Source organism: Mytilus galloprovincialis, chromosome 6 (genome assembly GCF_965363235.1).
Source record: "Mytilus galloprovincialis chromosome 6, xbMytGall1.hap1.1, whole genome shotgun sequence".
Taxonomy (NCBI): Eukaryota; Metazoa; Mollusca; class Bivalvia; order Mytilida; family Mytilidae; genus Mytilus; species Mytilus galloprovincialis.
In genome coordinates, this window is record NC_134843.1 from 70,230,649 (window position 1) to 70,302,737 (window position 72,089).

At 32.5% G+C, this 72,089-nt stretch overlaps 3 protein-coding genes and 1 long non-coding RNA gene across 6 annotated transcripts; 3 read left to right on the plus strand and 1 right to left on the minus strand.

Annotated features, from left to right (window-relative positions):
- The first annotated feature begins 9,892 nt into the window (after positions 1 to 9,892).
- On the plus strand, positions 9,893 to 16,370 carry LOC143080206 (uncharacterized). Its single transcript, XM_076255928.1, has 5 exons — positions 9,893 to 10,065; positions 11,552 to 11,689; positions 12,014 to 12,157; positions 15,248 to 15,364; positions 15,797 to 16,370. Exons 1-4 carry the CDS (start codon positions 10,014 to 10,016, stop codon positions 15,343 to 15,345), a joined length of 432 nt encoding a protein of 143 aa, XP_076112043.1. The 5' UTR covers positions 9,893 to 10,013; the 3' UTR covers positions 15,346 to 15,364; positions 15,797 to 16,370.
- Positions 16,371 to 42,952: 26,582 nt separating this feature from the next.
- On the plus strand, positions 42,953 to 46,113 carry LOC143080208 (uncharacterized). The gene is made up of 5 exons (XM_076255930.1): positions 42,953 to 43,111; positions 43,593 to 43,733; positions 44,241 to 44,381; positions 45,051 to 45,171; positions 45,827 to 46,113. Exons 1-5 carry the CDS (start codon positions 43,060 to 43,062, stop codon positions 46,050 to 46,052), a joined length of 681 nt encoding a protein of 226 aa, XP_076112045.1. The 5' UTR covers positions 42,953 to 43,059; the 3' UTR covers positions 46,053 to 46,113.
- A 4,414-nt stretch (positions 46,114 to 50,527) lies between these two features.
- Positions 50,528 to 55,918, plus strand: LOC143080209 (uncharacterized). 3 transcript variants are annotated; one of them, XM_076255931.1, is made up of 6 exons: positions 50,528 to 50,625; positions 51,227 to 51,309; positions 51,673 to 51,810; positions 52,382 to 52,522; positions 54,408 to 54,525; positions 55,045 to 55,918. In XM_076255931.1, exons 2-6 carry the CDS (start codon positions 51,258 to 51,260, stop codon positions 55,265 to 55,267), a joined length of 672 nt encoding a protein of 223 aa, XP_076112046.1. In that variant the 5' UTR covers positions 50,528 to 50,625; positions 51,227 to 51,257; the 3' UTR covers positions 55,268 to 55,918. The 3 variants fall into 3 exon arrangements, with proteins under 3 accessions (XP_076112046.1, XP_076112048.1, XP_076112047.1); XM_076255933.1 differs by having other exon boundaries at positions 50,618 to 50,701; XM_076255932.1 differs by lacking the exon at positions 50,528 to 50,625 and adding an exon at positions 50,665 to 50,779.
- An 11,603-nt stretch (positions 55,919 to 67,521) lies between these two features.
- Positions 67,522 to 70,142, minus strand: LOC143080207 (uncharacterized). Its single transcript, XR_012979662.1, has 2 exons — positions 69,960 to 70,142; positions 67,522 to 67,965 (listed from the first exon to the last, which is right to left on the minus strand). It is a non-coding gene; the product is annotated as an uncharacterized LOC143080207 (long non-coding RNA).
- Positions 70,143 to 72,089: the final 1,947 nt, after the last annotated feature.

Here is a 72,089-nt window from a genome sequence, read left to right on the forward strand (position 1 = left end):
ATATCTTAACTAAAGGAAAGAGAAAACCGCCAAGGAATACTTGAACTGAACTTGAAGTTGAGCGAGGTTGACAGTGTCTTCCTTTTTACACTGGTGTAGGGATAATACTTAATTGAATACCTAAAACATTGTCTCTGTAATTATAATACACAGGAAATGACCAGAATACTAGTATACAGCCGTCAATAATTCAGAATTACAATTTTCAATTATAAGGGATTGGTCGGAATCAAAAACTTGTCCGCCATTCCATCTTAATATCCGCTCCGAAGGTTAGTGTTGCGAAAACGGTGAACACAACAGGGGTCCAGTTTGACTTTCCGGAACCATTGATAATAAAGTTGACTATCATAACGCCTTGTGTCTGTATAATAGCAGAGTATTAAGACGATAGCCAAGTACTGTTATATTTGTACTAATTGCTCTTACCTACATTGTATAATCAGTATTGACACGTGACATTTTGCAGATTTCGGTCGTCAGAAATCATCGTTAATCTGCTTATAACAACTTGTATCCAAATTATATAATTCTGTCAGTAAAACTCGTAATCCTAATTAAACGAAACGTTAGTTGCAGTGGCGGATCCAGAAATTTTCATAAGTGGGGGCCCACTGACTGACCTAAGAGGGGGCCCGCTCCAGTCACGCTTCAGTGATTCCCTATATAAGCAACCAAATTTTTTCCCAAAAAGGGGGGGCCCGGGCCCCCTGGGCCCCCCCTCTAAATCCGCCTCTGAGTTGATTTGTTAGACGTAGCTTAGTCACTAATGATAGTAAATATCGTAAATAACACTACTAACGTGCCTGACGGTCAGTGCAGCTTGATATATACATACGTGTAGATATTAATATATCAATTATTGCTATTGGGTTAACCTTTCACAAAATAGCATCTTAATGTCACATTTTGGCATACAATATCGGGTTAAAACCGCTGATTATATTGAGTGGCATGGTGTGTGTCATCGATACTTATATAAATAAAACAGCAGAAGACATGCAATGGAAAAAGTTTGTTGAATTGCTCGTGTTCTTAAATAAACGAAAAACCAAGCGAAAGTTTTCCAGTTCTTTAATTCGAAACCTCATTATATGGTTATTGTAAAAGCAAAAGTGTATGATCTTGTAGAAGTAATAAGAAGCAAGCATATATGTTAAAAGACATGAAGAGTAACTGTATACACAACTGCCGAGGTAGTCAAAGTTGGGGAAGCTGTATATAAAATAAATTGAGGGCATAAACAGTAGACATACTGTCACATTATTACAAACTGTAAGGGACTGTAACATTAATTTATACCTGTAAAGTATAATCAAGGATCAAACAGAAGACACAACTTCGCAAGTTGTTTACGATGTACGAAGCTATGACCTTTTCTGAAAATAAAGTAAAGACCACGAAGAGTAAACAAAACGTCAAATCAGGGGCGGATGCAGGAATTTTCGAAAGGGGGGGGGGGGTGCTAACCCAGGGCAAAGGGGGGTGCAAAGGGGTGCAAAACATATGTCCCGATACAAATGCATTGATCGGCAAAAATAAAGGGGGGGGTGCGCACCCCCGGAACCCCCCCCCCCCCCCTGGATCCGCCACTGCAAATGATATAACGTTGTATAGGGGTGTTGTAACCTTAAGTAAGCTATAAAAACAGTAAAAATAGTATCCCAGTAATTAACATGAAATGAACTGTTTAATTAAGTTACGTAACAAAAAGTACTAAAAGATGGAAGCAATGACCTTCAGAGAAGACAAACGTGCACATCTTATTGATGATGGACAAAACTGAGACCTTAATGATTTAATGTTAATGACATAGGTACAACAGCCCTGTGGAGTGTATAATGCTGGTTGTAAGAGCTGTGACCTTAAAATTTACATAAGTAAAGAATAGCGACCAAAACTGTACAATCAAATAACACTGGACCGAGATGAAACCATTATTAGCTTAAACAACCTTCAGTATTATTTACTATAGGGGAGATGTTAATATTACTCTCTATATCAATTTTTCTATGTTAGGTAAGGTTACAACTCGGTCCAGCGTTATTACAGTTTTACTATTATTTACATTGATTTTGAGATTTTGAAAGTCAGTAAATAAACTCATCATAGATACCAGGATTGAAAGTTTATATTTACGACAGACGCGTGTTGCGCCTACAAAAGACTCATCAGTCTTCTGCTGTTTTATTTATATAAGTATCGACGGCAAACACCATGCCACTCAATATAATCAGCGGTTTTAACCCGATATTGGATGCCAAAATGTGACATTAAGATGATATTTTGTGAAAAGTTAACCCAATAGCAATAATTGATATATTAATATCTACACGTATGTATATATCAAGCTGCACTGACCGTCAGGCACGTTAGTAGTGTTATTTACAATATTTACTATCGTTAGTGACTAAGCTACGTCTAACAAATCACTCAAATAAAAAAATGTTAAAAAGGCCAAATTAAGTACAAAGTTGAAGAGCATGGAGGACCGAAAATTCCTAAAAGTTTTGCCAAATACAGCTAAGGTAATCTACTCCTGAAGTAGAAAAGCCTTAGTATTTAAAAAATTCAAACTTTTGTTAACAGTTAATTTATAATTATGAACATATCAATGATAATTCAAGTCAACACAGAAGTGCTGGCTACTGGGCCGGTGATAACCTCGGGAAATTAAAACTCCACCAGCAGTGGCATGGACCCAGTGGTTGTAAATAAACTCATCATAGATACCCGTATTGAAAGTTTATATTTACACCAGACGCGTATTGTATACTCAATTATGAGTAGCTGATGCAATTCCATATTTGAATTTTAGTCAGAAACAATTGAAATAATTAAGTGCATTGCTGACGTCAATGGGTTCTCTTTTAAGAAACGGGAGCGTGTTTACGAATAAATAAGGAAATGGGTTCAAGTATCAAAACAAATCGTTAACACTTATAAAACAAGATGTTGAAATAGATTCATTACGGAATTTGAATTTGATATATATTGGACAATTTAATAATGCGTCCGCTCTTTTGATAAATGCTTTTAAAAATCGGTAAACCTTTCTCTTGAGTATCTAATACAGAATTCAATTACAAAACAAGGAAATTTGTCGTTATGAATTTGTAAAATTAGCTCCCTTGATAGTAGTCATTTTAACAATTGGTTTTAAAATTGGATGCTATAATGTTCTGTCGTGTGTATGAAATGATTTTATTCTAGGAAATATTTAACCAAAATAACAATGATTATTTAAGCTACTTCCGCCCAATTTAATTTCGATAACATCCAACATTAAAATTTTTAAATCTTACAGTAACGGCGTTTTCACAATAAAAAAATAATCAGACCAATTGCAGGTTAATTATATTTCATACAACATTTAATTTCCCGAATAAAAGTAAATACTATAATTGTATCATACTCATAATTTGTTTTGAACATAAAATTTGAAACACAAATATCGGTGCAAAAATCACAACTTTCATATTTTTTATTGAATTCGCAAAATGTAAGAATACAAGTACAATTTTACGAATAAATAGTGCGTTTTTGTACTTGTAACTTAAATAAACAGGGTGTAATTTACTACTGTTGCAATCTATAAACTGTCATTTGATACAATTACTGACTATTCACTGACGTGGAATTGATTTCTTCTACCAAATGGCAGCCAAATAACAACGAAACAAACAAAAACCTGCTGTTTTATTTTATGTATTTACAATCATCTGTATTCCTGTCTTTTGATGTACACAATGTACCGAACTATTTTGATACTTTCAAAGATGTATACAGGCGCAACAAGCAATCTGATGTTTCTTTTTGAAAATAAAAATAAAACATTAATCAGAGATATTCTTTGGTTGTAATATAATTGGCAATCTAGAAAGAAATGGATGTCATCTTCAACAGGATAACCACTGGATCATTTAGTATCATTCACTGCAAGACTCTTTTTAAGTTTACCTTTAGTGAACTTAAACTTGTCTGCAATTTATTACATTTTCCGACCCTTCACTATAATATGTTTTGCCCTAACAGATAAAACATAAAGATTATATCTCGGAGTTAGTGGGTTAACAAATAAAATTATACTAAAATATTATTTATCCCCCCCCCCCCCCCCCCCCCGAAAAAAAAGACGTGGTTTATGAAATAGTTGTATTTTAAAGTGCAGTACCTATAGACGTTATTTCAAAATAGGCATAATTGATTGATGATCGCGATGGCTGAAAACTACAATGATGACAATGACCATTTCAATACCTTTATTTTATTCATTTGAATGTTTTCATCTTAAAGACATGAAATTTTGGTTTAAGTAGCATGTGCATATCTTTTTGAGCGATTTCCATATTACGCGTATGGTTTACATGTTAAATACGTTCTCTTTACCCTCTTGAAAAAATGCATCATGGATGGATGCGTTCTATTATAGTTTGTGTTCAAATTCGTTTTTTCACCAGTAATTATTTTATGTTGTAAGTATATTAAAATTGATATCGAAAAAACGTTTGAAAGCATAACAAAATTTTCTAATACGACGTTCTTCTTTGGTGTCGGCTACAAAGCCATGTTATAATTCCAATAAAACTAGGCTGCGCGTGATTGACGTCATGTGCAATTGAAATTGCAACGTCGTAGAATTTTAGAACTACGCCGGGGATCAAAATGGACATATTCGTTGGTGTCACTCGATAGGAAGTTAAATTAAATCATTCTAAAAGTAAATGTCAATGTATCTGTTCATTCTTTATCATTAAACTATTATAGATTTTCTATAACATTTTTGATTCACCAAATCGAAATTGCTGTTTTTCGAGTGTGTATTATAGGTCCGCTTCGAAGTACGAAAGATGTAAATTTTCCTATTAAAATCGAAATAATTCTATCATGCCATGCTCTATATTCATTTTAAAATGGATATTCATTATATTTGTCAACATTTTAAGAACTCGCTTATGCTCGGTATTAAGATATTGACCTTAATGATGCTAAACTGTGTTAGCATCATGAGCGCTGTCGTGGATATGTTCTCTGATTGGACGAAAATGTAATTGTCAATGTTCAAACATATGATTGTTTAATTAAGTAAACATTCTTTCATGCCATGCTCTATGTTAATTTTTAACATAATACGGCATTTTCATTTGAAGTTTTTACGTGATAATCTGCTTAATAGTTCGGTTTCTGAAAAACCAACTTTTAATATAAAGATTGATATGTTATTCCATTAAAAAAAAATCATGACGTACTTTGTGCTTGCAACTTCATGTAGATAGGCGGAGCTTAGACTATGGTTTAATCTGGTATTTTTCATGTTATACCATGATTAAAACCCCGCCTCTTTGTTACGACTCCATGTGACTGACAAGTAAGTGAATGCATGACACAAGTATTTCTGAATGAACCGGCTGATTTTCGAAAAATTGACTGGATCGATTATCGTGCACGTGCTAAGCAGGGGGCTAGAACGACATTCCCACTGAGATATTGGATAAAAAAATCACCAGGGAACTTTTGAATGATGTTACAAAACAAATACACTCATTAACATTTTTAATCGTACTCATCCTGCGGATTCGTCGTTTAAATATGTTAACTCGTAAATAGCGTGGTATATATAATACTTAACATAGGTAGGCATTATATTTGTCAATATCTTAATACCGAGCGTTTGAATTATTACCTAATTAAACAACCATATGGTTGAACACAATGGCATTTTCGTCCAATCAGAGAACAGATCCATGACAGCGCCCATCGGATGCTACCACAGTTTAGTATCATTAAGGTCAAAGGTAGATATTTCGAATTATTATCGACAGCTTATTTTTTGTACTACTCATGTTCCACATCCTTGGAGCATGTTTGGCCTCCAAACTTTACAACCCATACTCCTTCCCAGGAAAGACTAAAATTGAAAACATTAAACTGAATTTAGATATATTGATTATTAAAAGAGTAGAAGCACGGAGTGAGAAAAGGTAAATTATTTTAAGACCGCAAAATGAAGTGAGACGATCTCTCCAAAAGTAAGATGGTTTTATGCTCTTTTCCATTGTGGCTCTGAGCATCACGAGTGAATCTTTTAAAATTGAGAATGGAAATGGGGAATGTGTCAAAGAGACAACAACCCGACCATAGAACAGACAACAGCAGAAAGGTACCAACAGGTCTTCAATGCAGCGAGAAATTCCCGCACACGGAGGTGTCCTTCAGCTGGCTCCTTAACAAATATATATACTAGTTCAGTGATAATGAACGACATACCAAACTCCAAATTGTACACAAGAAACTAAACTCAAAAATAATACAGGACTTACAAATCCTTAAGCATTGTAAAAACAATTAACATCAGACAAGGCGATACAATTTACCTTGATTGAGTAAAAGAAACTGTGTTTTAGAGAACATAACAGCAATATGAACAATCTAATGTTGATAGCATAGGAATGATCGTTATTTAGATAACCAGATAACTGTGTTTATGCAAATCGAAATAACAACTAATGATATAACGGTTTCCTTGTATATAATGATCTAAACTTGAGGCTAACCAATGAGTCACACTACAACAGAATAACCAAGTAATCATATTATAGATACATTGTATCAGGATTGAAATACTGATAGCGTTGAAAAACAATAAAATGCTCAAATATTCAACGCATAAGCATGCAAAACTTAAATATTTACATATTTTCTTGACTACATTCATAATGACTCGGCATGGTTTTTTTCCTCACTTTTCTTAATTTTAAACACACGAAGGACGTTCTGCGTATGAAACAAAAGGTTTTTTTTCATCAAATGAAAACTTTCCTTATCTGGTAATGTGCGAAATGAAAAGTTCTAAATAAGCTATCAAGAGAAATGAAAGAATAACGGACTGATTTACAGACCTCATATTTCGTGAGACAATTGAAAATATAGCTTTATACTAATACACCGCTCCAATTTTAACTAAGAAAAAAAATAACTTCATCATAATAATATTAGCGACACGTTACGCCATTCGAATAATTTAAGGTGTTTCATTCTTGTCATGATTTAATGTGTTGATAAACAACTTCTATTATTTAAAACTATCATACAAAGAACAGCAACTCCAAAAGTTGTTGATGTAAACTACGAATTCAAATCAAGATCTCTTGGATGAATTTAAGATTATAGGATCTTTGCTGCTCATTTAAGGCGATAGGTCTAAAAGTTTTATGTATTCTGCTTCCCAAATTATTGCAAGGCACGTGATGAGGGCAAAACCAGATACAAATGTCGTAAATACTTAAAACGGGTGCATACATTAATATTTGTTAAACTCAAAAGAGTAAACTGATTGTGAAGTGTAGGCTCCGAAGAATCATCTTTGTAACCGTAAATGGACAATCAAAATTTACATTTAAAACTCTTTAGTAACGGTTACAAAGATGATTCTTCGGAAAAATGAGCAGCAAATATCCTATAATGTAAAATTCATCTTGATTTGAATTGTTAGTTTACATCAACATCTTTTGGAGTTAATGTTCGTTGTATGATAATTTTAAATAATAAAAGACGTTAATCAACACATCAAATCATGACAAAAATGACAAAATGAAACATCTTAAATCATTCGAATGGAGTAACGTGTCGCTTATATATATGGTCGTGTTTGCTTTCATGTAAACTGCTAGTTTTCAGTTCAATTGTATCATTTCACAAGCCCAGAGCCCAGTAGTCAGCACTTCGGTGTTGACATGAATATCAATTGTGTGGTCATTTTTATAAATTTTCTGTTATCAAAACTTTGAATTTTTCGAAAAACTAAGGAAATTCTTATGCTAGAAATAGATAACCTTAGCCGTATTTGCCACAACTTTTTGGAATTTTGGATCCTCAATGCTCTTCAAATTTGTACTTGTTTGGCTTTAAAACTATTTTGATATGAGCGTCACTGATGAGTCTTATGTAGACGAAACGCGCGTCTGGCGTACTAAATCATAATCCTGGTACCTTTATAATTCTTTCAGTAATTTCTTTTACGCCTAAGTTTTCTGTAAGATAATTCCCTAATGCATGATGGGATGTATCGCAATCATTTTCTCAGAACTCATCATCTAATAGAATTTTGGGGAAATGTATACAACACTGGTGATTTTTACAGGAAGGTGACGTGGTTGGAGTTGATCAGGATGATGGGTGTAACACCGTTTTGATTTTTGGTTTAGAACCAAATTCTCATTCCTTTTCCACTCTGTGGGTGATTTTCACAATTATATGAGTTTTTTCGTAGCCTTTTTTGTCTGTAAATTTTCGTCGTCTTGTTGACCTGTGTTTCTCCAAACGGGATTTTTTTCTACTCATCATTTCCATATCTGGAAAAAATAGATAATGTAAATTATGATTGAATATATTGGCCGGATTTTATCTTTGAATTGATTCATCATATATTTAGATGTGGCCGATATTATTTACATCAATGTGACCGTAGGTATATTTCATTCATAGATGTGACCGTTAGCAAATTAATGAATAAAAAATAGTTGTCTTATAGCCATTTCTTGTAAATGTGTTTCCTAATGACATCAGTGTATATTATCGATTATAAGAATTTGATTTGCAGAATCGAATGATTAGAGCAATATAGCATAATGGTATTTAACCACTATACTAGCTTAACATGTGTTTTTTTACGGAAATGAAATAAACTCGAAAGATGTCTATTGAAAAAAAAATAACGGCCTTAATTATTTAAAACAAATATATAAATGCAACAGTAGAATATATATACCGCTGTTCAAAAGTCATAAATCGATTGAGAGAAAACAAATACGGGTTACAAAATAAACCGATTGAGACACATCAACTATAAGAGGAAAACAACGAAATAACAGAACACTGAAGAACAACAAAAACAAACTACAATGCAACATACATAAAAACTAACTATTAGATAATAACTGCGTATTCCTGATTGGTACAAGACTTTTAAGGAATAATATAAGTAAAATGGTGGGTTGAACCTGTTTTTTATGGCTAGTCAAATCTCCGCACTGTATGGCAATGTTAAACATACCGCTAAAAGAGGGACGAAAGATACCAGAGGGAGAGTCAAACTCATAAATCTAAAACAAACTGACAACGCCATGGCTAAAAATGAAAAAGACAAACAAAAAACATCACACATGACACAACATAGTAAACTAAAGAATGAACAACACGAACCCCCCCCCCCCCAAAAAAAAAACACTAGGGGTGATCTCAGGTGCTCTGGAAGGGTAAGCAGACCCTGCTCCACATGTGGCACCCGTCGTGTTGCTTATGTGATAACAAATCCGGTAAATAGTCTAATTCAGTAGGTCATATTTATAAAATGCATCTTTACATGACGGGGAATACAGTACAAATAAATGCAACACCACCCAAGACATAGAAATACATAAATAAATATTATATTAGTGTATTTCGGCATGTAAGCCACAGCATAACAACAAATAACTGAAAAAAATTTAGGACAGTACACAGACACAGCTTAATAGAATAACGAATTGTGTATCTGTCACACAAACGCATCAACGCCACTAAAATCAACGTTACATGTAAATTTCTACAAAATGGATATAAATCAAGATTAGAACAAGCATTTACCTACGACAACAAGTAAATAACGTGCTTCTGACTTGAGACAGCCACATACAGAATGTCTGAAGCTGCAAACCCTCACCTCGACCAGAGGCAGTGGTGAAACGGCACAAGACGAACACAACATCTGCAAAATTCAAATAAACGGAAAATTTAAAGAAATATGAGAAACAGCAATTACAATCCCAGGAAAGTAGAAAAAAAATATTTCAGAGCACGGTATATGTTTTTATATGAAAACCTGATCAAATTCAATCTTTTTTAATAACAAAATGAGACATGTTCCGATAACAGGTGGGTGCACACATATCCGGTATAAAACAGTTGTAACCATATAACTGCGTTGTATTATTTAACACGTAGTTATTTTATGTTAACTTAAGTGTCAGTTTACTATGATGCAGCTTATCTTGGCTTTGTTCTTAGTAGTTGCAGGGAGTTTTGTAGGTAAATAACCGTACATTTTTTATGCGTTGAAATAACCGTTCGTTTTCATGCGTGGGGAGGCTCGAGGGAACAAAAATTTCCGCAAAAAAATCAAACGTTTTTTTTTTTTATTACAAATTTCATTTATTACACTCATAATCTTCCTTTGGTGCAAAAATGCCTTTTTGTGTTTGCATTTAAACTGAAATATCTATTTTAACTCATTGGTTACCTATTTTCTATCATTATTTTTTCAAAAAAGCTGTACTTAAACTAAATAATTGTAAAATTTAAGCAAATTCTGTAATTTAGTTCTTTTTTAATATTTCGATATTACATCTATTTCTCCTATAAGTTTAACAGTAACAAAGTACCTTAAAGGGGCACTAGCTACGAGATATATAAAAAATTAAAAGTATGATATTTTTTGTTCAATCATTAATGAAAGTGAAATAGTGAAATAATGATTTGCTTTCATCAGCTAAAATTGTTCAATTTTGTCAAATTAAGCTTATAAACATTGATAATGACTTATTCACTTGCTAGTGATTAATTTGACCTCATTAACTCCGTATTCATGTGAACTACAATTTAACCCCGTAGAAAGAGATAGAATAACGCATGCATTGTGGGTGTACAGGTATTTAAAGGAAAAGAATGTCAACATTGAAAGTGAAACTAGGTAAACAATTTGATTAACTGATTCGATCCACACAAAATTATTCTTATAAAGGTAAAAACGACGATAAACATAAATCTTAAATCTACAATACAAAATTTAACGTACCTATAAAAATACAATTGCACGAAATGCTTAATCTATTCATATCTATGTTTATGTTTACATCGCTTATATGGCCATAGAAGGTCAACTCTATAGTTAATTAGATGGCGTCTTGGCACGAAACGAAGCTACATCTTATTGAGACCATGTCCTGGTAATTGTTTATTTTATACTTTTGATAGTTTGGAAAAATGTTTTACATTGTTATAAATACAATATGAGAATTTGAGTCAAATCGGTGAACATGAATTTGGCAGCTAGTGCCCTTTAACAAAAATGCATGCTTCTTCCGAAGGCAGATTGTAAGCTTAAATGAACGATGACCCAATTTTATTATTTTATTTTTCTATTAAGATTATAATAAAGTTCATTTATAGACAAAAATAACGGCTTCCTATAAATGACTTTTAAAAAATGGAATTATGCCAGCGAGCCCTTTAAAAACCAGTATTTAAGGCATAATGTAGGTGCTGGGAGTGGTTCGCTTGTCAATGAACATGTAAATCCGTTTCGGGTAAAAGTTCATGACAAAAATTATGTTTGATTATAATTATCTTAAGATCTTTTAAACAGACAGCATTCATACCATAACAATAAAAGTTCTGTTTTATATACAAGGTAATATATTCTCAATACGTAAAATAAAGTGTAATGCATTTTGTATATGATATGCTGGTCACTAATTAATGATTAAGCTTAGTTTCAAATCAATATTTCTTGTAGAATCGTGGCCAAAAGGAAAATATACTTTAGTGAAACCAAAATCCGGCTGTCCATCCGGATGGGTCGAAGGATTGCGATTTCAGGACAATGAAGATTATAGGAACGATAACTGGATTACCAGTGGTCATCATTTTTACGGTAATCATATATTAATCGAAAACATAAATGAACCAGAAAATTGGAAATTACAATCTAAAACATGACTTGAAAATAGAATTTTTTTGACATAAATAATTGTACAGTGCATTTCCATTTGTTTTAGTCCTAACTCTGTCAATTGAATTTTACTTCCATCCCTATTTTTTTTCATATTTTATACGTTATTTAATCTGTTGGACACAAAAATCTAAGCTTAAACGCCTACTTATTGCCAGTGCTAAATAAAGGGATACTCAACTCAATGTAATAAACAATTTTCGACATTCTTTTGTTTAGCAATGTTTTTTCTGATGATCATTTTAGGTTCATTTGATACTGGAAACACTAAAGCGTATTACTGTACAAAGATTCGTGATGAGAAAATTACAGATTGGACAAAATGGAAGCTAGTGTTATGGCCTAAAGGAACTTACTGTATACTAAGGAAAGGAGGATCGTGTCTTTTAGGTTTGTCAGTCAGATTTGTTATGCTAGGTGATGTTTTCAGTCTTTAAACTTCTTTTAAAAATATAGAGGCAAAAGATACCCGAGAGACATTTAAACACAGTGGACGAAATTAAACTGACAACGTCATGACTTAAAAGAAAAACGACCAACAGACACACATTAGTACTCAAAACACAACATATAAAATAAAGACTGAGCAACACAAACCCCACCAAAAACTGGTGGTGATTTAATGTTTTCTAGAAGGATAAGAAGATCCTGCTCCACATGTAGCACCTTTCGTGTTGCTCATGTTCTTACGGACCGTTAATAAGTCTTATTTGGTAGGTTACATTCGAAAAAAAGTTGACAGGCTTGTCCTTACACCATTAACATACCAGTTATAATCTGTGAAACGAATATTATAAAACTGTCATCAACTCGTGATGGCGTCTGTGAAACTAAGGAAGGGATGATTTCAACTTTCACCTTTTGGAATTTTTAGTTTAGCAAGATTCTAACAAGGAATCATGATAGGAAATACAAACCCTTGAATATAATGTTAAACTTGGAGATATATACTCCGTATACAGGCGTTGCTGGAATGTTAGTTTAGTTTAATCATATTTATCTATAGTGGATTGGGAAACAATTTTTGCAACTTATATAATCCCTTTCCGAGTGCTGCCTTGTAGCGCCATTAGCCTGGTGTCTTTAACGTGCAAGAGATATGGCTCTCTCTTAACACGGGTCAGCCATTTGTCGTCCCCTTCCGACGGACTATCATCGTTTCCTCGAGACCATCCTCGCAAATGGTGTTAAGGGAGAGCCGAAAATATAGTTCCTGAAATTTTCATCCCAGACGGGAATCGAACCAGGAACTTTTGTGTTAGTAGTCCGATGCACTAACCACTACACCACGGCTGGAATGTTACTTCGTAGAAATAGAAAGTTGACAATCGGGAAGCTGATATCTCTTCATTTGTCGTTAAGTTATGGTTTTAAAGTATTTAGACTCAGAAATGCTTCTGTTTAGAAGGAAACATTTCATAACCAATTTCTTAGGTATTTATTTTACAAAAGGGTCGTTTTATCAAAAGCTTTTCAATTTTTTCTTAGATTCACGTATGTTCTTTTACTGCCTCTTACACTTTTACGACATATTTCTGAAATGTAACAAAATTACAAAAATGTAATAAGATAGCTGAATCGAGATCTTTGTTTACGATGACTTAACTTTAAACTACGAAGATCATTCTTAACAAAAAAATATTATTTGACACTAATATTTTTTAACTCTATGTTGGTCACAGACACGACCTCCCCTTTCGGAGATGAGTTTAGGTCGTACTATTTGGCCTACGTAATCAGTGCATCCGGGTAAAACTTGTTTCAACATAGGATTTCCAGGGAGTTGTATAATTAAACGCATTTTTAAACTACAACTGACCTATACTCTGTATTTCGTTATATAATAGAGTTTTCTTCAATTTCACGATTGAAAACTGAGGTAACTTTTTCATCTCTCTAGCTATAATTTTCAAATACTTTTGAAAATTGAACTTAATATGTTAATAAGAAGATGTTGTATAAGTGCCAATAAGGCAACTCCCCATCCAAGTCGTTATAGATAATGCATATTTTAAGGGTTTTCTTGTAGTAGAACACACCTCGGGGTGTCAGGATTGATCAAATGAAAGACCGACCGTAGGTGTGTTCTACGACAAGAAAACCCTTAAAATATGCATTATCTGACTTGTATATACCTATATGGAGTTATTTTCATTCAGAACGATAGGTTATTCTTTCGAAGAATCAACCCGGACACTACCATGTTTCAATGAAATATGCTCCAAGGCATAAAATAATGACCCGTATGAGGTCATTATTTTCCTTGATAAAAATACAATATAATTTACTTCAAAATTATATTCGTCTGATAGTTATTTGTTGCCGATTTAGGAATTAATTGTTTTAGGTTTAATCTATGATGGGTGTAAAACAGTCGTCATTGCCCGCATTTTTCTCTTAGAAACAAATAATGTGAAGTTTTTTACATTACAAAGACATTATCATATATGTGAGATGAATTTTAATGTAAAACTTTCATAACACTTTAAAATAAAGCCAGATTAAACATATTCGTGTGCAGGATTGTGAAAATCTGATTGATTCACACTGAATATCTTGGTTGATTGATGTTTGCTTTACGTCCAGTGGCAAATATTTCATGCATGTTCAGGACGATATACACTGAATAGGGAATCATTCTGTGAACTACATGTATTGAAATTCGTTTTTGTGTTACATGTACATGAATCACGATTTCGTACCCCATTCGTGTCAGTTCTTAACTTGTTTACCTTAATTTTATGTAATTTTACCTTTTACTGTATCAAATGATAAACTAATATATTATTCTTATATTCTATTTTTAAAATAACATTCACATAACTCAAAATTGGGTCCGGTGGGGGAGGGTATATAACTATATCCTAATTATCTGTTAAAAAAATGTATTGCTATTTAAAAGAAAACCATCCTGAATATTGCATTCGATTCCATTAAAATTATTGAAAAAAATAATCACTTTTCTCCGATGAAAATGTCATTACAAATAGAAAAAGCACATAGCACCTCCCCCTTTCCATAAACTAAGCTGGTACAATAAATTACTTACAAAGTGTCTTGTATTTTTCATATACCGTTATCGGATGGTAACAATTCATGTGTGTCTTACTTCATGCAGTAACAATAATATTTTTATAGTGTATGGATAATAATTTCTTAGGTTTATATCTAGATTAATTAGTGAGTTTTGTTTCACATTCTGAATGAGCCTTATGTCTTATTAAATCCTGAACGCATTAGAAAGGAATATTCCACTTTAGTGTGGTCGTTAAGATAGGATGCCAAATTTTGCAAATATGTATATTTTTTGTTTAAGGTATATACAGTGTTAACAATCATAAGTCAAAGTAAGCATTCCAACAATGATCCTTCACACCGAACATCAAGTTTTAAAAAAGGACCCCTAAATGGCTAGTGTAAAATACCAATAAAAAGGGGGCTTCAATGACAAAAAGGATAACATTTCTTTTAAACACTTAGGATTTGCAAACGGATATGTTCATTGGGATGATGAAGACTCTGGTAATAGAAATGATCTTGGAGGAACCTTGCCAGATGGAAAGTATGATGAAACATAGAGATACAGTACTGCTGCAGGTAAACTGTCAAACATGTGACAATAGTAAGCTAAGAGTTATAATTAGTCTACGAAGCTGCATGTTAACTTGAAATAAGTCAACGGAGCTATATGTTTCCTTCTTATTAGTCATCAAAGCTTCAAGTAAATTCAGAATAAGTCAACAAAGCTAAAAGTTATCCTATGATTAATCAACAAAGCTACTAGTTAAGTTATATTGAGTCAACGACGCGCCTAATTATCTTCGTATCAGTCGACAAAACACCAGCGTATCTTATAAAGTAATCGAAGCAATAAGTTAACGTATAATTAGCCAACGACGCAGCAAGTTTACTTTTGATAAGTCAACAAAAATAAAAGGATAATTCATAAAAGTAAACGAATATTTAAAAAAAAAATAAACATTCACTGATATTTCTTTTTATAATAGATGTATGTTATTTTATTTCTAGGTCTGATGAACAGCCCGGAGTTGCAATGGAACTTCCCACGTCTAAACCATTCTACCTGGTGGGGAAAACAAATACTTGTCAGCAGGTAAAAGGAATGACTGTCCGCAAGGAATATATAAAGACAGACGACGAAGATAGGAATGAAAACAGAAGGGTCGGAAGCTATCCATACATTGAAGGAACCGGGAATACAAAAATGTTGTATTGCTATTATGCATAAAGCTTACACATATGTATCTGAGGGGGGTCTAGGGTCTGAGTAAAAGGGAAACGTAACTGTCAAATACGAAAAAAGTACATGGTCGTTTTTTTAAATATCTAAAGCTGAAATATGACATATCAAACGTAAGGTGTTTGCCAATCCACAACGTCCCCTAATCCGACATTAATATTTCCCCACAGAACAAATCTGATACAGCTACGCGGATACGTTATCATTTACTATGACTTCCAATTTATTTTAAAAAAATTGAGAAAGTTACTATGAGATGACTTATTGGTATTTTTAGATAGGGGAAGGAATATGTTGGGAATGAATATTTTGGCCTGGTAGTAACTGAAAATAAACAAAATACAGGGAGTAAATACTAATTGTGTACAAGAATGAAATAAAAGAAAGAAATACTAGCAAAAACGAAAAAACTGAAAATAAATTAACTTTGCCTCAGCAGAACGGAATGAAACATTCTATCAAAACAATAATGAAATAAAAGAAAAGACGTTCTAGAAAAAAACGAAAATGAATATTCAATCCGGAAAATTACTCATCCTTCCTTCCTTTCCATCTTACATGATTGCCCTTTATTTGTTTAATATTTCATTTCAATTTGACTAAGACTCATTATTTTATTATGATTTATTTTTAATAAAAGTGCCAATTATTTGAATGAGAAAAATGTTGTTTGCAAATTTGTATGCAATAAACTTAAGCACTTAATTTCTTGTTTTTCTTATATCTGTAATTGTGCAAATTCATCAGAGAAATTGTCAGAACATGGTGCTAGGGCTCTGTTAGTCTTACTTATAGAAGACCTGGTGATTCCTATAAACATAAATCTTTGCTGCCTTAATTTGATAGTTCTGTAGCTAGCATATCAAATCATTTTTAAGAAGTGCGGCGGTTGCATTAAAAGAACCAAATATTGAATACCTGAATTTGATGAAACTGTGGTACAAGTGAGAGGTTTAACGCTATAAAACCAGGTTCAATCCACCATTTTCTACATTTGAAAATGCCTTTACCAGTCAGGAATATGACAGTTGATGTGTTTTATCATTTGATTTTGCCATTTGATTAGGGACTTTCCGTTTTGAATTTTCCTCGGAGTTCAGTATTTTTGTGATTTTACTTTTTGTATAACTTAAAACATATTTCCAAAATGTAATATGGTTAATTTTGGATAAAATAAGTTTGTATGCCGATGGATTTTTCCAATAATGCTTTTTGATATACTTATGTTAAACTCTTGAATATATGACACAAAATCGCAAATGTGATTTCGGTAAACTACCTATGTACATTCAAAGGCAGTATACAATGGTGAAATATTGATGGAATAGTATATGTACAGAACATTTAACACAAACATTGTAAAGAACTGTTACAATGAAATGTGTGTGTCAATTTAATTATACACAAAGTTTAAAGGGGCACTAGCTGTCCAATTTATGTTCACCGATTTGACTCAAGTTCTCATATTTAATGTGAAACATTTATCCAAATTATAAAAAGTCTAAAATAAACATTTTACTGGAAATAGGATCGAGAATGTGTAGTTTCGTTGCGTGTGTATTTTAGTCTAGACGCCATCTAATTACCTCTCGAGTTGACCTCCGAAGACCTCCGATGGTCATATGAGCGATATAATTTAACACAAATTTACATATGTGTTGATTGCGAACTCGTGCAATTAGATTTTTCTAGGTTCGTTTTTTTTTTTTGTTAGGATTGAACCAGTCAATTAAATAATTATCTTTGTTTCACCTTCAACGTGGACATTCTTTTCCTTAAAAAAAAACTCGACATACACAATTCATGCGTTATCCATCGCTAGCGAAGGAGTTAAATTGAAGTTCACATGAATACGGTTTCAATGAGGTCGAATTATTCACTTGCAAGTGAATGATTCACCTTTAATTTTTCTTAGCTTGTTTTGACAAAGTTGAACCATACCGGCGGCTAAAAGTAAATTATTATTTTACTATTTCACTTTCATTTTAAATGATTGAACCAAATGAAATCCTAGTTTAGATTTTGTATATATCTCGTAGCTGGGACCACTTTAAGTTGTAAAATTGCGTATATATTGTGCTAAGATGTGGATTACATTATAAATGTTTTCATAACAGTGTGGACGAGACAATTTCTTGACGTGCTCAGGCCAACTATCAATTGACAGGGTCAGATTAAATGAAGATTCCACTGTAACGCTGAATTATCACATCGTACTTGTTATAGAAATTTAAACTGTGGGATCGCCAAAGGTTTCAAACATATAAATCAAATAATATGAATAACTACACTGAAATGCAGTCAACTTTAGCGTTTGATAGTTCATTGATAACATTCTGGCGTATCACAAACAAGCAACTTGTTACGTCTCATTTCATTGACCGAAAGATTCAAATACAACAACAAATCGTAGTGTGGTCATGAATTGACACAGGTGACTGACTATGACATGTACTATGTTACTACGAACGTAAAAACAAGGATTTGACAATGTATAGTTTACAAATTTTTGGTCAAAAGAATTAAATAAATGTTTTGTAAATTTCAAATAGTTGTGTCGAAATATTATACTGCAGCAAACATAAATATCTTGTACCGCATTATAAAAAATAGAAGGACAAAATAAAATCATGTGCCGCTTTTATTCGAAGAAACCACTTTTAATTTCTTTCAATGTCGTAGTTACTTACAATAAGTATCTTATAATACTGATCCATTACAATAATTACAATAATTTATGATGGGTTGCACATTCCTCTTTTAGTGTTTTCGTGCTATAAAACGAACATACAGAACGCTACACAGTAGCTATTAAAGCGTTTGGTCATTCAGAAAGTTACGTATAATAAACGGCAAATTGTCCCCGAAATACATCTAACAAAACAACAATAATCATATTATTTGTGCACGTGAACTAAGATGTAGCATACAATGTACTATCATGGTCACAACGAAATTCAAATGAATTCAGTGAAGGCATGTTGATTGAAATGTTACATCGGCGAAGATTTTTTCTTTTCTATGTGTGTAACTAAAAAGGTAAATAAATACTTGTAAGAAATATCGTAGTTTATAAGAAACAATATAAATGTACTTCGATTTTAATTGGCTGAAAAATTATCTTTTAATTTCATACCGTAGGAATAGTGATTTGCATACTGAACATTGTTGAACTATCCGCCAAAGTGACGTGTAGACTAGTATGCATGCGTATTTAAAATGAAATACAAAATCATAGTTTACATGCAAGATAAACTGATAAACGAAATATTAAGAAATTATAAATAAGGAAGACTGAATGCATGTACAAGAAGGGACCCTCCTTTTTATCAATACATTTAATGAATACAAACGCTTTTAAAAACTGATTGTTTTCTATGTAACAATAAAAAAATTACAATATATAATTCACGTTCGTTTTTCACCCGAGAATAGAAAAACAGTTAATTTTAAAAATCATTAAGTATATCGCTGGAGTGTATAGAGTGCATTTTCTTCCACTGTGTCATGGCCGGGTTTGCCATCTCCATCTTTCTCTAAACAAAGAATGGTTGGTTAAATGTTCTGAATTTGCTTAGAATTTCGAGATTTTTTCTAAAAATTAAGTATAAAACTGAATCAGAAAAAAATCACACTATTCTTATTGGAATACCTAAAACTTGCGAAAGATATGAAAAGGCAGGATGAGCAACTTGGCAAAAAAGGCCGGATGACGATTTATGGAAAAATAAATCAGGACAAACTAATAAAAAAAGGCAAGACCAAATAGACTTATAATAGAAAGACAGGGCTGAGATTACAACTAAGAAAAAAAGATATTTCATCCCGCTCCCCCTCTTTCCATCAAAATAGAATGGTAGATTTCTTAATCTAGAATCAACTGAATGGAGACAGTTGAATTAAACTTTCGATGTTAAACCTGTTAAGATTTTAAAGTTTAAAATTCTACTATTGCGCATAATTATGAATTCAATGAATTTTACATGCACATATATAAAAGATAGAATTGCTATGGGATAATCAAGAACACAATCATATACGTGAATACGACGATGAAAGGTTATAACAAACTTGACCGGTTACGTGAATACTGATCAGTCCATTCAATGTTCTTTTTTCGCAGGTGTGAGGTCGAAGGTTTGAATCGACCAATGCTAACGATCGTTCCTTTACGAGTTAATCTAATAAAGTTTGTTTGACTGATTACGTCGCACTACCTTTCGCAAAGCTCGGCCGCATTTAAGTGGACTAAACATTGTGTGTTGAATTTTAATGTTGAACACTTAGAACATACTCACCCCTTCTCGTCCAATGAAAAGTCAGTTTTTCCCCCTCTAATTTTCATAGTACATGGTTTTCCATGCACTATGAAATGCTATACATGAATGACTTTTCATTGTCAGTTAATTATGAAAGTGAACTCTTAATAACTGCACTAACAAAGTGTACAATTCCCTGAGGCATTTTCCTTTGGAAAAAAGTCTACTGATTAAAGGTGAAAGAGCAAAAATCAAAACAAAACATTTTTAATTTTTCAAATGTTCATACATTTCCTAATGGTACACAAACATGTATATAGAATTATAAACAAAAATAATTGGGGTAACTTAAGGATATAGGTAAAATAGTATTTATTTAATTTACATATCTGATATTTGAGGGATTTTTTCTTTCTTTCAAGAAAACAATGCCAGACTGCTGATATATACAGCAAAGGATTTTTTTCAGAGAAACACAATACATGTAAATTAATCAATAAAAAGTAAGCATTTAATGTTGAATGGTCTGATTTTAAATATTTATACGGAGAGTATTATATTTATTAAAATTAAATCAAAAAGGGAATTTATTGTGCTGCTTTTTTAAAGAAAAAAATCTCAAGATAAATAAGTATTAAATTTTACCTGAAGCAGAAGAAAAACAATTTATCCATTTGGTCCTGACAACCTTTGTCAGAGCTATTTCATTCCATCCATTGAAATGATGATTACCTATGGTTTACATTTAGTTCATTATAAAAAGTGAACTCTTATTTAGGTTTGAATATTACAATGGGAAAGGATCATTTTGTAAGGTCACTCGAAAGTGTGAATATGTTCTAAATTGGTCAGACAATACTTGGTCATGTTTTATGAAGATTTAAGCCCTCGGCTTCGCCTTGGGCTTAAATCTTCATAAAACATGACCAAGTATAGTCTAACCTATAATTAAATATTCTTTTCTTCTTCTCATGCACATGTATGAATTTTGCTCTTTTATTCTATATAAATCCCCACTGGAAGGCATCTGACAGACTGAGTGAGCGTAAAATCATTGTTATCGATACCCGATGACAAACAAGTTAAAGGTAAATGATTCAGTATTATTACCAACCTAAGTATTGCGGTTGTACACAATGTAACGGGAATACCTCTATAATGTCTGGTTAAACCAAAGTGTAGTTTGTACAGATATTCCTCTAATATAATAGAAATTATCAATTCATTTTCGACCTATATCAATCCCGCTTGTATATTGTAAAATATAGTATAGTGCATTCACATAGTAAAGGAATTATACTAGGGAAGCGTGAACTTCAAAACCTTTCAGTTGGAACCTGAATTCATCCCAGGTATAACTCATCAGAGAGATCCAAATCAGAAAAAATATCTAACAGAAACACAGACCGGACGTGGTAGGCAATTTATACATCCTCACAACAACAAAAAACACGTACAGACCTATGAGTACTCACAGTTACTGACATTTTATTCAAAGTCAATAGTAGTTAATTTGAAAAATGCATTTATCTACAACTTAAATATATCAGTCAACATCCAACATTCAATAAATTTAGTACAAATACGTACTTAACAATTAGAGGAAAACATGACTTTTCGCAATGCCAAATGTAGGTTTCAACAGATTATAGTTCCGTGTATGATTATATGTGTATACCAATTAGTAAGTTTTTGTTATACTGATAAGAAAATCAATATTTATACCAGTAAAAACAATATTCAAATATCAAAGTACAGTTTAGAATTGGTAGCCCTCTAGAATAAGTTTACGTTAATGAGTTTGCTCGGAATTTTTTGTTTGTTTCATATACAGAAATTTAAAAAAGCTGATATCTTTCAGCTTGAATTTAAATTAACAATGTGTCGATAAATTTCACTATAATATTTCACAGGAATTGTTTGATCTTTATTCATCGTTTATATAAAAACAAATGTATATTAGAATTGAATAATGTTTTGGTAACCCTCAACATTTGGTAACTTTTTACAATTCTTGATATATTGACAAAGTAACAATATTCATCAAATATCATTCCTATTAATTGAAAAAAGTACACAAAAAGATTAAAACACAAAATATTATATATGCTTATAGAAAACAGATAAATATATCATTGAAAAATCTGTATATGAAATAAAACAAACAATACTATCTTGTTCATCAAACACTGATTATGTTCTGAAGGCTATTTAATAGCAAAACTGTAAGTTCTAAACTCTGTTCTTAGTAATTATATTTGTTCAACTTCCAGTTCTGAACTGAAAAAGTTGCTTGATATTCAATCCAGTCCAGACCATATTGAAAAAAAGCCTAGTTATGGCCTTCAGATAGGTATATTCAAAAGTAGAGTTCCAATGTCCTCCGCGTTTTATCATAGATACAATGCTTTAAAATGTGTATGTCGGACGCGCGTTTCGTCTACAAAAGACTCAACAGGGACGTTCGAATAAAAAAAGTTAAAAAAGGCCAAATAAAGTTTGAAGTTGAGGAGTATTGAGGACCAGAAATTTGAATGTTTTTTTTTTTTCAAAGTAAAGGTAATCTATTCGTGGTGTAGAAAGTCCTTACTATTTCGAAAATTCAAAGTTTAAAAAACATCTGATTTACAATAAAGATCATATCAATAACAATACATGTCAACACAGAAGTGCTGATTACGGGGCTGGTGATATCTTCGGGTGAAAACCTCTACCAGCCATGGCATCCATCTTGTTGTTGTAAATAAAAACACGATACTGTAAGTACGTTTTTGACTACACAATGCAATCAGTTGTAGTGTAGTTGTTGTTCCAGAGAAGAGTTTTCTCCAAACTCGTGTTGCTTTATACACGATGAACTATTATTATGTTAATCATAAATATTGAGACGATGATTATCGATTTAACAGTATATGAACATATACTACCATGTAAAAGTATGAAAGTAGTGCACATGATCATAAACAGTAACTCCAAAAAATTTAGGTGAAAACTAAGATTGCAATTCTGGATATTTCAGGTAAACAAAGGTGAAGAAGACCGAACAAAACAAACCCGGCCAAAAAACTGAGAATTATCTCGTGTGTTCAAGACGAATGCTGGTCAACTTGGGTAATGCTGACAATTCTAGACTTGAATAAATTAGACACTTCATAATCATGTTAATGTAATGTGTATTTTGCTTTCCAAATACTGCACCAGATGAAGTCACATTCGATACTACAACTGATCAATCATATTAAACACTACTCTCATTGTAGTCAAATAAAAAAAGCACCAAGTGAAATCATATTAAAAGCTACACCAAATGAAGACAAATTAAATATTTGACTTAAAGAAATCATATATAGAACTGCACTTACTGAAAAACTTTACGTGATGAATTTAAATTAAAATTTATATTTTACAAAGTCAGATTAATAACTAAATAAGATCAATATATGTTTTCTAATCAGAACAAGATTTAATGCATAGTTTCTTTTCACAACAATGTTGAAGACATATTTAATTATCAGAATAAGATTTTATTTAATACATTTCCTCTCAGAACAAGACTTAATACGTTTTTCTTTGTATACAAGATTCAATTTAAACGTTCTTATCAGAACCACAATTAATACTTATTTTCCGCTATTTCCAACGTAATATAAAGACTCCTATCGACGATCATACTGAATGAAATCGGCAAGAGTTAAAGAACCATTCAAACTTCACAATTAGGTTTTCTGATATGTTGGGTTTCAAATTAAAAAAAGTTTGATGTATATAGATATAAGAAGATGTGGTATGAGTGCCAATGAGACAACTCTCCATCCAAGTCACAATTTATAAAGTGAACCATAATAGGTCAAGGTACGGATCAACACGGAGCCTTGGTTCACACCGCACAGTTACCTATAAAGGGACCCAAAAATTACTAGTGTAAAACCATTCAAATCGGAAAACCAACCGTCAAATCTATATATATAAAAAACGAGAAATGAAAAACATACATGAACAACACCAACAAACGACAACAACTGAACATCAGATTCCTGACTTAGGACAGGTGCAAACAATTGCAGCGGGTTGAAACGTTTTAATGGTACCAAACCTTCACCCTTATCTGAAACAATAGTGTAACATCACAACACACTACAAAATATCAATTAAAATGGCTTAACTCAATCAAAAGACATATTAACACAAGTGAACATAAACTGAACGAATAAATTGGATCTAGGATACAATGTAAATACAAAATCAATCAAATAAGGGATGAATAATTAAAGTAACAGTATTATACCGCTGTGACATGTTAAACAATTTTAGACAATCAACAATAATCTTAAACAAAAACCCGCAATTTACAATAATATCATACACAGGTAAATGAAAATAATTTTGTTGTTAGGTGTACAGATTAAAGGGAGAAGGGATATATTTTTACAAAAATAATTTTGATGTTCATACTTTCGAAGAAGTGAAAATTTAAAGTTATACCAAACACTTATAAAAGCTGGTATATAGACCAGATATAACCCTGAATAAGTAAACATTAAATAACAAAAAAGCCTTACAAATAGTATCAACAGGTCAAATTAACAAGAAATTACCATTAAAGAGTACTCGCAGTTACTGGCAGCTAGTTAAAAGCCAAAAATAATTACTGTGGATTCATTTATTTTCGTGGGTACCAATTTTCATGGATTAGGGAAAACTTGCAAGTTCGTGGATATTTAATTTCGTGGTTTTGCCGAAGTGTGCATACAAGCCTATAGAAAATTTGTTATTCGTTGAACATTTTATTTCGTGGTTCACCGGTACCAAAGAAAGCCACAAAAATTGGTATCCAACGAATAATAATGAATCCACAGTAATAATAAAAAATTAAGCATCAGAGGCTCAAATCAACTAAATCACATCCCAGGGATTTAATATTTTAACGTCATGGACAGTCAAGGAAGACATGACTTGTGCAATGCCAGAAATAATTGTATCGACAGGCAGTAGGATAGTGCACCTCTTAATAGATAAAAATGAACGTGGGTGTGTCTTTATACATACCGTTTGAAAAGAATACACATTTAGTTATGTTTTAATTTGCTGATGACAAAATCGATATTAGAGCCAATGTAAACTATATTCAAAGATCTAATTACAACATTTAATTGAAAGGAAAATAAAAAAAATATGGATTTTGGTCGACAATTGGTTCAATAAAACTGTTTACAAAAGATGTAATAGGCGTATATGTATATTTAAAAGTGCATAAGGCAAGAAATGGTGGGTATCTATAGTACATGTAAATGCACTAAAATAGTTTCAAGTGTTATGTTGCTTCATACCAAATAGGAAAAACATGCTCTATCTTTTGTCCGGTGTTAGATATATTAGATATATGTAGGACGTTTTGTCATTGTCATTTTCCTATCTATCTCTTCTAAAGGGAAATCTGTTAGCAGAAGATAGGTTGATGACTACTCTTTCAATGTTTCACATCATCCGGTAAAAATCAAATTGAAGGGCGTTTACTACTGAAATTCAAATAACAACATTTTTCATTTACGACTTTGTTCAATAGTTAATGCATAATGCATCAAAGTCATATACAAATTATATAGGTGTATGAGCTTGTTTGTTATACATGCCGTTAATGAAATAAGAACGTTTTGCAGGAAAAATTTCTTTTTTGTTTTTTTTTTTTTTTATATATATATACAACTCGCCTAAACATTAGCCTTACAATGTTAGATCTGTTAATTTGCTTTCGCAAATTGTTTGTTCTTCCCTGGCCGGGATTCGAACTCATGCTACTGAGATATCGTGACACCAAATCGTCTGCACTGTATCCGACGCGCTAGACCACTCGACCACCTTGGCTTCACAATAATTAAAGCTTACGGTGGCCGGGTGTTATCTTTCCTCGTCAGTTTTGATCTAGCGTCGTAATACAGTACATGATATATAAGGCATGATGATGGAACTATTACAGATCAGCTGAAATATCTATTGTAAAGAATCCTACAAATTAATGCAAGATACGGTCACAGAAATAATTATATGTTATAAGATTGGTCTGAACCAGTGACAACTCTAGATCTACAACAGAAGTATCCATCGGATTACCAGCAGTGATGGTGATACATGGCTGTATTCATTCTATATATACAACTCGTCTTAACATCAGCCCAACAATGTTAGATCTGTAAATTTGCTTTCGCAAATTTTTTGTTCTTCCCTCGCCGGGATTCGAACTCATGCTACTGAGATATCGTGACACCAAATCGCCTGCATTGTATCCGACGCGCTAGACCACTCGACCACCTTGACTTCACAATAATAAAGCTTTCGGTACAAACACCCGGCCACCAAAAGCTTTATCACTGCTGGTGATCCGATGGATACTTCTGTTGTAGAGTTGTCACAGGTTCAGACGTACTTATATATATATATACGTCTGAGTCAGTGACAACTCTACAACAGATGTATCCATCGGATCGCCATCAATGATGGGGATACATGGCTGTGTACATAATGTATATACAACTCGTCTAAACATCAACCCAACAATGTTAGATCTGTAAATTTGCTTTCGCCATCAATGATGGTGATACATGGCTGTGTAAATAATGTATATACAACTCGTCTAAACATCAACCCAACAATGTTAGATCTGTAAATTTGCTTTCGCAAATTTTTGGTTCTTCCCTCGCCGGGATTCGAACCCATGCTACTGTGATATCGTGACACCAAATCGCCTGCACTGCAGCCGTCCCGCTAGACCACACGACCACCTGGGCTCTCAATAAAAGAGCTTTCGCTGGCCGTGTGTTACCTTTCCTCGTCAGTTTTAATCTAGCGGCGTACTACAGTACATGATATATAAGGCATGAAGATGTTATTGTTACAGATCAGCTAAATTATCTATAGTAAAGGATCCTACAAATTAATGTAATATACAGTCACAGAAAATAATTATATTTATAAGTACGTCTGAGTCAGTGACAACTCTACAACAGATGTATCCATCGGATCGCGATCAATAATGGTTATACATGGCTGTGTACATAATGTATATACAACTCGTCTAAACATCAACCCAACAATGTTAGATCTGTAAATTTGCTTTCGCAAATTTTTGGTTCTTCCCTCGCCGGGATTCGAACCCATGCTACTGTGATATCGTGACACCAAATCGCCTGCACTGCAACCGTCCCGCTAGACCACACGACCACCTAGGCTCTCAATAAAAGAGCTTTCGCTGGCCGTGTGTTACCTTTCCTCGTCAGTTTTAATCTAGCGGCGTACTACAGTACATGATATATAAGGCATGAAGATGTTATTGTTACAGATCAGCTAAATTATCTATAGTAAAGGATCCTAAAAATTAATGTAATATACAGTCACAGAAAATAATTATATTTATAAGTACGTCTGAGTCAGTGACAACTCTACAACAGATGTATCCATCGGATCGCCATCAATGATGGTGATACATGGCTGTGTAAATAATGTATATACAACTCGTCTAAACATCAACCCAACAATGTTAGATCTGTAAATTTGCTTTCGCAAATTTTTGGTTCTTCCCTCGCCGGGATTCGCACCCATGCTACTGTGATATCGTGACACCAAATCGCCTGCACTGCAGCCGTCCCGCTAGACTACACGACCACCTGGGCTCTACTATAATAGAGCTTTCGCTTGCCGTGTGTTACCTTTCCTCGTCAGTTTTAATCTAGCGGCGTACTACAGTACATGATATATAAGGCATGAAGATGTTATTGTTACAGATCAGCTAAATTATCTATAGTAAAGGATCCTACAAATTAATGTAATATACAGTCACAGAAAATAATTATGTTTATAAGTACGTCTGAGTCAGTGACAACTCTACAACAGATGTATCCATCGGATCGCCATCAATGATGGTGATACATGGCTGTGTACATAATGTATATACAACTCGTCTAAACATCAACCCAACAATGTTAGATCTGTAAATTTGCTTTCGCAAATTTTTGGTTCTTCCCTCGCCGGGATTCGAACCCATGCTACTGTGATATCGTGACACCAAATCGCCTGCACTGCAGCCGTCCCGCTAGACCACACGACCACCTGGGCTCTACTATAATAGAGCTTTCGCTTGCCGTGTGTTACCTTTCCTCGTCAGTTTTAATCTAGCGGCGTACTACAGTACATGATATATAAGGCATGAAGATGTTATTGTTACAGATCAGCTAAATTATCTATAGTAAAGGATCCTACAAATTAATAGGATCATACAGTCACAGAAAATAATTATATTTATAAGTACGTCTGAGTCAGTGACAACTCTACAACAGATGTATCCATCGGATCGCCATCAATGATGGTGATACATGGCTGTGTACATAATATATATATATATAATATATATATATATATATATATATATATCAATGTATGACAAACATTAATATTTATCTATATTGAAAACATGAGAAATTTTGTTTTACTACAAATGTTGACGATTTATAAGTGTTTCAAACCCTATTGCAACAAAATGGATTTACCGGGTAAATATAATGCAAAATTGCATAGGATAAAGCACATACAATTATTTCTAATGTACTAATGGTCATAATTTTGCTATTTTATACATAGAGATCATCAGTTAGTCTAATTTGAAGATGTTTGTTAAATTAAGGCCGTGTTCACATTGACCTAAATTCGGTGTAGTGTAAGTGTAACTCACACGTAAACTAAACACAATTGCGTTCCCATTGATAAAACTCAATGTTTACATGTAGTTTAAATCATGTTTTATCTACACACAGTCGATAGTCAATGTAGGCCTTGTGTAGGTTAAGTGTACACAAAACTAGGCATTTAGGACATTAGTTTTACCGTGTTTATATTTAAGGAGGAAACTTTTTTTGAGTAAAATTGATATTTTTGATAATAATTAGCCTAAGTATAGTTCTTTACAGAAATTATTGTTGAAATTTTACAGATTTTTTTTGTAAAAAAAAATTAACGTACTTTATTAACCCCTGATCAAGACTCAAAGCAGCATCATTGCCGAACCCATAAGGCAGCAACCAATTGATTTTCGGGGAGGGGGCTATTACAGTTGAGTATAAAACATAAAGGCAAGGGGTGGGGTTGGCTGTGGTGAGCTACGGATTTTGATTTGGAAACCAAAAATGTTTCCAGTTTTTAGCCCTAAAAATTTTTGTTCGTTTCACCCTCAGCTGCCACTATATATAATGCTAAAATTGATTTCGACTTGTCACCAAAATTTGTCCTGAAAAAAATCAATAGCCCACGCCCCCCCCCCCTTACCCCCGCTCCCCCCGCTCCCCCTCCCCTCCCCAAAAATGAAGTAACAATAGTTGCTGCCTAATTCAGTTGAAAAGATCTTCCCGAATCGACCTGACGTACACAGAAATATTCGCCACTGGTCTTTACTCAAACAACGATTCACGCATAAATGCATGACTACAACATGTGTGAGGTAAATGATATATTTGTCTTGTATCTCAGATCCGTTAAATAACATTTAAAATAAATTAAAAAAAACGTTACCCTATTACTTTACCAAATACTCCTTGGAGAAGAAATACCATTTGAAACAAACAGAAAAGATAAAAATGTAGTGCATGATCCCTAATATCTCAATCCTTTTTTTTCGGCTGTAAGCACCGGCTGCTGCCGCTAACATTTTCTAATGCGTAATCGAGACATCTCTAGTATATTCAAACTACTACAAATAATAAATAAAAATGGCTTTAATAAAGTAGCATCCACTTAAATTAAAAAGGGGGAGGGTTATTTTTTTTTATCTGAGTCAGATTTTTTTCGCACGTACGTTTTTATTCCTTTTTTTTTCGATGCTGGTGATCAAATACTTTTTTTTTCAATATTTAACACTATAATGTATGGGGAAACTCTTGATTCAGAATATTTTTTTTATCATCTGTATGACCTTTTTTTTATTTTTTTTTTATCAAATTGGGGATCGGAATATTTCCATTTCCACCCCACCCCCCTTTTGGAGACAAACGGTTGTTCCCTTACCGCTAGAAAAATTGTCCAATCATTTTGAATTCAGTTCTACGTAATGAACATTTAAATGACATATAGTTTACAAGTGGGAACAAATCTTATGTACAGGTAGCTAAACAAGGTGTATAGATGTGAACAAATGTAATGTGAAACCAGTGTACACTACACTAAACTAATTGTAAACATGTTTACTCTACACGGCGTTTGGTGTGAACACGGCCTAAATCTTTTTATGCATGGGAGTAATAAAAGCTAAAACAACATTTATGCGAGTACCTGTATTTTGGCAATAATTATATGATAATACGTCAAATTGTATATACAATAAACACAAGTATTGATCTGTATAACATTTGTGCTCCGCAAGACGAGTTGCGGGAGACATTGATATACCAGGCGTCTTGTAAGCGTTCTCTCGTGTACAAATCTTGCAAGAGTTTCATGAAATTTATATCAAGGGACATGTTTGAAAATCAATGCCTATCAGCTTTTTTTCATTAGTTATGCCCTTTGAAAATATTTATTTTAAGAACAATTGTGTAGTTAGCGTTCTATCGTGTATAATTCCTGCTAGATTTTATATAAAATCTGTATCCAAGGTTGATATATTCAATGTCTCGGACAAGTTCGAAAATCAGTGCCGATCAAAAATGTGTAGAAGATTTATGCCCCTTGCAAATGTTTATCCTATGGAAATTTGCATTATAAGCACTCTTACATGTTCAATTCCTTTCCGCTTGTTATGGAATTTATATCAAAGTTTTATTTTAGCAAGATTTTATCCCTTTACTATATAATAAACTATAAAATGCCTGGTAATGATACAAATAGGAAAAGCTATATTTCACTCTCTTATCGTTTTTGCTTTAACCCTCTTGCTGCCAAAGGGACATTTATGGCTTCTACACACAAATCTTGTTGATTGTGTAGAACGTCAAAGGTCCATTGTAACGTCACAATACTCTGGGGCACTGACAACGTCAAAAAACGGCGTCAAAAGGGCGATTTTGGCAGGAATGAAGCAAACTGAATAAAATGCTTTAAAAGTTAATTTAAAACGGATGTAAAGAAATTATACAGGATCATCAGCTTTTTAGTACTATAATACCAACTTATTTAACGTGTTTACTAATTATCTAGTTCGTCATTTTCATGTAAAATGTTGCATTCTTTCGAGAAAGGACAAGGTATGATAAGGGCTATTTTTGGCCCCCTCTTCAAATAAGTTTATATTGATATCAATGATGGTTGATAGTGTAGACACTTGAAAAAATAATAATTTTATTGTGTTCCGGTAATAAGAAGGTTGCCTAGCAACGGTTTTTATTAAGAATGAAAATTATCACATATTAATTGCTTTATCAGTACAAATTTAAATATTTGCAAATAATATTGTTTGTCCAAGAAGAACTTGCAGTCACAAATGAAAATACCCTTTGATATTGTTTATTGTATGCTTAAAAACAACCTTGGCAACAGAAATGTTGCCTAGCAACGGTTAAAAAATTGGCGCGTGCTCCTCCTCAGTATGACTTAAGCAGTTGTTTGAAGATTTTTCTTTCCATTTGGTGTTTCATTCTAATATTTTTTCATATACATCTTTTTTTATTCTTTACAAATTCCGTATTGAGCATAGCAACACAAGTGTTGCTTAGCAACAGCAAAACATGTTTGAATTAAAGCCAACTACAAATCAATTAGTCGTTTTATTGAACAAATTAAATTGAATGCAATGCAGATTGTCTATTTGTGAACATGTTTAGTTAGAAATGAAAACTTAGTTCAATTGTAGGTCACTACAAGCTGATCAACAACCAAGCTACATAACAAGTGCATATCAACCATGCAATAATAGGTTCTTTATATTTTTTGAAGTATGAACTTAGTTTTATTGTTTTATTTTTTAGGAATATACTTCCTAATACGGTGTTACACTATAATATAAACATCTAGATTATCATTATTTTTTGGACGAATTCTATATCGAGTATAGAATCCCACATCTTGCTTAGCAACAGCAAACATTTTTTTTTAAATTGTAGACCACTACAACACCTTTGTTTCAATGTGAAAGTCTTTTCATGAAAACAAGAATATATAGGATTTAATAATTTGAGATGAGTTTGCACAGCTTTTAAAGATACTTAACAGTTAATGGAATGAAAGAGACGTGACTTGTACCACATACAGACATTGTGTGGAATAAAATGTCTAATCCAGGCAATTACGAATTAATATGATGTAGGGGTTGGAATGTGAATGTGTCCTCTGCATGGGTACAAAACCTATGGTGATTTAGAAACGACTTATCAAGGCAAAAGGGGGGGGGGGGGATATAACTCATTTTTGGAGTTATTAACGAGGCATTAATTGACCTAAGAAATTAATCCTATTGAGCAGTAAAGAAAATGGCATAGCCTGTAAGAACATATATGGTTTAAGGGTTGGACAATCATTTAACCATGAAAGTTAAAGGTCAATTAATTGGACCTTGAGATCAACGGTAAATGTCATAATGATATTAGACTGTTATGATATCTGAGTCATATACACTGTATGCCAAATATCACAAGTCAATGTATAAAAACTAAATAAGTGTAGACCCGGACAAGTGTGTATGAGAATAAAATTCCAAAAAAGAAGAAGAATAGTTATGTTTAACATAATGTATCCATTCATTTCATCTTGGAAGCCAGGGAAAATTGACAAAGACAAGTGAAAACTGAGTACAGAAGAAACTGATGTTTCTTTCACGATGAAATGGACTATGGTTTGAATGGTTTTACAGTAGTAATTTTGGGGTCCTTTATAGCTTGTTCTTCGGTGTGAGCCAAGGTCCCGTGTTAAAGGCCGTACATTGACCTATAATGGTTTACTTTTATAAATTGTTATTTGGATGGAGAGTTGTATCATTGACACTCACACCACATCTTCCTAAATCTATGGAACATTTGTGTTATTTGTAATTATGATGTAGATACTGGCAATGACGAAAAATGGTTTCACTTTACTGTCAGTGTCAAATGATTTGTGAAATATCATGTAAAATGCATGTATGTGATTAATTTGCATTTTGTATCTTTTCGTTTTGTTTTTGTGTTTTTGTAATTTGTTTATCAAAATGAACTACAGTTATAATTGGACATGCAAGTTACTAATAAGAGTATATAAGATCGGGTTAGGGTGAAGGTTGTCGCCTGTTTAAACGTTTACACATGCTGTGTTTGTTTGCAACTAGCAAGGAACCTGTTCAGTGGTTGCCGTGGTTCATAAGTGTTCCTCGTTTCTAGTTTTTTTATATAAAGATTAAACCGTTGGTTTTCCTGTTAGAATTGCTACATTAGTCACTTGTGTGTCCTTGATAGCTTGATGGTCGGTTTAAGCCAAAGCTCTGTGTTGAAGGTCGTACTTTGACCTATAATTGTTTACTTTTTACATGTTGTGTCCTGGAAGGAGAGTAGTACCATTGGCACTCATACCACATCTTCTTATTTCTATATATGTTGCAAAAGTTATTTCTTTTGGGTGGATGTGTATGTTTAAGCGCGGATTCATATAAGATGGATTCTTACAGTATGCACCCTTTTATAATTCATTGTACAATTAAATAAATGTAATAAATGAATTAAAACGCCTGATATCGTGTGTTCTGACACCGGCCTGGTCAAACCTAAGACTTAAAAATTGGTATTTGCTGATTTCCGTTAATCAATTGGCATTAATGGGTAAGGACAAAGACTAGTTGGATCGGAGTGTCAAGTTAGGGTAATATGTCTTCCTGCGGACTGTAATCTTTTTAGCTATAGCACAATAAAAATTAATGAAACAAACAACCCATGCAGCAACACAATGTCCAAAAGTTAGCACTTTGTGTAAACATGAATTATTATTGAAATAGTCAATTTTATGAATTAACTGTTAACAAAACTTTATATTGTTTGAAAAAACTACGGATAATATATTCAGGAATAAATAACCTCTATTAGCTGTATTTCGCAAAAAAAAAATCGGAATTTTGGGCCTTTTATGGTCTTTTGACATTTTTTTATTCGACCGTCACTGATGAGTCTTTTGTATGCGAAACACACGTCTTACAAGCTAGATATCTTTAATTATGATGCGCTTTATTCCTTTCATATTCAATACTTATTTTATTTTCTTTGACGTGTAATATATGATTAAAAAATAAAAGAAGCTTTTATTCTTTTGAATATGTTTAAATTCATTATACATGTAGCGCTGCTATTTTAGAAGATATATGATTGATTGAATGTTGTTTTCTGACCGCCCAGAGACAAATACTTTATGCATGCAAATTTTAACGGAAAGATATGTAGAGAATGATTTGCAAACAAGAAATACGACGTAGCACGCGTTGTCGTCAAGATAGAACAACGGAAGGCGGGTGACAATTACAAATAATAAGTTCAATAAATTCAACACCATCACCAAAAAATAACTAAAGATACATAATTTAGATCATAAAAGTGTTGGATAGTTTTGTTTAATCTTGATTATTGTTACACTTACACAATTAACAGTTACTAATTAAAATGTCACATGGTGTCTTCTTATGTCATATGAATTACAATGTATGCTATTATTCACAGTTCTGTCGTTTATTTTCGCAATCTGTATTTATATTAAATGATTGTCTAAAATGTTAACTGGGCATGCCATACTTGGTAGAAATGCGGACGTGAAAGAAAGCACTTTTCACAAAAGTGTCAACGGAGATTAAAACATTCCAGGGCGACAATTTCGTCAATTATGAAACAAAATACGTATATGCACTGTTTGAGTATGAACCAGTTATTATATTCATTCACATTTACGTTAATCCCAGAGTTTCTCTGAAGTTTGTCACAGTTCCGTCTAATTTTGGGTCAAATTTCGACGGTCTGCTAAAATGTCACTTTAAATTCAAGAATAATGAATACAGGAATATCCTGTTTTCCTGTCTCAAATATGTTTATTTTTCGTCCTAAAGAAACTAGCCATTATTATAGCGTAGCATGAATACATTTCCGTCGTCGGATCCAGTAAATACCGGAAATCATCTCCGGTCCGCAGTTCGGTTAAAAATTTCGATGATTCAATGAAAACTACGACGATTTTTGTCACTTTTTTTGAATTTTTAACTATGAGCGTACTTACGACCCACTAAAATATTTAAACTGCATCAACATTTATGTTCAAGGAATGTCTGGTATAAATATGATCGTGGGTCGTAGGTACGCTCATAGTTTAAAATGCAGAAAAAGGTTTTGAAACTGCCATTTTTCTGCCCTTTTCGCGAATCCTGAGGTCTTTACAGCAACAGAGCATGAATAATATCAGCGGAAGTTGAAAAATCTATTGGAGTTTACAAAAATATAGGTTTTAAACTTTAAAAATAATGTATTATAATTAATGGCAAGTCACTTTTGATTTGAACGAAATTAGGGGGCCGTTCTCTGATGCTTATCGTACCTTGTCCTTTGTTTTACGTTTTTTTTCGTACATCTATCAATCAGAATATTTTATATAAATCAAAAATCTTATCCCTGATAAATAATCATAAAAAAACGGTAACTGTAATACTTGATTACGTTAAATATTAATATTCATTCACAATACCCCATACACGCTTTATTTAAAAGAACTGGATAATTTATTTAGGGCTCAAATACCACGATTGAAATCTCCGTTAGGATTTTTTTTTGTAAAAGTACACACATGTTCACCGATGTACTTGTATTGCCATACGATATTTCAATACATTTTAAACCTGTTTCGTCATGGAAGCACTGCCTTAAAAATGTTTATTTTCATTCGAAACGGGGATGTTAATTAAATTAGTAGTAGACACAATGATTTCTATTCCTATAATATATATCTTAGGTATCCTTTCCCAGTGGCAACTTCTTTTTTCTGGCATTCACCACAGATCTTTTACTTTGTAGAACTCATTGAGCAATAGATTTATTGTATATTGAATTTCAGGCGTCCTTAATATTGCATGAAATATTTGCCACTGAAAGTTGAGAAGAGAACAATTTATCAATTAACAGATTTAAAGATATTTCGTGTATGTTAATTACGATCAATTACAGTGTGTACTTTATCATAGTAAATGAAAATGAATTATTATTGATTCAGTTTCACTTGTAGACAATAGAAATTCATTTTAGAGAATTTCTCTCCTAGTTGTTACTATATTTTTTAATTCGTATTCTCTAAAATTTTGAGCAATCAGTGGTCAACAAAATTATAATAAACATGATTAAAAAATAAGCAAAATAAATATGGATAATAATTTTTATATAAAAAATATTTTCTCGCCGATCGAAATCATGATAATTTTAATCTGACACGTTTGATACTTTATAACAAGAAGTAGTTCATAGAATCATAGAACAGCTGGTCGGAGATTTTATTTATTTTTATTAATTGGTACACGCTTTGTTTTTATTTTCATTTTCATTGAGTACCGTTGTTTTGCCGTTTATATAATGATTGAGAGATTTTTTTACAGTTTTTATACCAATTACCTAATAAAAAACGAGAATAAATATTTTACTATTTTATAGGTGGTTATAAGAATCATTTATGCATTTTACTTTACAAAGATAAAACAAAGTCGCCTTTAAAGCTAGTATAGCAATTGGTATATTATTTTCACTTTATTTTAAGACAAGAAAGATAAAAAAAATATTCCAAGGTTAAAAGATGTATTTTTAAATAATCTTGTATTAAAAACATCGTTTATGACAATCTTAGAGCATATTTAACTTCCGTAAAATTACTTATACATCGTTTTTATAATTACGGCTACATTGACGCGGGAAAAATTATGGACGGCGGGAAAGCGCAGTTCTACAGAGAGACACAAGTTTTGCAACGTCACAGATAAGAAACGTCAAGATGCTTTTGGCGCGACAAAGCAAGAAAAAAACTCGGCAGCAAGAGGGTTAAACATAGATTGTAGATAAGTTAACAAGGATTCAGAAGTTTTATTTACATTTTTGTCGTTATCAAATTAATCAAAAAAGGAGTAGGGGCAATAAGGGCCAAAATCGGCCCCAATTTTCACAAAAAAACAAAGTTCCTTCACAGTTATATATTAACAACTAAAATAATCACTATAAAGTGTGTTTTCAGAAAACATGTTATTTTCGGCAAAAATCACGTTCCGTGACGTCACAATAGAACATCGAAAACGCCATGATTTGTAATTATTGCTTAAAAAACTAAGATTTTCAGTACATTTTACGAGAATTCGTACCCTCCGCAGGTATGTGCCAAAATTTCCTTTAAACGATAAACGGAACTATAAACAAACAAAATAGTAGCAAAATATTGTTTTGGCACATGCATGCGGAGGGTATTAATTTGTTGTCAAAAGTGGAATCGTTTCTTCTCGGGAGGCATTGAACGCCTGACGTTATACCCCTTTCAGATAACCAGTCTACTCGCAAATACAACTTAACTTCCACGTGATGCAAATTTATATTATGCTCTGAATGTGGATTGTTTTAAAACTTTTTTTAGTCGTCTTCGTCTCTTTCATGGTTTATTGTTGATATGAGTGACTGTGGATCAAAATTGAGAGGGCAAACGATGTCCGGTAAAAAATTGAAAAAAAAACATAAATAAAATTAAATTAAAAAAAATCAGTATAGAACTTAATTCTACATTGACTTAATTGATTTGCGACATGTAAAATATTTAGATCGTCTGATCACTTTATATAACATGATCATAGAAAAGTAGTTGCGGAAATTTGAAAAAGCCGGTTCAGACGATTGACACGTGTTGAAGACCTCTTTTAGGACAACCACAAAAGAAAAGCGTCTATAGTTACCAGCAGATCTACTTAGCTCAACTTATTTAGAGAATAGATGTGCAAAGGATTATTAATTTCGATTGCAATTCAAAAGGGTATGTTGATTATTTTACTTATCAATTTATCTAAACAGAAATATGCGGGGTTCCGTACAACAGTATTGTATTTAAAATATTAATCTTCTCACGGTACATATGAAACTGCAAGAATTTTCACGATCATTTTCAACTTAAAAGACTTACATGAATCCGTAAGAAAATCAAAAACATACCAAAAATAAATTGGTATTTTGAACAATAAAATTTAACAGTTCGTAATATTATATTATTAATATTGCCGCGGACGATGCCAAGAAAAGAAATCATTTACGGAGTCTGAAAACTACTTGCTCTAAGAAACTTTGTTGAGTTTCTTTTCTATAACGTTATATTATAAATATATACATTATAAATAAACAATGAAAAGATCACAATTTATCCTACAATTTGAAGTTCTAGATTAAAACAGTGTAGTTTCTTAGATATGGTATGCTCAAGACACTTTTCTAACGTATTGTTGAATTTAAGTACCTGTAATTTATCAACTAATAAGCAGTTGAAGTGATAGCCGCGAGGTTAAGGTCGTCAGTTTTGAAGTGCGAAGATACAGAGTTCTAATCTCGAGATTTTTTCAAAAATTTTTTTTTGGCATAATTACTTTTTTAATATTGTCATAACGTTTTAAAGACAATAACAATCAAAACCAAGGAGTAAACAAAGACTCAGAAAACCAAAGGACATTTACATCAACAGTTATAAATAATAACTATTGAAACAACACGAACTCCACTAAAAAGAATGATTTTTTAATGATGAGATTTTTTTATAGATATTTACTGAAGAGCAGTAAACATGTGATTTTGAAGAGAGACATTATACTTCACCTGAATGTACTAGCAGTTGTCACTTACATACTTAATGGTCCCATACTGTAGGTATTACTTTTTTTTTTTCTGATTCGTTTCTCAAAGCATTTGTGCTCGAATAAAGAGTTTAAACCTATGTTTTAATGATGATTAATTGATAACATTATATTATCATGCACAGAAACGAAAAAGACTACTTTTTGACAGTTTATAGTGTGCGGCTATAGAAGTACTTATCTTTTATTTTTAAATTGAAAAAATGGTTATTAATATTTTCATAGTAATTTTGATAAACTTTCTAAACATAAAATGTTTACTTAATACCCTGTCATATTCAGTTCAAAATAAAGAATACATTATTTTGATAATCTTTTTTTTTCAACAGATTTTAAGCTGGTTTAAACAATGCAAGTGTATGATGGATGGAAGGAATACGTCGGTTCCTGATAGGAACTCTTGATCTTAAGGTGAGAATAGAATTAAGAGAAATTGACTGCGTGCTTTAAATTCTAGTAATTATGATAAACGTAATTTGATGAGAGCATGTATTACTTACATTTCGAGAACACTTAAGAGCTTCGCATATTGAGTAGATACATTTTTGTTGAATATTTTATGTTTCCCTCTGTTTGTCTTTGTTTGTGTGTGTTGTTATAGGGGTGGTGTTCAGCAGCTGTCCTATGCATGTTTATCCGTTATATCTTTGTACTCCTGTTTTTAGGTTGTATATCTAATATGTAAAGAGTTTAAGATTTATTTATTATCATTAACTATCCGTGATTTTTATACTGACATAAACACTTTTGTTAGTAGGTTCCATTTATAGCTAATTTCCTAATACATGTAGAGCAAGACTTTGGCTAGCTTGTTTGCTTTGTTTTTAGATTATGTAAAATTGTAATTGGGATAACGTCCAATCAAATTTAAAAAGTAATATATTCATGTTTAACTACGTCTGAGTATATATATATATTGTTTGAAGATGCTAATTTTTATTACAAAACTTGATTAAATGTTTATACAAACATAGCAAGCAAGCCAACCAAAGTTTTATTCTACACAAAGTAGGAAATTAGCTGTAAACGTTAAACAATAATTAAGTATGGACAATCAGGGTTTAATACCGCATATTCTAAAACTGATATTTCGTGAAGAAATTGACATGTATTAAACAAAAAAGTAAACACACACACGTGCACAGACAAATACACACAACAAAACTAAGAAACGTACGCACCATGGTATTTTCAGGCTAAAACAATCTATTTACGATATTGTATTTTATGATTTTAAATCACACTTTGGATATTCTGCATGTTATTCTGATTTACCTCATGCTAAGTGTTTAAATATTTCCATTTCTAATTTTCAGAGAATGTCAACGCCCAGAAACTATAATTGCATTTTGTGTTCAAAAAGACCAAAAACCAGAGACAGGCGAAAACTCATAGGACCCAACAATAAATCACTACGTAAATGTTTACAACAGAAGTTTTTCATTGAACATGACAAAATTAATCACGCTAACAGTGTTATATGTAATAAGTGCAGAATACGATGCTCTAGAGAAATTGACACAAATGTTAGATGCCCCATACAAACTACAATATCTGAATCAATTAATGATGACACAGAGTACGTCCCTCCAGCAAAGTATGCTAGATGTCATCCATGTAAATCTCCACCAAGTATCGCACTGCCTATACCATCAGCTGGAGGTGGCCACTCGCAGTGTGTTGTGTGTAAACGCCGAGGTCCAAAGCTAGTAGTTGTCCCAACAAACACTAGATTTAATATATTTTTGGATAAACTCATTATACTCACAGTTGGTGCCAGATGTTGTCCAGGACACTTGTGCAATGACATATTTTTACCTGATGCACTTGACAGAATTTCACATTCGCAGTCTTCGTCCATTTTCAACCGTACTGATTTAATGGACCTAATTACGCAAATCCGAGATATGGCTTTGAGAGGAAGCAAGCGGCGAATAGATTTTGATACAGAAAATGCACTTACAAGCTCAGACATTTTAAATCTAACAGGCCTTTCTAAGGAAAACTTTAATGACCTATGTTCAATTGTCCAAAAGGGTAATTTGCGAGATTCTCGGACTCGAAGTGTCCGGACATGCATTGGAATATTTTTAACAAAATTGAAGTCTGGTTTATCAAATAAACTTTTATCAACACTTTTTAATCTTGGTAAAGATTCTGTTAGACGTGCTATTGCATCAGCTAGAAAATACTTGTCTGAAAATTTTGTTCCCTCTAATCTAGGATTTAATCATATAAGTAGGGAAGAGGTTATTACATCGCATACTCGACCTCTAGCGCAATCACTGTTCGGAAAAGGAATGTATCCTGCAATTATAGTCGCAGATGGCACTTATATCTATATCCAGAAAAGTTCACAATTCAAGTTCCAACGTAAATGTTTTAGCATGCACAAACATCGACCATTGGTTAAACCAATGGTCTTTGTAACAACTTCTGGTTACATAATAAGTGTAATTGGACCGTACTTTAGCGACGGCAAAAAGAACGATGCACAAATAATGAAGCACATAATTCAACATGACATTGAAGAATGTAAAGAATGGGTGACTGAGGATGACATAATGATTGTCGATCGTGGCTTTAGAGATGCACTTGACTTACTGCAAGAAATGGGTATTCAAACAAAAATGCCAGCTTTTAATAAAAAAGGGGAGTCTCAACTTCCAGTTGAAGACAGCAACGTAACAAGACTTGTTACAAAAATCCGTTGGGTGGTAGAGTCCGTTAATGGCCGCATTAAATCATGGAAATATCTTGATAGAGTTTTACCAAATAGCCAGATTCCGTTTGTATCTGATTATGTAAATATTGCCTGTGCAATCATGAACAAATATTGGCCAGAACTAAATATAGGTGACTTAGAACTTATATATTAAATAGATGATTTTAAATTAATAAAAATACAAGAGAGAGAGAGAGAGAGAGAAAAATTCAGAAGGGATGTTAATAATGGTTATCCCTTTTCGGAACGTGTCTCGTGGCTCGGTACTCGTACATCCCGTCATTGTGTTGTTGTGCTTTTGTATTCATGTCTCTCGTTTTTGCTGATGTGTTTTGTCTATATTACTTCGTGTTCGTCTTTGTTGACATATTTGTTTGTTTTTAACTGCTGTATCCCTATTTTTGACATTTTGACCTATCATGTTTGTTTTGTTCACACATCGTTTATAATATAATGGAATTTTATGCGACTGTCATACAAGTGAGTGGTTTAGCTAGCTATAAAACCAGGTTTAATCCACCATCAGAGGATAAATACAGAAATTTGGCTTGGTACTATTGAGAGTTTTCAATGCAATAAAGATAAAGTAACTGCTTTGTAAATCTTTAACGAAACCATTTGAACACTTATAAAACAATTCATCAACTGGTAAGCTAGTGAAGTTTTGTAAGAGTAAGTTAAACTTATGCATGGTTATTTTGCCAGTTAATATTGCCCGCAGTGACGTGTGAAGACAAGAATATGTTTTACGTTATGGCTCATATTAATGAGTATGGCCTTTTTGCATCCTCAACGAAAATTTAAGAAAGACGAAACTATTCCATTTTCCTTATTTTTACGTTTTCTCCGTCTTCTCTTTGTTAATTTCAAATGGTAGCTCTGGATTCTAGTGCGATGTTTATTTTCAATTGCATATAAAACATCTGACGCTAGTGACAAATTTGACACTTTTTTAAATTAGATTAGGAGATTAAAGAATAATTGATTTTATAAGACGCTCGCTTATAATGTCTCTTTTTTTTTATATCATCATTACTGTCTCTTGCCATCATTATTTTGGATAATACCAGTTCAAACTCAAGCTTTCTTGCTAACAAAATGAGACATGCGCCTTAAACAGGAAGGTGTGCACTTATCCGGTTCAAAAGTATAAATTATATAACTAGTGTGTTCCATTCAAAAATAATTTTCTGTTATTCTATTTTTCACAAAAGGTGACAGTTTACGATGATGTCGAATATCTTGGCTTTGTTCTATGTGGTTGCTTGTGTTTATGCAGGTAAATAAGCTTTAATTTTAGGTTCGAAAATAAATATTTTTTAAAATGTAATAAATTCTACTAAATGAATATAATGTCCCATGATGTCGATAGACGTGTTTCAGTCATTGTTAATATCAAACATGATAGATACAGGCGGGGGTAGCGGTTGATGTGTCAATTTTAATTCCATAATATGAAAAAGTTTAAAAGTAAAATAACAAAAATGTCAAATCCGAGGAAATTTCAAAACGAAAAACCCGTAATGAAAAAGCAAAAATCAAAAGCTCAAACACATCAATTGAATAGATAACAACTGTCATATTCCTGACTCGGTACATGCAAGATGATTCCTTACTAAAAACATCATTTATACTCTTGAATAAAAGAGGCTCATTAATCAACATAGTGTATGTGATATGCTGGTAATATTTTAAATGAATACAGTTATGTTTTTTTTTATGGCAGAATGATATACCAATTAATTTATTTTTTATTGTAGTATCGTGGCCACAGGGAAAATATACTTTAGTAAAACCTACATCAGGCTGTCCAACCGGATGGGTTGAAGGATGGCGATTACAGGACAACGAAGATGATAAAGGCAACATAAACTCGGTATCCAGTGGTCATCATTTTTACGGTAATCAAATATTGATCTACTAAAACAAACTTAATAGTTATCCTAAAATTACAGTATGAAACATTACTTGAAAATTAAACAATGTAACGTTTCTTGATTTTTAGTCAGAATTTGTAAAAACTATTTCTTATATACCCTCTTACCTTAGACATATGCATTCATCCTTTTAAGGTTCAAGCCGCTCAGTCTTTAATTTATCATGGTTTTTTTTTAATACCTTTGTTTGTCATTTGATCTTTTACGAATTTGCCATGGCATAGTTGGTACATTTTTTACCTATGAGTTTGAATGTCCCTTTGGTATCTTTCGTCACTTTTTCCCAAATAAATAAGGCTTCCATCTTTGTTTTACTTTTGCATATTATGCTAAACTTAATTTCGTAGACAAAGAAACTAAACTTAACTGCTTACAGGTGGGATTGAGTTTTACGAATACAACAAATTAAAGGACAATTTTTCAAAATTCTTTTGTTAAGTAAAGTATTCTCTTTTTTTATGATCATTGCAGGTGAATTTACCAAGAACACAAAAACATATTATTGTTCAAAGATTCGCGAGGAGAAGGTTATAGATTGGACCACATGGACATTACTGTCATGGCCAAAAGGAACGTACTGTATACTAAGAAAAGGAGGATCGTGTCCCAAAGGTTTGTCAGTCATTTTTTTTGGGGGGAGGGGGATTGTCTTAACATCTTCAGTTTTAACGTTCAGAAGTTTTAACGTTCAGAATTTATATGACAGCCGATTCTGTAGTTTTGAAACTTGTTTCGGAGTTCCGAAAATAATGGTTTTGCCAAATAGCTCCAATAAAAAGATTTGATATTCTTATGAACACATAAAAAATATAATGTCTGAAATTATTTTGTAATACTAAAGGGCGTTCCCTCCGAAAAACGATGACATATTTAAAACATCATAAACAACCAGGGAAGTGACAGGGTCGAAACACGTAGCCCATTCGGTCAAAGTTACTTTAACTTGGGGTTCCCTCGGGAGTTCTATATTCAAACACATTATTTAAAATTTCAATGAACTTGTACTCTTTATGCTTAACTGTTTCGGTTATACTGTATCATTCCTTCAATTTTACGATAAAACAGTTCCACCAAGCTAGTCTTATGCATTTTCTTGTTTTCCTCTATCTCTCTCACTCACTGATTGTAAAAGGTTAACTCATACCTCTACAAGTAAAAATGAGGTTTTCAATTACATAGAAAAAAGAAATCGTTCGATGTTCGCAAATAGTTTTTTTATGGTAAAGTACTTACTGTATAGGAATTAACCATTCTATTTCATTTTTTTTTAACAATATTTAGGATTTGCAAACGGACATGTTTATTGGGATGATGAGGATGATTCTGGAAGTTATAATAGTTTAGGTGGAACCTTGCCTGACGGAGCATATGGGAGAAATACATTGATACAATACTGCTGCAGGTAAAATGTATAATTATAAATAGCTTATAACTAGTCAACGAAATTACAAGTTAACAATATTAACTAGTCAACTAAGCTACAAGTTAACTTATAATTAGTCAACGATCTTCAAATGGCTTACAATTAGTCATTATAGCTAAAACTCATGATTAGTCAACAAAGCTAAAAGTTAACTTATGATCAGTCAACGAAGCTAAAGGTTAACTTATGATCAGTCAACGAAGCTAAAAGTTAACTTATGATCAGTCAACAAAGCTAAAAGTTAACTTATGATCAGTCAACGAAGCTAAAGGTTAAATTTATAATATGTCAAGGAAGCTACAAGTTGACTGAAAATAAGCAAACAAAGCTTTAAGTTAAAATTATAATTAGCAAACGAAGCTTAAAGATAAACATATAATTATACAAAAACTAGTTGACTTATAATTAGTCAACGAAGCTAAAAGGTGACTTATAATTAGTCAACGACGCTAGAAATTTATTATAATTATTCAACGAATAGTCAAGTTAAACTTATAATAAGTCAACGCCACTAAAAGTTGACTTATATTATAAACAGCTAAAATTTAATTGGTCAAGAACACTTTGTGTCAAATACCGAAATTGTTGATATTGTATTGATATTACATTGATATGAATTTTAATTAATTCTCAGATCTGATGGACCGACTAATATTGCAATAGAACTTCCAACATCTAAACCATTCTATCTTGTGAGAAAATCAACCGCTTGTCAGCAGGTAAAAGGAATGAATGTTCGCAATGAATATATAAGGACAGACGACGAAGATGATGCAGGTAACGCAAACAGCTGGGCCGGAAGCTATCCATCTATAGAGGGAGGCAAGAATATACTTATGCATTATTGCTATTATGCATAAAGTCATACATTATATATGCACTTTGACAGAAATTTGTTTAATAAATTCTGAGTTATTTGAATTTTATTTGTTGTCACTTATGTAAAATCAAGAAACGATTACCACTGTACAATTACATTTTAAAATTTATCATTTTTTTTAGTCTTCAAATATTATATATGTTTTAAGTTTAGCTTACATCTATTATTTATCTCAGAAAAAAAATCTTCATGATGATTATTAAATTTAACAATTATTTGAGAACATGTGTAATTATTTTATCATAACAGGAAACCACAGGCAAATCAAGTTAAATCGTTAGACAGTAAACAAATTATGTACATTTTGTTTTATTTGAACGGTCAAGTACTAATAAATGCAAGTTAAGTGCCAAAATACTGCTTTTAAGTCTTTAAACAAATACATGATGATTATTGTAGGCATAACATTTTGTCGTCTTTAATTGATACTGATGCAACAAGCATATTGAATAAATGCTCGGAAATATGAGAATTCTATAAAACATTGCTTATTGAGAAAGGTCATTGTTGCTTATTGATAAAGGTCATTTTTATCATTTAATAAACACAAAATCAGTGTGATAACTAATATATAGATATAGGAAGATGCATAAGTGACAATGAGACAACTCTCCATCCAAGTTACAATTTATCATAATTTATAAAAGGAAACCATTATAAGTTAAGGTATGGCCTTCAACACGGAGCCTATGCTCATACCGAACAGCAAGCTATAAAGGGCCCCACAAATTACTAGTGTAAAACCTTTCAAACGAGAAAACGGTCTAATCTATATAAAAACGAGAAACACTTATGAACTACATAAACAGACGACAACTACAGTACATCAGATTCCTAAAGTAGGACAGGTGCAAACATTTGCAGCGGGATTAAAAATTTTAATGGTACCAAACCTTCTCCCTTTTCTGAAACAAAAGTATAACATCACAACATAGAAAGATACACTATAAAATATAAATTGGAAGGCTTAACTCAATCAAAAAACCCAAATTTACACACAATGAACGAATAAATTTGATTTGTGATACCTGAATGCAAATACATAATTAATAAAAATAATAAAGGATAAATATTTAAGGTTAAAAGCTAATAAACAGGTTTATATATGGTTTATTGTGAATTAGAAGGATTTCATGTTTTAACATCCAAAGGCAATATTAGAAAGAAGCAATTTTGGTTTAAAATAGTATATACATAAAACTAAACAAAATACAATTCGTATTAAACTGATCAGCCTTACACATGAGAAAACGTTTACAAGATCTGCAAATCTGCGTTAGCTAATAATTTTTTTTCCCTTAGCAGGATTCGAACTCTTGTTTCTGTGAAATCGCGGGAACATCGTCTTTACTGTGTCCAGCGCTACAAACCACTCGACCAACTAAGCTATATTAAAGGACAGCTTTTCATGTCTTTCCTCGTCAGCTTTATCAAGGGTTATAACACAGTACATGATGAATAGTGGAAAGTTGATGGCGTACATTTCAGATTAGCATATGTTGCCTGTCGTAAAAGATTGTACTGTTTTATAGTTTGTTTCATTTAAACATGATCTGTTTCCCCTCAGAGGGATTCGCACCCTTGCTTCATATGAAAATATAGCTTTCGTTGGTTGAGTAATGCATTTTCTCGTCAGCTTAATCTAGGGTTGTTACACAGTACATGATGTATTGTGACACATTACGATACTTACATAAACGTTTTTTTAGCTTTTATAAATGACATGCATAATAAGTAGCTTAAAAGAACACTCACTTATTGAGATTTACGTAAAACATAGCAGAATTATGACCATTAGTACATTAGGTATAGAAGTGTGGACACATGGTTTCTCAAACTACCATTCTGAAAAAAAATCACAAAAATACTAAACTTCGAGGAAAATTCAAAACGAAAACCCCAATCAAATGCCTAAATCAAAAGCTCAATTACATCAATCGAATGGATAACAACTGTCATAGTCCTGACTTTGAACATGCATATACTAGAACCTTAAGTCTCTAATCGACAATCATTCCATATGAAATCATGCAAGGTAAAGCCAAAATTTGAAAGGAGAGGCAAAGATTTCAAAAGAACGACCAAATTCATTAGTAGAAAACAAGCTGAAAATGCCATGGCAAGGAACAAAAAACAGCAGAAAAATAACAACAATACACAACATCACAACATCAAACACTCAAGACTGAGCAATACCAACCAGATAAAAACAAGATTCCAGGTGCTATGGAATTGTTAGCAAATTTTATCGGTTGTAGTTCTTTAAATTATATTTATCAAGTGTATATAGATATAAGGAGGTGTGGTTTGAGTGCTAATGACACAACTTTCCATCTAAATACAATTTGTAATAGTACCCATTATAGTAGGTCAAGCTACGGGGTTCAAAACAGATTTTTGGCTCACCGGAAAAAACAACCTATAAAGGTCTGTAAAATAACTAATGTAAAACAATTCAAACAGGAAAACCATATTGTAGCTTTTAAACAAACAGGACAATGTACACTATCTCTAATCCGGCGTCAAACACAGGCAGGACGTTTTATCATTGATTTTTCCTCTATATGTCATCTAAACGGAAATCTGTTAACTTAAGGTGAGTTGATGAGAGCTTGTTCAATATTTTATCCGCTGACATATAATTCAGATAAACTTCTACTCATAAAGACATGATGATAAGTTGTTATGGGCTTTAAAGTCGCTTTCAGTAACTGCAAATATATATAACTTCATAATTTGTGTCTTTTGTGTTTTTCTTAGTTTTTGTGCTATGTATACATCTGATGATTTAGGCTCTTTTTAACTGATTTTTATAGTTTGTACTTTTATTATACTGTAACACCACTGCACCGGGTACAAAGGAGAGTTTGGCGCCATCAATGTATGAACCTGTAACTCAGTGGTTGTTGTATATTATATTTGTTTTCGTTCATTGGTTTGAAAAGGTCAGGTCGTTATTTTTTTCGTTTAAATTGATTCACATTTGTTAATGCGGGGCCTTTTATAACTAAGTTAACAGTATAAGTTTTGCTCAGTGTTGATGGTCGTATGGTGACTTATATTTTTTATGACTTCTGTGGCATGTTTGCCTCTATTGGAAAATTGTTTAATTGGCAATCTTATCACATCTTATTGTTTAATAATTGATGCCATGTAAGAAAGTGACGTTATCCAATCAAAATGAACGTTACAAACGTTGTTGCATTAGAATGTTTAATAAGTATTTGTACAATTTTCAAAATCAATTACACAGTTTATCACATTTATGGAAAGAGAGATTATAGGTTCATGAGATTGTTTTTAAAACACAAACAAATATTTCTAAATAATCGGTTGGTGTAGAATTTTTCTTTTTTTTTAACACGGTATAATAAACACTAATGTTTAACTGTGTAGAAAACAAGCTGAAAATGCCATGGCAATATATAGATAATGACTGAATAAATAGCCTACGATAAGTCTTACGGGGCGATGGATCATATAAATATGATACAGTACACTACAAAATATAATATATAACCAGTCTAATAGGGTACAACATCACCAAAAAATAACAATAAAATGAACAAATGTAACTATAGTCATTTCGGATAACATATATCTTCATATATATAAGGATCGTGAGATATATATCTTACGATCCTTTACAATAGATAATCTAGTTAATCTGGCACGAGAACACAGTTATTTTGTAGTGCATTTCTTTTAGACGATAAATTCAAATTGAAAAAAAATTGATCCTGCTCTATCATGTCTATCTCATAAAGACTTTACAGTGTACTATTATTAGGACAAATGATATCAAAATTATAGAAACTTCTACCAGCTCTAACTCAAAATATTGACAAGATGTGTTAAGGGGGTCTTAATTTCAGTTTAACAGCTTCAGACGTTTTTTTTACCGTTTTTAACTGGACAAAATCACTACTTAACATAAAGATCAGCACCCAATGTTTTTTCACATGTTATTTCATTCCCCTACTTAATATATCATGCATTAAATATCAAGAAATAAATTGGGAAAGTGTTAAAAAAAATCAAATTAAACACTGTTCACACTAGGGACAACAAAAACCAAAGGACGATAACTGTGTCTTAGGACAATCTGCAAACGTGATGTGCTTTGCTGCACCATTTCGATTGATAATGTGGCATTTTTTGTATGGGTCCCATACTGCAGACTTATACTCGATATGTGGTCCAACTAAAGTATTGTATGAACTATCTTTATATGTTGTGGACCTAATTCATATTATCCATTAGTTCCATCCGAGTTATGGGTAATGATGAACAGTTTTCAAGTAATTGTCCACCATGTTATAATTGTGAACAATAGTGCTGCATTTTTTGTTTTTGGGAGTGAGTATGTGTATGTGATTGTAAATCATTTATTTTATATTAGTACATTATCACTTGTTTTTAAATGTATTTGGTTTATCATTCATCCTTTATTAGTATTGACAACGTTGTGCGCGCAAGTGTAAGGGAAAATGATTGGACGACAGCGTTGTATAAATCAATTCATCAACTATTAAGCAGAGAAGTGTTTTAGGGTGAGTCAAACTTAATTGCTATTTTTTTTTTCTCACTTTAGCATGTTTAGACTTTGAAAACTGTTTACATATATTGGTATTTACATAGTTAAAGCTTAGGTCTTAAAAACGAGTCTTCTTGTGGGTATTGCATTGTTCTTCCCACAAGGAAAAGGTAAAAAAAAAAACGAAAATATTCCATTTTATCATTTAATTTGTTATTTTTGTTTATGCGATGTGTTAGCCCTAGACTTTTGTTCATCTGTCTTCAACGCAATATCAAAACATCTGATACAAATTTGACACGCTTCTGTAGTTTTCATGTTCATGAGCTTTTTGTAAGATCTGACATTAAAATCATGGTATGTTTCATCAGACTGAGTTAACAGATTGCTTATAATCTACCGCTTTCACTATCAACATCATGGGGTCATGCAAATACTGTTGCTGAAGCAGCTTTCGTTACAATGAATACCGGTTTTATTTCAAGTTTTTTAAGAAATTCCAAGATATGCACCGTAGGCAGTAAGGTCCATGTCTATCCGGTATGAAACAAGCATAAATTATATCATTTGAGTGTTTTATTTCGTATTTCGAAAAATCGTATCTTTATATTTTAAAGCATTCGATCTTACCAGAAGTGACAGTATACAATGATGCAGACTGTCTTGGCATTGTTCCTCGTGGTTGCTTGTGTTCATGCAGGTAAGTGAGCTTTAATTTAAGGTTTTTAAAATCAATATTTTTATAATAAAGCTATGTGTTGTGGGTCGTTACCTTTCACACATTTTAGATAAAAAAATACAGGAAGCGGGAGTTGTTTGGCAATTTGCATTATGTTTCATTTAAACGTTGTTGTCTGGTTATTATCAAATAGATTGTTTTTCAACAAACAGAATGCATATACAAAGAAATTAATGTTTGTTTTATACAGAATGGTTAATTGGTTTACAATACCACATAAATATTGAAACACATTTTGTATATGATATGCTGTTCATTATGAATGAATGATTATATATAGTTTCGTACTTAATAATATACCGCATAATTTAATGTTTCTTGTAGCATCGTGGCCACAGGGTAAATATACTTTAGTAAAGCCTAACTCAGGCTGTCCACCCGGATGGGCCGAAGGATGGCGACATCAGGACAACGAAGATGGCGATAACAAAAACGCATTGTCCAGTGGTCACCATTTTTCTGGTAATTGTTTATTGATTTACTAGAAATAATATTCATGAAATTAAAGTATGAAGCATTACTTGATTATTAAACATGGTAATTATGAATGGTTTTACTTTACGTCCAAATATCTATTCCTTGCATGTCTTTCTTACTTAAAACTAATTATATATACCAGAATTTAAATTTTGTACGCTGGAGTCATAAGTGACGCACGAATGAAATAAAGTAATGCAACACTTATATTCCTTTCCCGCTTTTTGCAATACTTTTTGTCCTTTTCTGTTTTATCAGCTCATCCTTACCTGAATAAGTTTTGAATGTTAATTGTTTCGGCCTCGTGCATCATGAGGAGACATGTTTTGTCGAAATAGGCATGAAGTGCCAAAAAATTGATATAATCACTGAAAGTGTTCTCAACTCTTTTAATTTGAGTTGACTTCCATCACTTATATAACCTACATTTTAAGTCTAATTTACAGATTGCAAGTGCTGTAAAACAACGTCGTAGGAATAAAATAATATCATAAACAATTTTCCAACAAGCTAAATGTTTAGTTATTATTTCTCTTTTTTCTAATGATCATTTTAGGAAGTTTTGGTAGGAACACAAGAACAAATTACTGTTCAAAGATAAGAGAGGAGAAGGTTACAGATTGGACCACATGGAAAATAGTGCACTGGCCAAAAGGAACTTATTGCATCTTAAGGAAGGGAGGAAAGTGTCCCAAAGGTTTGTCTGTCTGTATGGGACAGGGGGATACGGAGAGAATTCTTTCTATTGAAATTCACTCAAAACGTTTTAACTCAGAAATGTTGCCGTTTCGAATGAAACAAGATCCACAGTATCACGGCATTATTAAGCTACAAAGTTTATAAATGATAAGCATTATTCTAGTTTCCATTTAAAAAAAGTAAGACCATGTCATTCAAATCCCAAAAATTCTATTCGGCGCAATTCTATCTTAGATGTAATTTTAGTACAAATACATGTACATTTATTTTCGGTAAAGATGTCAGCAGAAAATATAAAAAAAGAAAAATTGAAACAAATTGCCATCAAAAATAAAATCAGTGCTGAATAATGAAATATTTACAATTATTGTTAACAATAGTGAACCAGCAAGAATTGTCAATAGTTAAAGCGTCCCTGGTTATTTGGAAATCTGTTCCTTAGAGTTCTTGCATTTAATTGTATTGCAATCCTGTCATATAATGTTGTCATTTTAACGGTATAATAAACTTTGTCATAAAAGTGGGATCAACCCACATTTAAAATGTCCCGTACAGAAATACATAAATAAATAACTTAATACATGTACTTCACTTTAACAGGTAAACTATAGAATTACAACAAACACTTATAAATAAATCTACAACAGAACACAAATACAACGCCATAGAATTATCAATTATGTGCCACACGAATGTATAAACGCCACAAACCGTGCCGTCACAGTTGAATTTCTAAAAATGGAATATAGATTTGAGATTAAGTTTGTAAGGGTGATATTTGATGTATTTTTTAACCACTGCAATAATGTTGATATATTATTGTGTTAGTAATGTTGTAATGATTTGTATATAAGTTCACGGCGGTTTTTCATCTAAATCAAACTGTGTAAAACCAATAAATCCTATGCATAGAGTAACTAGGAACTAAAATCATACAAATTAAATCGATGATTAATTATCTTTTCTCCTACCTACCTATAAAATAATACAAATAGAACAAAAACCACAAACGATAAGACAAAAAACAATATCAAACCAGAATTACAAAACGTAACTAAGTATTTGAATGTCTTGTGTACAAATGCCGAGACACGTCTAATAGCAATGTGAGTTATATACAAAATTTGGTCCTGGTATCTATGATGAGTTTATTTACACTCAACAAAACAGTCATATACGGGAATAGCCACGCTCAGTACTTAAAAGACCAGACGGCGTAAATGGTAAATCCCAATCTAAAACGTGCCTTTAAACTAGCTCTCATTTACTATGAGTGCTCTCAAATTTGTACTTTATGTCTTTTTTTTTTTTGTGTTCTTTATATCGATCTAATCATTTAGTTCATTTTCAACTGGTAGTAAGTTTATATGCTGTTCTGTTACACCACTGTTCAGGTTAGGGAAAGGGTTTGACGCAAACAAACATGTACCTGTCGCATTCTATATGTGCTTGTCCAAAGTCAGGAGCCTGAAATGCAGTGGTTGTCGTTTGTTGGTGTGTATTATATTTGTGTTCGTTTATTGGTTTATTGGTTTGTACATAAACTCATCATAGATGCCAGGATTGAAATTTAAAATTTGCGCCAAACGCGCGTTTCGTTTACAAAAGACTCATCAGTGACGCTCGAATCTAAACAAAAATTTTAAAAGGCTTAATAAAATGCGAAGTTGAAGGGCACTTAGGACAAAAATCCCCAATTACTTCTCTAGTATGAATTGGTTTACAATCTTCATTTCTTACACATGTATAACTTACTATATACAGTATGGGTTTTGCTAACTGTTAAAGGTCAGTCACACGGTGACATCATTCAATGTTCACGAAAAGTGCTTATAACTTGGGATTTATGCAATAACAATTTTAATATTTTTGATAATATTTAGGATTTGCAAACGGACATGTTCATTGGGATGACGAAGATTCTAATAATGAAAATGCTTTTGGTGGAACTTTGCCTGATGGAGAATATGGCAGAAATACATTGATACAATACTGTTGCAGGTAACATATCTAGAATGTGATGATCATATCATTTAAGTCAACGAGGTTTAAAGTTAACTTTGATTGGTTTCATGAAGCTAAACGTTGACTTATAATCAGTCAATGAAACCAAACATAACTGATTATAAGTCATTGAAGCAAAAAGTACACTTAAAATGTGTCAATGAAGCTAGAAGATTACTTATAATTAATCAATAAAGCTCAAATAGATATAGGAAGATGTGGTATGAGTGCCAATGAGACAACTCTCCATCCAAATAGCAATTTATAAAAGTAAACCATTATAGCTCTTCAATACGGAGCTCTGGCTCATACCGAATAACAAGCTATAAAGAGTTTACTTACATTATGTCAACGAAGTTAAGAGATAACTTAAGCTAAAGACTTACTTAAAATTTTTCAATGAAGCTAAAAGTTTACTAATAATTAGTCAAATACAAAATGTATATATGTATATACTTGTATTCAAATAAATATAGACATTTTATTGTCATATTGATCTGCATTTTAATTTTTTAGAACTGATGGATCATCTAATACTCCAATAGAACTTCCCACATCTAAGCCATTCTATCTTGTGAGAAAATCAAGTGCTTGTCAGAGAGTGAAAGGAATGAATGTCCGCGGTGAATATATAAAGACTGATGACGAAGATAAAGATAACAAAAACAGCTGGTCTGGAAACTATCCATCTATAGCGACTGGCAGGAATATAATTGTGTATTACTGCTATTATTCATAAACTCATGCAGCATAAATTTATTTCTCACAGAATTTATTATTTCTCCTAACTTTTGGGTTCTTTATTTTTCATTTTTGTCGTGTTTTAAAAATTAAAAAAAAAAAGCGAGTTCCATAGTTAAACTAACCTACACTGCTTTGCTTATTTAAAAAGTTCATGTGTATTAAAGTCATGCAGCAAATGTTTTGTCTTAACTTCTACACTATTCAATTTTATTTTGTTGTCACGTATTTCAAATCAAGAGTATTTCAAATCAAGAGAACGATTACAGCCGTACAACTACACTTTATTCTGTGTGTATTATCCCATTAAATGTTTTCTCATATTTATCTTTTATTTTATACTTCAACTTTTATGTCTTTTATGTTTAACGGAGCTATCTGATGTATTGCTTTTTTCCCTTCTTTTTGGTAAAAACAAATAAATTATACCTTAAAAAGGACAGTACAGCATAATATATCTTTATAATGTGTACACAAAAAAACAGTTATGTTAACTCATGTTTATGATCAAGCTATTGATTTGTGTTATCAATTTGTGTACTTATTCATTTTGATTTATTTAAACGATAATTTTGTGAATACTAGTACAGTGCACATATTCTGCTTTTTGTCTTTGATATCAATAAATGATGATTATCAAAAACATAAAGCTTTGTCGTAACCATTTGGTACTTATATAGCAAGCATATTGAATAAATGCTCGTATATATCAGGCTTCTATCAACCATCTTTTATTGAAAAATTTCATGAGTAATTATCTAGTACCTAAAAATGAGTACGGAAGTTACAGCTAAACGATTTGAATGTGGATGTAATATATTGGCTAGCTAGCTTGCTTCCTAGGTGAACAAGTACAAGAACCTGATTAAGTCAGATACATTTTTCTCTTTTAAGGGTAGACAAAAAAAGGGAACAGTAGTATACCACTGTTCAAAAGTCATAAATCGATTGAGAAAAAACAAATCCGCGTTTACGTAAATTTTACGGACGCCATCACGAGTTGGTTGACCGTTATGGAATAACCGTTTCACAAATGATATCGGATATGTTCCTTACGTCGTAACTACAGTCCCCTTTCCTTTCATAAATGTGATCTACCGAAAAAGACTATTTACCGGATTCGTTATATCATAAGCAACACGACGGGTGCCACATGTGGAGCAGGATCTGCTTACCCTTACGGAGCACCTGAGATCACCCCCAGTTTTTGGTGGGGTTCGTGTTGTTTATTCTTTAGTTTTCTATGTTGTGTTATGTGTACTATTGTTTGTCTGTTTGTCCTTTTCATTTTTAGCCATGGCGTTGTCAGTTTATTTTTGATCTATGAGTTTGACTGTCCCTTTGGTATTTTACGCCCCTCCTTCAATCTAGTAAAGACCCCATTGACCTTCTGAAATGTTTTTCCTAGCTATGATCTTCAAATATGTGCCTGTAAATAATTTTTCAACCTATTAGATTATATATATTTTTTTTCTTTACCCTTAACAAATAAGAACAGAATTCCAATGTCCTCCACGTTAAACAGTCATATGTTATGCCTCATATCGTTCAAATGACGTGTTTTTCAACAGACTGTCGGCATTCCAATGGCAACCAATTGTGGCCCTAATCTTGCCGACTTGTTTCTTTATTATTATGAGGCTGATTTCATACAGGAACTTCTTAGGAAGAAAGATAAGAAGTTAGCAATATCCTTTAACTTTACTTTCTCTCACTAAATAATTCAAAATTTGGTGACTATGTTGAACGCATCTATCCCATCGAACTAGATATAAAGGATACTACAGATACAGTTAAGTCGGCCTCATATCTTGACTTACATCTAGAAATTGCTAATGAGGATCGGTTGAAAACAAAACTTTACGACAAAAGAGATGATTTCAGCTTTCGTATTATGAACTTTCCATTTCTAAGTAGCACCATTCCAGAAGCACCTGCATACGGGGTATATATCTCCCATTTGATACGATATTCCGGTGCTTGTATTTCCTATCATGATTTTCTTGATAGAGGTTTGCTGCTCACAATGAAGCTATTAAACCAAGAGTTCCAAATGGTGAAGTTGAAATCATCCCTTCGTAAATTTTACGGACGCCATCACCAGTTGGTTGACCGTTATGGAATAACCGTTTCACAGGTGATATCGGATATGTTCCGTACGTCGTAACATCAATCCCCTTCCCTTTCGTCCTTCAGCTGGCCTCTTAAAAAATATGTATACTAGTACAGTGATAATGGACGTCATACTAAACTCCGAATTATACAGAAGAAACTGAAATTAAAAATCATACAAGACTAGCAAAGGCCAGAGGCATCTGACTTGGGACAGGCGCAAAATTGCGGCGGGGTTAAACATGTTTATGAGATCTCAACTCTCCCCCTATACCTCTAGCCAATGTAGAAAAGTAAACGCATAACAATACGCACATTAAAATTCAGTTCAAGAAAAGTTCGTGTCCGATGTCAGAAGATGAAACAAGAGAAAATAAATAAAATGACAATAATACATAAATAACAACAGACTACTAGCATTTAACTGACATGCCAGCTCCAGACCTCAATTAAACTGATTGAAAGATCATGTCTTCATTATATGAATATCAGGCACAATCCCTCCTGTTATGGGTTTAGTATCATACTATCATAAAATATATGAGAAGAACATAACCCGTGTCATGCCAATAACTGTTTTTTAAATAAATGTGTTTAGTTCCGATGCAATGACCCTATAAGTGAATCAATATTAAAGCCAAAATATGCAATCTTTAATGACCTGATAACAGTATCGTAACTATATCCCTTCTTAATAAGTATGTTTAAAGGTTTTGTAAGCTTTTGAGGTGAATACTGACATTTTTGTGCTTTGTAAAGAATATTACCATAAAAGATTGGATGTGAAATACCTGAACGTATAAGATGTCTGCATGTTGAGTTATATTTACGAATTATTTTCTTATACCGATGACTATTTACATGATTTGTTATAACATGAGCAACACGACGGGTGCCTAATATGAAGCAGGAACTGCTTACTCTTTCGGAGCACCTGAGATCACCCCTAGGTTTTGGTTGGGTTCGTGTTGCTAATTCTTTAGTTTTCTATGTTGTGTCATTTGTACTATTGTTTGTCTGTTTGTCTTTTTCATTTTTAGCCATGGCGTTGTCAGTTTATTTTCGATTTATGAGTTTGACTTTCCCCATGGTATCTTTCATCCCTCTTTGACTTACATGAGGTTTAAAACAAAACTTTACGACAAAAAGATGATTACCGTTTCCCAATTATGAACTTTCCATTTTATAGAAGTGTTAAGACATGCATAATGAATATTTTCAACTCGGCACTATCTTTTTGAGACATGTCCGAGACATTCCTGGTATAAATAAACTCATCGTCGATACCAGGATTGAAATTTGGTATTTGTGCCTTACGCGCGTTTCGTCTAAAAAGACTTATGAGTGACGCTCGAATCAAAAAATTTGTCCAAATACATTTAATGTGATTTATTCCTAAGGTAGAAAAGCTAAGTATTTCAAATATTCATTGTTTTGTAAACAGTTTATTTATAATCATGACCATATCAATAATTCGTGTCAACATAGAAGTGCTGATTACCGGCTGGTGAACACTCTTGGAAAAAAACTCAACCAACAGTGGCATCGACCAAGTGGTTCTAAATAAACCCATCATCGATACCAGGATTGAAATTTTGTACTTGCGCAAGACGAGCGTTTCGTCTACATCAAGACTCGTTAGTGACGCTTGATTAAAAAAAGTCATAAACGTTGGAAAAAGATCACATTTCTGATTATTTTGACATTACTAGAGGTGTGAAACAAGGGGACTCATTAAGTCTCACTTTGTTCAACATTTTTATACATGATATCACTAAAGGCTTGAAAAATGACAACCCTAGTCCATTGGAGCTGATAGATAGTAAACTATGCTTCCTCCTGTTCTCTGATGGTCTCCTTTTACTCTCAGAATCTAAGGAAGGACTCCAAAATAGTCTAAATAATTTAGTCTTAGATGCATGATTTTTTTGTTAGTTGTTAGTGAGTTTGAACTAGCTTTCAGTATCTGCGAGTACTCTCAGTGTCTTTAGGTCTCTTGTGGAGATTGCCCTCTTTTTTATAAGTAAAGTTTCCTTGTTTTGTGAAACTGGCAGTTGTCTCTAAACATGAATAAAACAAAAAGTATGATCTTTTCAACAACAAAGCAAAAGCCTGAAACATCTATACTTGTCTATGAAAACGAAAAAATAGATGATGTTTTAGAATATCCTTACTTAGTTCTGCTGATTAAATCAAATGGTAATCTAAGCAATAGTACAGCTGAATTAACATAAAAGGCAAAAAATGTTTTTCTCTCTCAGTTAAATCATATACCAATTATCTTGGCAATATTCCTATCAGAGTGTCAAAAAACTTATTTGACGCCTTAGTGAGACCTATCTTGACTTATAATTCTGAACAAACATATTTAGACTCATATAAAACATATTTCAAAGCTAAAAAAAAGTGCTTTGGTTTCTGGAAAAAATGTGGACTCGTTTAATTTTGTTTATAAGACTCCAATAGAAAACTTGCATCATGGTTATTGCATGGTTACCCTTGGCACTAACAATGAGCCTCAAATTTTAGTACATGTAATGAATTAGGAAGACTGTCTATTGAGTGTCATATAAATACTCAAAGCATTATGTATTTAGCAAGGCTTTTCACCTCAAATTTGAATCCTTTATTACATGAATCATTTCAATTAACTAAAACTTTGGATTCTAGTGGGGCCTATTCATGGTTCACTTTTGCAAAATATATTCTTTCTGAAACCAACAAGGATAGACTGAAAACCTGTGATAAATTAAAACAATTAAAAAATATCAAAAACTATATTAAACCCCAAATAAACTCATATTACAACAACCTGTTGATTGATAAGTTGAGTACTATTGATGATAAAAATAAACTTCGTTTTTACGAAGGACTTGATCCAAATCTATTGATAAAACCTTACCTCCCTGACTCAAATTTTGAATTTAGAAAATTCATAACAAAACTTAGAATCAGTGATCATTCATTATAAATTGAAAAAGAAAGGCATTTTAAAATTCCTGGCGAAGAGAAACTTTGCAAAAAATGCAAAGTACTAGATGATGAGAAACATTTCTTTATAAATTGTTCGCACAATTCTAATAATAAATAGTATACTTTAATTGTATTATCATAGAAGATAATTCATTTGCTAATCTCACTGACAATGACAAAGTTATATACATACACTAAACCCATCTACACCATCACAAGTGAATAAACTAGGATCCTTTAAAACAAGTTCGACTACGAGTCATAACAAGACAGTTTAAATGACGGGGGCTATCTTAAAACAATAAAATATTTTAAACATTGTACTGTTATCATTATAATACTAATCGAAAAGTTCGTTCGACGATTAACAAACTTCAACAATGGCTTTTAGTTATTGACGATGATGCCTTCAAAGTGTTCCCATGACTTTATAGCATTTCAAAACGCCACAAACATGTTCAACGGATACTCAGTATTATGTTATAAATCTGTTCAAAAGTTTAGATTTATCTGACAGTGATGACACTTTTATGGTTCAATGTTGTGTTGCGCAAATAAGTAATAAAAACAACATAATTTATGAATCAGCAAAACACGAAAATCATAAAACAAACAATAATTTAAGAAAATAAGATGTGGTATGATTTCCAACAAAATGTGGAGTTCTGCGTACAGATTTCAACAATAGAGGATATGAATGACATAAAATGTTACTATTGATGCTGATTGAATTATGATTTTGTTTTTCTCATCAAAATAAATGCGACCAAGTTAGAGTATGCATTAAAATTCATTTGCAGCTATAAAACAATTATGATAAAATACGATTAATAAGTCGATAGAACTTAGGACAGGGGACCCTTTGATATTTACTTGAACCTATATATATATATATATATATATATATATATATATATATATATATATATATATATATATATATATATATATATATATTTAGTTACTTAGTTATTGAATTAATTTGATTTTGTTTTTGTTATATGTTACAAACTGCAAAGTTTATATGGCAATAAAATATTGAATTGAAAATTGAATTGATATTAATTTCGCAAAAAAAGGCAAACAATCAAGTTTTCAATAAAGTATTATTTTCAAAAATCGCTGATTGGCATTGAAACCTACCCGAGACATTACTTTTGAATTTAGTATATATTTCATGATAATCGGATAAGAATTGTACACGTGAGAACGATAAAAAAAAATACAGCATTCTCAATCTTCTAAACATTGTTAACCTGCACTGAATTTCAAACATGTCCGAGACATTGCTTATATAAACCTTTGATATAAATTTCACAAATATCGTAAAAGAATTGTTCAGGTGAGAGTACTTATGATGCATATTTCTAAACATTATAAATTGGCACTAATTTTTTAACTTGTCCGAGACATTGCAAGTATTAACCTTGTACACAAACTCCATATATAATTATGACAGGACTGTACACTTAAACACGCTCACAATGCAATTGATCTTCAAACTTTTACATTCAAGGGGAATAACTGTAATGAAAAAAGCTGATGGGCATTGATTTTCGATCTAGTCAGGTCATTGCTCATATTAACCATGTGTATAGATTTCATTCAAATCTGGCAAGAGTTGTACGCAAGAGAATGTTTAGAAGACCGGAGAATGCCAGGCATTTCTATGTATTCCGCTACTCGTTGTGTGGGTGGACAATTGTTATGCCGATCATTACTTGTGTTTATTGTATATTGTATATTTTTACAAAATGTTTGACAAAATACAAATACTTGCATAGATGTTGTTAAAGCGTTTATAAAACTCCATGCATAATACGTCTTACTTCAACAAGCCGTTTTAAATAAGAGAAACTGATTATGTTCTATTTAGGAAATAGCAAATGTACGACCATAAGTACAGTATGTATAGATGTGTGATACATGGTGGATTCTCTAACACACACGCACGAAGTGAAACCCTTCTATCTTTGACAATCAGTTTGCCTTTTTGTAATCAATATACACCAACTCATTGAAATGGAAATGGAATAATAAATGCTACTAGGTATTATGCAGTATATGTGTGAGAATGTCATAGGATATTAAAGGTTGACTGTAGAATGATAAAATGTAGAACCCTATCCAAAATTGGTATTTCTTTTACAGGAAAAGCTAACACTATCTTCTATTTCCATGTTTATTTTTAAACTACACAATCAGTTGTATACTGTTCTCTGCCATGTCTGCATAAGTATTAATCTATTTTTTGGAAAAAGGTGAGACTCCGATTTCAGCTAAAGTATCAATCAAAGATATGTTATCAAAATCTCCTTCATTTAACAACTTGTCCTTCATAATAGTAAATAAAGGTTATAAGGTACAGATGAGATAGATGCGTTCAACATAGTCATCCAATTGTGTAAAATGTAGTAAAAGAACATCATTTATGAAGAGGAATGTAAAATTAAATGATACTACTTACAAGAAGAGGAGTACAGCTTGATAATCTCATTGTAAAAGGCCGTTCGGTTGTCTATAATTGCTTACATCCAGGTTACCTAAAGTCTTCTATCGAAGCTCATTCTTATTGAAATCAGTTAGAAGTGAAGCAAACATTTTACAACAAAAGAGACGAAAGATACAAAAGGATCATTAATATTCATGATCAAACGCAAGCTGACAATGCTATGGTAAATATGAAAAATGAGCAAAAGATCCACAACCATACACGCAAAACAACATCAACAACTAAAGACTTGACCACGAACCCCTGCCAGGGTTTTTCCAATGCGAAATTAAAAGTGTATAGTTTGGTAGCCCTATTGAATACCAGGGTGGTCTCAGATTACTAGTATTCGTAATGGTAAGCAGATCTTCATCGGTGTAGTTCTTCTTAAAGCAGCATTTTATACTTCCAAGTGACGTTTTGAGTAATATTTTTTACTATTACATCAGCGTTAATCATAAAAAAGGTTTTATGTGTAAGTTTATAGACCGACATACGACGAACGTCGACGGAAAGGAAAAGATAACAAATGAATTTTGGTCGAAGATATATATAGGCATACATTTATTTTACTTAAAATAAAAATAACAAAAAAACTGAACTCCAACAACGAAAATGCAAAACGGAATGTCCCTTAAAGGCAATATCAATAGCTCATACACATCAAACGAATGGAAAACACCTGTCATATTCCTATGGTGGCCTGATGCGGCCATTTCCCCTTTTCGTGTTTTCGCGTTTTCTCCTCTCACTTTTTCCAACGCGAAATCGAAAAAATCGAGAAAGCGAGAAAGTGAAATCGAGAAATAGAGAAATCGGGAAATCGAGAAATCGAGAAATCGAGAAATCGAGAAATTGGGAAATCGGGAAATCGAGAAATCAAGAAAGCGAAAACGCGATATCGAGAAATTCATTTCGCGTTTTCGCATTTTCGCTTTCTCGCTTTCTCGATTTCCCTATTTCTCTAATTTCCCTATTTCTCGATTTCCCGATTTCCCGATTTCTCAATTTCTCGATTTTGCTTCCTCGATTTCTCGGTTTCCCGATATCGCGTTTGAAAAGTGGAAGGAGAAAACACGAAAACGCAAAAAGGCGAAATGGCCACATCCGGCCACCATATATTCCTGACTTGGTACAGGTATGTCCTTACATAGAAAACATATTTTAAAACTATAATGTCTTAGTGCAAAAAATGACGAAAATTAAAAGTATATAGTTCGGTAGCGAATATATGTCAACTGTTTTAAAAATACATTTTTCAAGTGGTATGTGGCTTTTATCACACAAACAGGAAAATGAACCCTATCTCAAATCCGTTTTTATATATATCAGACACATGTCGGACGTTTTCTCATTGTTTGTTTCCTCGCGAAGTGATCTTAGGGGAAATATGTTAACGGAAGACGAGCTGATGATTACTTTTTCAACATTTGTCATCATCCGCTGAAATAAAAAAAAATGAAAAACTTTAAGTTTGAGCTACATGTTTTTTTATTAGTTGTTATGGGGTTAAAATAGCTTTTAGTTACTGCGAGTGCTCTCAAATTTGTATTTGTGTCTTTGTTGTATTTGTTAATTTTGAGTTCTTTATATCGATCGAATGAGTTTTCGGATTTAATTGAATGTATATAGTTGACATGAACTAGTCCCTTAACAGTATATCATTCTCCGCTTAAATTGTGTATCGTTTTTTTTTTACTAAATTGTTCATATATTGTGGAACCTAAAGAATGATTTTGTAAAATTACTTACTATTGTGCATATACAGTTTATATATATATATATAAGTACGTCTGAGTCAGTGACAACCCTACAACAGATGTATCCATCGGATCGCCATCAATGATGGTGATACATGGCTGTGTACATAATGTATATACAACTCGTCTAAACATCAACCCAACAATGTTAGATCTGTAAATTTGCTTTCGCAAATTTTTGGTTCTTCCCTCGCTGGGATTCGAACCCATGCTACTGTGATATCGTGACACCAAATCGCCTGCACTGCAGCCGTCCCGCTAGACCACACGACCACCTGGGCTCTCAAAAAAAGAGCTTTCGCTGGCCATGTGTTACCTTTCCATATATATATATATATATATATATTATTCAAGCTGTTATTATATTTGAATAAAGTATTATTTTTTACGCAAGAATCCACAGATGGTTTGAAAAATATTGAAATCTTTCATTTTTTTCTTCTTTCATAAATCTGTTTTGAAGTATTACAATAAGAAAGATGTGGTATGATTGCCAACTTTCCATAAAAGACCAAATGACACAGAAATTAACAACTATAGGTCACTGTACGGCCTTCAACAATGAGGAAAACCAATACCGCATAGTCAGCTATATTACTTTATTTATAATATGTTTCTGTTGAGGTTTCGGTTGGGTACTGTGTTACGTATTTTCAAATAATTATAAAATAGCCTTTCAATACCGTCATTGTCATAATAATTGTTTGGACTGGTATTGTGAAATAATTGTATGAGTTTCAATGTTCGTTACTTAGTGTGTCACTGTTGGTGGTGTCCTGTGCTGTATGTCATTGGAGGAAGATGTCCGTTTTTGTTTTACGGTTTGCATGTTGTGTCCACTATTACATTAGTTGTTGTTGTGTTTCTCATAAGTGTTCTTGCGTGTGTTTGTGTTGTATTTCTGTCACGTAGTGTTGTCATTTCAGCGATATTTTCAAACATTGCCATATAAGTTTGGGAAGTTTGGCTAGCAATAACAAGAATACACACGCTGAACCTCCTTTACTTATCATTGATATAATGTTGAAAGTACTAAATATAAAGTTTTACTACTACTATCACATAAACTTTACATGATCCAAGAAAATGAGGTCAAGGTCATATAAACCAAACAAGAAATACATGTACATCTTAAAATCATCCAAAACACTAAATATATATATTTGACCAATTGATTATAGTTTCTAAGAAACAGACTTAACCAAGAAAACTAAACATTGACCAATGAACCATGTAAATAAGGTCAATGTTAAATGAAACCTGCGAGACTGACATGTTCATTATAACATATTTCGATACACCAAATATAGTTGACCTAGGCTATTGCATATAGTATCAGAAAAAAAAACAAAAAGTCAAAAACTTAACTTTGACCACTGTTATTACCATAAAATGAGGTCAATGTCAGATGACACCTGCCAGCTAGACACGTACACCTTACAATCATTCCACACACCAAATATAGAAGACCTATTGCATAAAGTATTATAAACAAAATAGACCAAACCACAAAAACTTAACTATCACTACTGAACCATGAAAATGAGGTTATAATCAGATGGCACATGCCAGTTGAGCATGTGCACCCTACAGTCCTTCCATACACCGAATATACTAGACATATTGCTTATAGTATCTGAGATATGGACTTGAACGAGACGAGGTCAAGTGAAAACTTTCTGACGGGCATGAGGACCTTGCAAGGTACGCACATATCAAATATAGTTATCCTACTACTCATGATAAGAGAAAAATTAACATTGCAAACATCTTAATTTTTTTCAAGTAGTCACTGAACCATGAAAATGAGGTCACGGACAATGGACATGTGACAGACGGAAACTTCGTAACGTGAGGCATATATATAGAGGCTCAACAGAAAACAGGTTAAATTCGTCATTTTTTTCTTGAAATGTACTTAACAAAGTCAGGAATATGTCAATTGTAATCAAAAAGATCGTTTCTATGAATATTGACGTTGGGTTTTGTTTCACTTCAGTATTCCTGATTTCCTATATATTTTCTTCTTATAATTGATGTGTTTCCCTCGGTTTTTGTTTGTAGCTCGAATTTATTTGGTTTTTTTCTCAACCGATTTATGACTTTTGAACAGCGGTATACTACTGTTGCTTTTAATTGTAATAGTTTGGATTATACAAATATTTGGTATAATACTCGAAAAGAGTATTCATTACCAAAACAGGAAAGTGTCAAAATGGTTTAAGTAAATAGTATTATATGTATGATCATTAAATTGGAAGAATCACAGGAGGATTTTGAAAATGAATGTGCTTGCCTTATATGAACTGAAAATGAATAACCTTGTCAAAGACATGATGTAAAGACCATTCTGACCAACAAAATAACCTTTGTTTAACATTGGCCTGCCCTTATTTACAACACTGTAAAAAGAAGTGATTGATATTTACTAGCTATTTATTGCAATGTGGGCATATATCAATTGTAAAAGACTACAAAACAATCTGATTGTTAATTCAAATTAAATGTATTTTCTAGACTAGTATACTTGTCAAGAGTAAATGTGTTTTTCGAGAGAATAAAATGTGGTTGTTATATTGACGGACTTTGCCTAGTGTAGCGTGTAGTACTCAAAAAAGGTTTGATATTTTGTATTAAGAGTTTTTTTTTTAGTCCCATTTAAGCCATTATGATTTACGGTCTGTGTATCCGGGGTTTTTTTTATCCGTCCGTCTGCTTCAGGTTGATGAAGATGGAGTCCAGTAAACATGAAATTTAGTATACATGTTCCTTTTGATATATCTTTCTAATTTTGATGCCGATTGAGCTTTGGCCCCCAATTTCACGGTCCACTGAACATAGAATATGATAGTGCGAGATGGGCATCCGTATACTATACACATTCTTGTTTGCATATTGGCATTGCAACAAACGCACTGAGTCTAACAAAAATTTAATGCCAAAGTACAGAAAAGATTACATCTGTTTACTATAAAAGATTATACTCTAAGTTTTACATGTATCAACATGATACAATTATAAACATTTCCAGAATATAAATATAAATACAATTACCATAAAAGATTCGTATAAACGGGTTTGTAAATTGTAAAACAATCATTGATTAACTTTATAGTCCATGAAGGCTTAATAAATTCTTAATAGCATTTCCTGTCTGGGTTTTGAAAGTGTTCATCTCCTGTCGTAGACGGGACACATCATTCTTCAATGACCGAATTTCTCTTTCGGATTTTATATTTTTCTGTAAAAGGTCGTTGAATTCTGGAAACATTTCAAGCACCGTCGTGGATACTCCGTAAGACAGATTGGACATGTTGGCGACCAAAAGAACAATACACGCAACATACAGTTTCTGCATTTCTACAAAAAGATAAAAAAAAAAAAGAAAGAAATGAAACATTAAATAATAATATCAATCACAAAAGAGAATTCCTCATGTAAAAAGTTTTTGTCGGTCATACACCAGAATAACTATAAAATATTACTATTGTTTTGTAGTTGTGTGTATTCTTTCGACGTGCGTTTTCGACCTTGCATTATGTTGACAGGCTTATTTTTTCTCTTATTTTTGGGGGTTTTTTTTATTGGGTGGGGGGGGCAAAATATATAATATATGTGTATTTTTCGTAATATATCAAGGAAATTTGATATGATTACTAGTATCTATTGTTTTGGAGCTCTGTTTAGTCCATCGGGAATGGTTGTATATCATTTAATCAACTTGCCTAAATGTGTATACAATTATACGAAGTACGAAATATGTATTACATATAGGGCAAAAAAAGGAAAAATACAAACAGACAAACAACGGTACACAAAACACGATATAGAAAACTAATGCCTAAGCAACACAATCCCCACTAGGGGTGATCTCATGTGCTCCGGAAAGGTAAGCTAATCCTGCTCCACATGTGGCACCCGTCGATTGATGCTCGGTCTATTTGGTTTTACAAAACTCGACTATTTTTAGTGTATCAGTAATTCAAAATAGTATTGGACTAAGAAAATGTCAACTTAAATGATTAAAAATGAGTTTGAGATTCTTTTGTGTAACATACATAATTTTTCAAACTCAAATACAGCAGCATCCTATTAAAATACTCACTGATCAATGTGATGCGAGTCCTTACGAGTATTAAAATAAGACTCAGTCTGCAAAATCTATCATATTAAGATCTCATAAGCATACAGAATGATTACAACATACTAGAAAAAAACAACGGATATGGTATTTATCCATGCGCAAATACGGGCGTATGACATTTGCGCCGATATTTAAAATTTTCATTCTTTCATTTGCGCCGATTTCAATTTTTCTTTTGCGCCGATTTTATAATTGCTCCTAATTGCATTTACAGTTTTACATAGATGAATAAATACTGGGCATACATATCGAAAGATCAGTGCAAGCGAGAAACGTATACTTATTTTTTCAACACAACTCAATCTCCAATGTCTTTGCAATGATATATCTCCAATATTTATAGATAAAACTTTTTAAGTGCTGTCCGAAATACTTTTAGGATATCAGTTATTTACTTTACACGGATGTAAAATTGAAAACTGCAAACCTCTTATTTACGCCCTCTTCCAAGCAAAAGTGTTATGAAGTATAATTGTTGAAATTATGGCTCACAACTGGTGGAGGAAAATCCAGTCTGTTGGGCTGAGCACAGAGTATACAGACATTTTTTTTTATATACATAAGGCAGTTAGTTTTCTCGTTTGAATTGTTTTACATTGTCATTTCGGGCCTTTTAAAGCTGACTATGCGGTATGGGCTTTACTCATTGTTGAAGGCCATACGGTTACCTATAATTGTTAATTTCTGTGTCATTTTGGTCTTTTGTGGAGAGTTGTCCCATTGGCAATCATACCACATCTTCTTTTTTATTAAGTGACATTGGTAAATCGCTATCCGAATTGACTGACAATTCATAACATTTGTACAATTGCTAACGGAAGTGGTTAATGATGATACATGAAAAATAGCATTCACCTGTAATTTACCTGGAAAAAAAATCGGCGCAAATGAAATGCAGATCGGCGCAAATGCAAAACGTCGACAAATACAATACATGCTCAGATCGGCGCAAATGCAAAACGCCGACAAATACAATACATGCTCAGCAAAAAAAGGCACATACAAAGCAAAGGAACAGGGCTTTTATTGCTGTTCTTCATCTAAAGTCAGTGAGGCCTTCAACACGGAGAAAAAAACACTTACTGCAAGTTTAATACGACCCCTAGCCCCAGTTTGAGCGGAATTCTTTGCAAAAATAATTTGGACAGACCTTCTAAATTGTAACGGTCAAAAAATCTTTTTTATAAATATATGTATTCAATGAACATACCTTAGATTCGCACAGATTACAAGTACTATAATTCTTAATACAACACTGCAGTATTTAGATATCTTTTTGTGTCGTGTATCCTAATACGTTCACTTGTATTTATACTGCAATCAGCTATTTTACTATACAGATAAAGCTATACGTATAAACGTTAGCTTTATATGTCAATGACCTCAACTAACCTATAAGCCCCGCCTACTTACAGACCTTCTAAAATTCAAACTGACCATTATTCCGTGCGTGTTGCGTGCGTGCATCGTGCTTGTATCGTGCGTGTACCAATCGTGCGTTCATCATTCATCGTACCGTGTATTTTCCGTGTAACGTGCGTGCATCGTGTATTCTTAATCGTGTATCGTGCGTGTATAGTGCGCTCATCAATCATTCATTCTTAACCGTGCATCGTGCGTGTATCGTGCGTTCATATGTATATGTATGTTCCGACTTTAACAAACTGTTTAAATAAAATTTACAGTCATACTTACTTTCTTGTGAACACTTAATTAACTTCATCGTACATAACGTTCATACAGATTCATGACTTTTTTTTGTAAATATTTTATCATCTGTAAATATTTCGTGGTTATTCAGTGAATCTTGACTGGGACTGACACATTTTGATATAATGATACATGTTGTACGTACAAACAATAACATGATATTGACATTTCTACGACAGAAGAGTTAAAATTGGAATTTCTATTCAACTGAGCGAAAATGAACTTAAAAATATACTTTTGGCCAACTGTTATTTGTTAAAAATATTCTGTCAATTAAAAACAAATGCGCTTTTGCAAAATTTAAATGTGGGGTAGCTCCACTAAAAAAATAGAAACTGGAAAGTATGAAAGTTTAAGAAAAGAAGTCCACTAGATGACATGTGTTGTAGCTCTACTATTGAAGATGAACTTCATGTCATTCTAAAATGCCCATTATATGTAGTTTTAAGACAAATATTATACATTTTAATGAGCATTTAAACCTATAATAGTAGTAGTGTAGTGCCTGTTCTGGAACAGCTTCCGGTTTAATCTTATGCCTGTTCTGGAACACTTCCGGATTGAGTAATGATCTAAGGACACATGAGGTCAATCAAAGTTCAAATAAGTGACATTCCAGCAATTGTCAGAATGATGTCATCAAGAATGTTGTAACCTTAGGAATGTGTAGAATGTGTGTATTTTGATTTTATGAATATACAGTATACATAGGTATACCTCATTCAGTAATATGTTGTTTGGATAGCAAGTAAATGGCTTGGGAAAAGATACGATGATTAAAACACATTAACATTTATTCAAAGCTAACATGCATGTTTCAAGTGCCTTTATCATTTTTAAGTTAACATCATGTTTTCAATAAACAATATGTATATATAATATAAAATTACGATTTTTATCCAACGCAATTATAGGTTTGAACGTAGTTTTCAATTTAGACTCGTTTATATATAATATATATATATAAGTCGTCTAAATATCAGCACAACAAAGTTAGATCTGTAAATTTGCTTTCGCAAATGTTTTGTTCTTCCTTCGTCAGGATTAGAACTCATGGCACTAATATATCGTGCCATCAAATCGCCTCGCACTATGTCCGATGCGAAAGACCACTCAACCACCTAGGCTTTACTATGGTACATTGTTTTAAAATATGTTACCTGAGGGTTTTTTTCATTGAGAAAATTATGCAGTGTATAGTTGTTAAACATCAATATATAAACATATAAACATATAACCTGATATAGTATTCAAAAATATGTTACCTGAGATAGCTTTGATTTAAAGAAATACACCAGTCAAGGACAATTATGTGATGAATACTATTATGTATTTACACTATATGTTGACATTAATGGCATGATGTGTAAAATAGACGATAAACAACTATACATGTCAACATCAATAATATTCATACATATGATAAAGTCTTTAACATATGTAAAAAACAAATAAAAAAAAAACGATAAAATTGCAACCGTACCTGAAACGAAATATTTTGAGCTCATTAAATCGATATATATATTAAACTTTAAATTATAAATTAAATTTTGAACTGATATAAGGTATGAAAAAAGTTACTTTATTTTTTTTCTTCTTTGAAACAGGTTTCTAAATAAAAATAAATAAA

Coding starts and splice junctions, on each gene's coding strand:
- LOC143080208 (XM_076255930.1), top strand. CDS start 43,060: ATGATGTCGAATATCTTGGCTTTGTTCTATGTGGTTGCTTGTGTTTAT. Junction 44,382..45,050: donor AGGAGGATCGTGTCCCAAAG/GTTTGTCAGTCA, acceptor AACAATATTTAG/GATTTGCAAACGGACATGTT. Junction 45,172..45,826: donor TTGATACAATACTGCTGCAG/GTAAAATGTATA, acceptor ATTAATTCTCAG/ATCTGATGGACCGACTAATA.
- LOC143080206 (XM_076255928.1), top strand. CDS start 10,014: ATGATGCAGCTTATCTTGGCTTTGTTCTTAGTAGTTGCAGGGAGTTTT. Junction 10,066..11,551: donor AGTTGCAGGGAGTTTTGTAG/GTAAATAACCGT, acceptor TATTTCTTGTAG/AATCGTGGCCAAAAGGAAAA. Junction 11,690..12,013: donor CAGTGGTCATCATTTTTACG/GTAATCATATAT, acceptor TGATCATTTTAG/GTTCATTTGATACTGGAAAC.
- LOC143080209 (XM_076255931.1), top strand. CDS start 51,258: ATGATGCAGACTGTCTTGGCATTGTTCCTCGTGGTTGCTTGTGTTCAT. Junction 51,310..51,672: donor GGTTGCTTGTGTTCATGCAG/GTAAGTGAGCTT, acceptor TGTTTCTTGTAG/CATCGTGGCCACAGGGTAAA. Junction 52,523..54,407: donor GGGAGGAAAGTGTCCCAAAG/GTTTGTCTGTCT, acceptor GATAATATTTAG/GATTTGCAAACGGACATGTT.